The 67,992-nt window shown below is 54.0% G+C and overlaps 4 protein-coding genes across 5 annotated transcripts in view; all 4 read left to right on the forward strand.

Annotated features, from left to right (window-relative positions):
- The first annotated feature begins 384 nt into the window (after positions 1–384).
- On the forward strand, positions 385–9,540 carry LOC101921730 (motor neuron and pancreas homeobox protein 1-like). Its single transcript, XM_005234317.3, has 3 exons — positions 385–820; positions 8,422–8,582; positions 9,122–9,540. Exons 1-3 carry the CDS (start codon positions 385–387, stop codon positions 9,437–9,439), a joined length of 915 nt encoding a protein of 304 aa, XP_005234374.3. The 3' UTR covers positions 9,440–9,540.
- Positions 9,541–12,910: 3,370 nt separating this feature from the next.
- CFAP65 (cilia and flagella associated protein 65) lies at positions 12,911–46,550 on the forward strand. 2 transcript variants are annotated; one of them, XM_027782342.2, is made up of 32 exons: positions 12,912–13,473; positions 13,786–13,940; positions 14,637–14,739; positions 16,133–16,299; positions 17,755–17,954; positions 18,615–18,760; positions 19,862–20,084; positions 20,431–20,696; positions 21,881–22,081; positions 22,508–22,870; positions 23,889–24,026; positions 24,949–25,194; positions 25,617–25,841; positions 26,501–26,653; positions 27,584–27,749; positions 28,323–28,451; positions 29,342–29,561; positions 30,379–30,507; positions 30,828–31,004; positions 31,684–31,750; positions 35,967–36,077; positions 36,856–37,044; positions 37,779–37,937; positions 39,260–39,403; positions 39,877–39,993; positions 40,606–40,743; positions 41,250–41,306; positions 42,938–43,152; positions 43,530–43,676; positions 44,216–44,494; positions 45,171–45,308; positions 45,971–46,550. In XM_027782342.2, the coding sequence occupies exons 1-31, from the start codon at positions 13,399–13,401 to the stop codon at positions 45,304–45,306; spliced, it is 5,241 nt and encodes a 1,746-aa protein (XP_027638143.2). In that variant the 5' UTR covers positions 12,912–13,398; the 3' UTR covers positions 45,307–45,308; positions 45,971–46,550. The 2 variants fall into 2 exon arrangements, 1 of the variants encoding a protein (XP_027638143.2); XR_008748426.1 differs by lacking the exon at positions 45,971–46,550 and having other exon boundaries at positions 12,911–13,473; positions 44,292–44,494.
- Positions 46,551–62,707: 16,157 nt separating this feature from the next.
- On the forward strand, positions 62,708–65,217 carry CRYBA2 (crystallin beta A2). The gene is made up of 4 exons (XM_027782323.2): positions 62,708–62,868; positions 63,290–63,431; positions 64,473–64,615; positions 64,994–65,217. Exons 1-4 carry the CDS (start codon positions 62,708–62,710, stop codon positions 65,139–65,141), a joined length of 594 nt encoding a protein of 197 aa, XP_027638124.1. The 3' UTR covers positions 65,142–65,217.
- A 2,623-nt stretch (positions 65,218–67,840) lies between these two features.
- FEV (FEV transcription factor, ETS family member) overlaps positions 67,841–67,992 on the forward strand; it is a 6,531-nt gene continuing 6,379 nt past the window's right edge. Inside the window, exon 1 of the mRNA XM_055812248.1 lies at positions 67,841–67,992. This exon is cut by the window's right edge and continues 1,272 nt beyond it. The gene's annotated coding sequence lies outside the window, so the exon portion shown is untranslated.

The following is a 67,992-nucleotide window of genomic DNA, read 5'->3' on the forward strand; positions in this document are numbered from 1 at the left end:
GGGTCAGGCCCCGGCACGTCCCCGCGGCTGCGGCGTGGGGATGAGGAAGCCGGAGGAGGGAGGCTGACCGACGGGGAGCCCGGCTGGGGCCCGCGGGGAGGCAGGCCGGACCGACGGGGCGGGGGGCCGGCGCGGAGCCAATGGGGAGCTGGGGCAGATGGAGGGGGGGTTAAAACCCCCCCTGTGCCGGCGGGCGAGCGAGTGCCCGGGAGGAGGAGCGGAGAGGAGGGCTGCCCCCGAGGGCAGCCCCGCGGAGCGCGGTGCGGCGGGGCCCCGCCGGTGGATGCCCGCCAGTGCTGGCCCGGGGCTGCCCGGCCGGGCTGTGCCCTGGCAGGGGAGCGGCGGGGTGCTGGGGGGCCCGGCGGCTCTGCAAGGGGCTGGGTCATGCACAAGCCCATGGAGAAGTCCCAAAACTTCCGCATCGAGGCGCTCCTGGCTGAAGAGCCGGCACGGAGCGGCTCCCCGCCGGGGCTGAGCCCCGGGAGCCCCGCGGCGAGCCCCGGCCCCGCCGGGCGCTCCGACACGCCCTCGCCGCGGGCGCCCGCGGCTGCTGCGCCCCTCGCCCCGGCCGGCTTCGTCCCCAAGCCCGGCTTGTTGCACCTCCCCGGCCCCGGGCTCGGCGCCCTGCCGGCCCTCTACCCGCCCGCCGTGTACCCGCTCCCAGCCCTGGGGGGCCAGCACCCCGCTTTCGCCTACACCGGCATCCCACACTTGCCGCCGCCCGGCGCAGAGCATCTGAAGGCGGCCGTGGCCGGCTCTTTCCCGCTGGAGCACTGGATCCGAGCCGGGATGCTGGTGCCGAGGCTCTCCGACTTCCACGGTGAGTGACCCCGGGGACCCACCCTCCTGTCGGGCGGGACGCGGCTCTTGCCCCTTCCAAACCCCGGAGGCCCCCGCCGGCACAGCGGGGTGCAGGTGCCCTCGGGGACGGAGGGCTGAGGGTCTCCGAGGCCGCCTCTTCGCAGCTCCCCGGCGGTCCTGGTCAGGAGCCCCGCGGGGGCGGTGAGCCCTCGGAGCTGACCCCAACGCGGGGCTTTTGCTGCGCCCAGACCCGCTCCCCAGCCAGGGCATGTGCAGGGGTCCCATTGACGGGGGGAAGCAAGACCCGCGCTTCGGAGACCTTCGAGGGTTGCGGGGCCCCGGCAACCCGATCCGAAGGGCAAAGTCTCGCCCTACGCCGGCCCGGTGCTTCGGGACGGCCCCGAGGGGCACTGCCCGCCCCGGTGCCGCCGGAGCAGAGCTGCTCCAGGGCCGGGCCAGGCGCGCCGGCCCCAGCTGCCGGTCCCGCACGGCCGTCGCGGGCTCGTTGAGCTCGGCCGCGGCGGGAAGGAAACGAAAATAAAGAAGCGGCGGCGGGAACCGACACTGGGAAACGAATAACTCCCGCCCGGTGTACTTGGGAACGAACCGTCCGGATCCCTGCGGCTCGACACCGAAAGGTGCGCGGCGGGACCCGGCCCCTGGGCCGGGGAAGGGCCGGGGCTCCCGGCACCGCCCGCCGCCGCGCTCGGCTCGTGGGGGCGAGGGGCCGCTGAGCCCGGTGCCGACGGGAGATGCAGAGATCGGTCAGCCCGGCAGCGCGCTCGGCTCCCGCTCAGCGCCGGTCCCTTCGGGCACGCAAAGCGGGCGCCGGCTCCGTGCACAGCCCCTGGCACGGCGGGCACGGGCAGGGCTGCGGGCAGGCACCGGCTCCTGCACTGCAGCGATGGGCCACGGGTGGGGAGGGTCCTGCAGGGCGTGGACGGCGCATGGACCGACCTCGGGCTCTTGCCCCGCCGGGCACTGGCACCCCTGGCAGTGTGACCCGGCCCCTGCCCTGTGCGTGGGGTGAGCGGAGGTCTGGTCACTGCAAAGATGAGGCCAGTGGGCAATAAACTCGGAGTGGTTTGAATAAACCACCAGCAGAGTATCCAGACTGATTAGCTGAGTTTAGGGTCTTAATAATCTGGGAGCCCGCTAAAAAGAAAAAAGCTGCCTAAGTCAGTTAATTAATAAACTGGCTGCATGAATAATAGTACAAAAATGGAGAATTAACATGAAACATCCCATTCATTGTTCCTTCCTCAAATTATACCTGGGCAGGTTGAAGGGAAAGAGTCTGTTCCCTTCACTGGGCTGTCTCCCTTTCCCTGGCTCTCCCTGGACTGTAGGGTAGGTCCAGCCGTGAAGTGGTGGTGGCACCTAAAGGTGTAGAATAAGCCTCCAGTGCTATGGGCTGTGTGCACTCTTCCAGCATGTTGTTAAGAGCGGGTGTGTGTGTGTAAATATTTCTATTTGTTGGGTGGTGAAGCACCTTCCTACTCCTCTGCAGAGGCCACATTGTCCTCACAGGGTCTGAGTCTGTCAGTGTATCTCGGCATCCCAACAGTTTCACGCAGGATTGTGTTTCACCAGGGTGGGATCACACCACTGCATCTGTCCCTGTGGCCTTGAGCACAGCTTCTGGCTGGAATAATGTAGAGATATTTGTGCATCAAATTTGCATTTGTGCATCAGCTCCATACCTCTCAAGTGCAAGATGCACTCCAGAGCTGGTTGTGTCCAAAACCCTGCTGAAAGGACACAAAGGCCAAATCATGGGTGCGAGAACAGCTTGTGGAAAGAGCTTTTGGGCTGTGCTAGGATGCACGGGAACCCTGGAGAGCCCAAAGCAGGGTAGAGCCAAAGAAAGGTACATGTAGGTTTAACAGGGATGCAGCAAAAGCTGCCAGATCTGCTGATTTTTAAACCAGTGACCACCTTCAATCCATATCCTTGCCTAAATGTGTCTGCTCCCAATTCTGGGGAGCCTTTTGCAGGGGGGGATTCTTTTTTCCACAGACTGTCCCATTTAATATTTCAGCAATTCTCCTGCTGTGAAGCTTTTTGTGCTCCGGTTTGCTCCCAAGATTTATCACACCAAACACAGCAAATCACTATCCATTCTCTTTGCTTGCCTGGTCTGCACATGGCAAGGTAAGGTTCTGTAGGTCCCTTTCAGCTTTCTCCTCCCCCCACTACACAGCCCAACTGCTTCCATCTCCTCCAAGCCAGTTTCCATCCTGACTGCTTTCAGGGTTTTCTTCCAAATGTCCCCCTGTCTCAAAGCACAGGGGCCAAGCTGGGTGCAGAGTGTGAGCTGATGCCTCCCTGAGGCAGAAGGATGAAGCTTTGTGCATTTGCAGCTGTTCTACCTGCCCGTACTTCCCCACAGACATTACTTCTGACCTGAGGGGCTTATGCTTAGCTTGGGGTCTATTCTTCTCTCCACACTTGTTCTCCCGAGGATCCTGCTCCCCTGGTCCTTGCTTGGTGTTATTCCCAATGCCATGTAGACTGCATCGTCAGACCCTGCTCTTCACGCATCTTCAGATCCTTGTTTCAGTCCACTGGGAACGTTTGGGTTCTCAAGTGTGTCCTCAGCCTTTCCTCTTGTGGGCTCGTTGCAGGCTCTGAAAGCAGGTCCCTTTGCAGTGTGCCTTGTCCTTGTAGTCACTAGCACTGGCTCCAGCTGCATGTTAGGGCTGTGTCTGGGCTCATATTGCCCCAGTGTGCTGGCCATGGTGTGGGGACAGGGACAGTGGCATGGGTATGCAGGGACAGGAAGGGGCACTTGCTTAGGACATGCTGCCTGCATAGCCCATCCTCATTCCTCTGAGGGTGGTGGTGGGCTGGGTGCCCTGTCCCAACACCTAGCCTAGACAGACAGATGGACCTGCCTGGCTGAGGTTTCCACAGTGACTGAGCACAAGTGTCCATGCTACTGGTGCTGGTCATGTTTAGCTATCTGGGTAGCAGCCGACATAGATAACTGGAAGAGATGAATCTGAAAGCCTCCTAGGACATGTTCTGGGGCATCCCAGAGGGAGATCACCTTTGTGATTTATTTATAGGGGATTCCAGGACTAAATCCTGGAATAAATTCCTTCTTCAGCTGCATGCATAGAGGTGTTTTGCAGGTATGGTCTAGTTTGGTCTCCTGGGAACGGTCAGGGTAGGAGAAGGAGTGGGACAGCCCCTGAAATGAAGCCACAAGCTCTGCGGGGATGCATTGCACACACTCGCCCTGCTCTCACCTGTATATGAGGGAGGTAGGGTGCTGGGGAGATGGTCTGAGACTGTGGGTACCCTTAGGAACCTGGCCTGGTCTTGGGTGCTGGGATTGCTCAGAAAAGTGCTCCTGCTGCAGTGCAAGTGGGTACCATGCCTTCCTCACTATCTGCCTCTGCAGAGTCGCAGGCAGTGCCTGGCTGCCTCTGCTGCAATGCGGAGTGAGAGGGCTGGGTGGGGAGGCCTGAGCATAGGAGCAGGCATGCCCTTGCTGCAGCTGCCTGTCTCCAGCCTGGGTCCTTGTCCTAGGGCTTTGAGCACTCCTGAACTGCACAGGAGGAGCGTTTTGCACCAGGGTGCCGTGCCTATTAGTATTTCTGGGAGCTGTGATTTGTTTGCCCCAGGTATCAGCATGGAAATGCAGTGGTGGTGGACCTGCCTTGGCAGAGAGCTGTAGGAGCAGGGGGTGGAGTGGTGACATACAGCTGCAGACTCTCAGGAAGAGCAAAGGATTCCCTGCAGGGGACCTGGTGTTCAGATGGCTTTCCTGGGATGCTGCTTCTCTGCATCATCTACTTACCACCTTGATGGCTTGGAGCTCTGGCCAGATCTTGCCCACAGCAGCAGAGACCTGGCTGATGGGCTGTGCTGGGCTAGGAGAGCAGGCAAGACAGGTCATATCAAACTGTTTAAAAAATCACCACTTTCCAAGGCTCACCAGGTGCACACTGGTCCGTTGTCAGCAGGAAGCATGGGCTGGAAAACAGCTGGCAAGCAGCAGTCAGGGGTCAAAGGTGGAGCAAGTAAGGAGCTAACAGAAGTAGCAAGTGCCCTTACACAGGCTGCCCACGGACAATGGTTAGGGCTGCCAGCAGACCAGGAGAAGCCTCTGGTGATGGCCCTGATGCTGGTGAGACCACATCTCTCCCTCCCATCCCTGACATCTGCAGAAACACCTCCAAAGCAGTCAGGGTGCTAATTTCCTCTCCTTTATTTGCCAGCCCACAAAGTTAAGTGAACTATAGCTAAACAAACCAAATTAAAACCAAGTGGGTTAATATCAACCTAGGATTACCTTTGTTATCAAGTAGACGGAAATGTATCAAATAAACCAACAATTTTTTATAAGCTTTATCTAATTATCCAGGAGGCAGCTGCCTTGTAGAGCTCCTGACCTCAGACTCAGAGGACATTCCCGGCTCCAGGCCAAGCAATTAATTTACTGATGTTGCAGCCAAATGCTGGGTACCCATCAGGGGGTCCAAGCCCTGCCAGGCTGAAGGGACATTGAGACAAATTCTGATCCTAGATGTAGCACTAGAGGAGATGGCTGGGAAGATAGGAAATCCTTTGGCAAGCAAAGGTGTGATGCTGAGGCAGTCGCTGGTCTTCTGGTAGGAGCTGGATAATGGGGAGAGCCTTCCCAAAGGGAAGGCACCCCATCTATGGGATGCCAGTTGTGATGAGGATGGGTTCATAGCTCAGCTGGTACAGGCTGGGGGAGGTGATCCCTGGGGGGATGCTTGCTATGCATCCACTGGGACAATGCTCTCCATGCCCATGTGACAGATTGCCACAGGACAAGTGGGGGCAGGACTCCACTAAGCACACTGTCAGGACAGGCTGGAGCTGCCAGTACCCATAAGACATCATTTCTTTGCATGGGAAAATTAAACCCTCTTCATATCCTCAGGCTCCACTTCCTCCTCCTCCCTTTGCTCCTTCCTCAGTGAGAAACAGCAGATCCTTTTCCTCCATATTCTCCCCATGCAAAGAAGCCAGGGCCCTTCCAGGAAGCTAACAGCAGCTCTGAGACCAGAGATTTTGGTTGCTCAGGTCCATGCTGACCTGCTGCTTTGGGTGGCTGAAGGTCAGGTGGACCTTAAAGCTATGTCAGTTTGGGCTCACCCCGTTTTGTCTGCAGCCAAATCTTGAACAAGTCACAGTGGGGAACGGTGGTGATGGGTAATAGTAGCTGCTGAAGGGCATATTGTCAGAGGACGTCACAGGTTAGGTGGCCAGCTGTACCTGTGTAGGCTGGGCTTTGGACTGGTGGTGGCTTGAACTGTATAACACCACCACAGAGGGGTTTGAGAGTTGGGTTTTTTTTGTCAGTACTGGGGCAGGAGGCAGGGTGGGCTCCCAGGGAAGTAAGGGTCTGTACAAGGTTTGTAATGGACACCACCGCACTGAGCCTGAATTGGAGACACCGAGATGAAGAAGCTGGGGCTGACAGAGGGATCATGCTCCAGCAGTTGGTCCCTTGCATTGGTAGTCATCTGGCATATATCCCATTTGGATTTATTTGGCTTTTGGGCAAACATTCTATTCTTCTTTTCCCTGCTAGACCAAGCAGTCCTCAGCATCTTACCCAGGGAACAGTGAACCCCTTGCCGGGGGGCATGGTGGTGTGTGTTAAAGCAAGCTGCCTTCCAGTATCCTCTGAAGCTGGACAGACCAAACTCCCGCTGCTTTTGGGGCTGAGACTCACTTCTGTGCCACCACTCTTCCCACATCTGTTTTTAGGCTGGCCACATCTGACCTTATAGGAGTAGGCACAGAGGAGCCTTTCAGAGTGGTCTGTGCTCCACAGAGCCAGGATGCAGTGCCCTAGAAGCCAAGTCCTCGGCTCTCTGCTTTGGGGTGGGGAATTCAGCCTGGGAATATGGTATTACTTCACCTCTGGCAAAACAGCCTCCAGCTTCAGACAGCACAGAAGTCCTGGATCACGGAATGCTGGGATGTGGGCATACCCTCTTCCCTTTTCTTTACCTGAAGCATCCTTTACAGACCATGCCCAGAAAGAGGACCTGCGCAGAGGGACCCTTCCTCGACCTGGTATAGCCAGCCTGGGCAATGCAGCCCCTGCTTCAGGGCAGGACTGAGGCACTGGGTGCCCCAGTGCACCCCCGGTCTCTGGCAGCAAAGGGGGCTTGCCAGGTGCCAGAGCCCTCAGGCTGCCAGATGCTGTCTGGGGCTGCTTTGTGTTGTGCTCCCCACCAACACTGGCTGAATGAATTTCCCCACCGGTTCTTTCTGATGCATCTCTGGCCTTCCCCGCCAAGAAGCTTCAAGGAGTGTTAGCATGGGCTGCCCTGTCCCTGCAGATGCTGGTCCCTGTGGTACCTCCTTTCCTTAGCGGAGTAGAGCCTCTCAGGTCTGTTTGGTCCCATGTCTCTACTGAGGATTTGTACAGCCAGAGCACCCACGGCCAGCCAGAGCCCAGACAGCAGCCAAACTCTGCGGAGCTGAGACATCTTTAATCTGACATTTGTATTTGTCCCAGAAATCCTTTGAGCCTCTCATTTGGTTTTAGCCTTGAATATGTTTTGTGTGCAAAGTAACACACCATGTATGTGTGTCAGAGCTGTCGGCACAGCGTGCCTCTATTCAGTCCCTAGTTTAACCGGCCAGTGGCTGCAAGGTGGGTCCCATGGGCTGTCTCTCCTGGCAATGTGAGGCTGCAGGCCCAGGCAGGGTCATGTCCATCTCCACTCCCATGAGGAGTTTGCAGAGCCCCAGCCAGCCTGGGCTCTGCCTGTTTGACTCATCCCACCCAGCATCCAGGTACTTGGGATCAAACCTGGATTGCGATCAGTTAATTCCTGCTCCATAAATTCTTGCCTCATGTGTCACAGCTGTGTTTGTGAAGGGCTTGGTGGACACCTTGGGAGATGGGCAGGTCGGGATCAAAGCTGGAATCTCAGGGAGATAACATGGATGGTGCCCCATGTCCTGGAAAGCGGGCCAGCCAGAGCAACCCTTGCCAAGCAGGGCACCTCTCTGGGGCCACGATGCTCCATCTAGACCCCCCTGAGATGCAGTGGTGGGGATGTGCCAAGGACCTTTCCTGTTAATGCCCCCTCCGGTGCCGCTCTGGCACTTTACTCCCAGCTGCAAACCTCTGGGTTTGATTGCTGCTGCAGTGCTAGGAGAAGCAGTAAAAGCTGAACTCATCAGGACAATAAAGCCAGCAGAGAGGAGATAAGCAGGGATCAAACACAGCGCAGCAGCCAACCCACACTGCACTCTCAAAGGTCCCTTTGTTCCTGCTGCCTCCTGATTCAGCGCCGTGCTGCCTTCAAGGGCTACAGGCAAGATAGCGGGGCTCTTGGGCAGCCCTGCCGCCACAACCCCTGGCAGTTGGGCAGCCACCTGCATGGCCCAGCAATAAAAAAGGAGGATTAATTTCAGTCACAGGACTGATCCCAGTTGCACACCGAGGCCTGATAACATATCTCACTGGTTCCTATCAGCCAGGCAATAAAGCCATTATTGGGGCGGGAGATGATGGAAGAGACACTTGCCTTCCTCCTCATCCCGGACTTGCTGAGGGGGTGTCCCCCTACACCCCTGCTATCCCCTGACCCCTGCCCACTGTCTGCTCCACAGCTGCCCCACAGTCGGGCTTGATGGGGAAGTGTCGTCGGCCCCGCACAGCCTTCACCAGCCAGCAGCTCCTGGAGCTGGAGAACCAGTTCAAGCTCAACAAGTACCTGTCCAGACCCAAGCGTTTTGAGGTGGCCACGTCACTGATGCTCACCGAGACACAGGTACCTTGGTCCTGGAGGGAAGGAGCATAGCACCAGACAGCTTCCAGGGAGGGAAGTCAAGGTCATGGGCAATGCTGATGCCCCTCACTTGGCTGCCATCAGCGCCACACACCTCTGTCCCCACCAGCAGCCCTTCTGGAGCGTCTTCTGCAGAGACCTGCCTGGTGGGCTCCAGGCCCTTCTCTTGTGAAGGGCACCCAGAAATACTGCTCCTCTTCACCTGGCACCCCCAGCTTGGGTTTCAGAGCTTTCCCATCCCTTGGTACACTGTGGGAGGGGGCTTTCTGTGGGGCTAAAATTAAAACCTCCCTGTGCATGTCCTTGGGCATCCTGCAGAAGCTGGGCAGGGGGAAGCAGCCCGCTACAGACTCCTCTCCCCACGACAACCTCAGCCTCCTTCCAGAGACCCGCAGCACCACGGGATGCCCTGCAACAAAGAGGTTTTGGGGGATGCCCTCCATGCAGGGAAGGTGAGGGGGTGAGTGGGGACAGGATGGGGCAGGGGGACATGCTCTCCCCTGGGGTCTCTCCTTTGGCAGGTGAAGATCTGGTTCCAGAACCGCCGCATGAAGTGGAAGCGGAGCCGCAAAGCCAAGGAACAGGGGGCACAGGCAGAGGCTGAGAAGCAACGAGGGCTCAGCAAAGCCTGTGAGAAGCTGCTGCCAGGCGAGCCCCAGGGACAAGCTGCCGAAAGCCACGAGTTGTTGGGGCACAGCCCTGGCTCCGGCTTTCTGCACTGCAGCACCGCCAAGCTGGGCTACGGCCCAGACTCCTCTTGCTCAGGAGGCGAGGAGGAAGAGGAAGAGGAGGAGGAGGAGATGGGTGCCATGGAGAGGAAGATCAGCTCTGTGTTGTGAAAGGCAGACGGAGCCAGCTGGGGAGAGGGGCTGGGCTGCAGTGGCAGGGATCTCCCTGCTGGCAGACACAGACTGTGCCTGGGCAGAGCTGGGGGGCTGCAGGGCACCTGCCTCCCTTTAACTTATGTGTGTTTGGATCCTATTTAACTCATAATTATTCCTCTGTGTGTATCTGAGGGAGTCCCCACATCCCTCCCCTATAAAGCTGTTATCTGGATGCCTGTGCTCTTCCTTAGGGGACATAAGGTTCTGCCCCACTCCTGCCACTGCACTGTCTTACCAGGGTACCTGGGGAACTGGGTGGGGACAGCAGACTTGCACAGCTGGCAGCCCACCAGCATGGCTGGAAGGGAGAGACCCCCAAACCCTCCTTCGACTGTGCACTGCCCCTTCCTTGTTGGGTATGACAGTGCCTGGAGCAGTGTATCCCTGCGTGGTGCCAGCTGCCCTTCCCCTTGGTTGCATGAAGGGCTGGGAATGAGGATGCCCAGGATGTTGCCAGCCTGCCCTGCCTCCTCCTGCACCTGCAGCATCCCTGGTGGGATCTGTGCTTTGCAGGACAAAATTAACCTCTCCTGTGAAGCCGAGCTGGTTCATCAGCTAATGCAGCAGTGCTGGTTTCCATGCTGCAATTAGCCTGGTTGCATCAGTGTGGCATTGCCCCAAAGTAAGGTGGGGACAGAGGCCTCCTAGGTTGAGAGAGATGCTCAGGCTGTTTGTGAGGGTTCAGTGCTGTGGTGAATCCCCCTTTTCCTGTGCCAATGTCTGAATCCCGCTCAGCCACTTTATGGGCTCATTTCATGATCTTCTTCGGACCCTGGTCACTCTGGCTGCGCTCAAATCAACCCCTGGTAGCGGGATGACAACAGAAACTCTGCCACCTCCCTAGAAGCACTAGGCAGACACTATAGACCTCCCATGCCTCCTGCACACTTTTTGGGCCTCCCCTTGGGGATGCTGAGATGGCCATGAAGGCAGAGGGACCAACCTGGCAATGTCCAACCTCCCCCCGCCCCCCCCCCCCCCGCCTGAGGGGGCAGCTTCACCACCACAGTGCACATAGGGCTGCAGGGGCACGGCAGGGTGGGCTGGAATATCTCATTCCCAGGCAGCCTGTGGTGTTTCCCTCCTGCCTCACATCTTGCTGTCCCCTCCTCTCTTCTCACTGTTCCTGCCTGGATGTGGCAGGGAGGGCTGTCTGCTCCCAGGACCTGCGGTGGGGCTGGGAGCTGCTGAGGGGCAGCAGCCCCTGGGGAGCCCCGGGTCACCTCCAGCAGCTGGTCAGTGATGGACAGGACAGGTAAGGGTCTGTCACACCTCGCAGGGCTGGGTAACATCTGGCTGCAGCTGGGGCTGCAGTGGGACTAGGTCTGGGTAACACCTGGCTGCAGCTGGGGCTGCAGTGGGGCTGGTGGGCAGCACCCCGGGCAGGGGAGCAGATGCGACCCTTTTGGGACAGAGGGATAGGCAGGGGAAGCAGATGATGGGAGGGAGGATGGATGGATGGACGGACTGACGGATGGGTGAACGGACAGACAAACGATGGTCCCGTGTGGAGTGACAGTGACCCACAGTGGCTGCTGGCAGCTCAGCAGCTTTCTCCTGGATGCATGGCATTCTCGGTGCCCAGGTCCACTGTCTCCAGGCAACACATCCCAGGGCACAGCAGGACCCACTACTCACGTAGGAGGTGTCCAGACCCTGGCACTGCCCAGACGGGAGCTCTGGTCGTGGGGAGGGTGCAGCTTTTGCTCCAAGGGAGATGTGAGCCAGGGTAGGGGTCAGGTGCCAGGAGCCTGTGATGGTTGGCGTAACATGGAGCAGGAGAGGAATGAATGGGGAGAAGGGGGAAAAAAAGACAGGGAAGGAAAGGAGAAAGGGAAAGAGAAATAGGAAAGGATGATACCCAGCTACCTGCCATTACCCTGCAGGGACAGCAGGGCAGGAGAGACCCACTGCCCCAGGGAAGCTGTGCACCCCCCCAGCAGGTATGCAGGACTGGGCACGGAGATGCTGGCAGATGCCAGCCCATGGCTGCAGGAGTCTCAGTGCCAAAGACATCTACCACCTGATGTACAACCTGGTCTTCTGGCAGTGGGGGAGCACAGAGAGCACCACAGGCTGGAGCTGGGCACACTGGGGTGGGGGTGAGGTTGGGGGGACAGGAATGGGGAGGGGCAGAGAGGAAAAAGAGAGAATGGAAGCAACAACAACAACAAAGTACCAGGAAGGAGGAAGGGAGCTGAAGGGATGTCACAGACTTAAAACATTCACCTTGATGGACTGTGACAGGTTTAATTTCCAGAGTACAACCATTAAAGTGATGGATGGGAGGCGTTCATCTTGCGGCTGGTGCACATGGGTCCACCGTGGCTGCAGGAGGGTTTGTTTTGTTGCTGTTATTTATGAGGTTGTTCCTGCAGGAGCCAGCCACTCATCCAGTGCTGGGGGGACAGAGGAGGGGACAGAATTGATGCTGGAGGAGTTGGGGTGCTGATTTATGGCTGCTTAGCCAGATGACTCATGTTGTAAACACCAACAAATGCCATTAAAGCTGCATCCGCTTCCTGCCTCTGCCCTGGCACCCTCCCCAGGCTGTGGGACTTGGCCATGCTGCTGCCTGTGTACCCTAGAGGGGCTCTCTGGCCCTCCCCACTGGGGACACGGGGTCCTCCCCTCCTGTAGAGCCATCCAAGGCACTGGGAAGATGCAGGAGAGTCCTATGGCGGTGGTGGTGCCCCATGGGAATGATGCCCAGGATACCTGATGGGCTCCTGCAGCCAGGGCTCCCCTCTGCCAGTCTCGGCTCCATAATTGCTTTTGGCAATGGTCACGTTGTTATTTGTGTCACCGGTGCTGCAAGGACCCCAGAGTGACCTGGCCGCGTTAAGGTGCCACCGCATCCCTACGCCAGCCCTCTCCAGCCTGCTGCGCCCCTCGCCCCGGCATCTCCACCTCAGCCCCCCAGCCCCCTCACCCACCCATCCCCCCGGGCACGCCCTTCGCTGACCCAGCCTTGCGCCTGCCTCCCTCCTCGCACCCCCCCATCACCCCTCCACCCTGAGCTCTCTCCTGCACCCCCCCGTCTGCCCCCCGCCCCTCTCTATCTCCCTGCTCCTCAGCTCCCCCTTCTCCCCCCGGCCCCCATCTGCCCCTGCACTCCTTGCTGCCCCCCCCTGCACCCCTCCAGCTGCCCCTGCGCTCCCGCCCCGTGGCTGCCCCCTCCCTCCCCGGTTCTGCGCGTCCCTCTGCTGCCCCCTGGCGGCCGCCCCGGCAGCGCCCCGCGCGGATTGACCCGAGGCGGCCGCCGTCGTTGCTCGGGGGGACGCGGCGGTGTCCGGTCCCCATGGCAACACGGGCCGGCGCCTGGTGGCGCTGAGAGGCCGGGGCCGGCGGCACCCGAGGTGGCCCGGGCTCCCGGGGCCGGGCTGTGCTATAGGGAGACGGGCTGGCGGCGGGGGCCCGGGGCCCAGGCCGGGTTGCGAAGGACTGGGCCGAGCCCTAGGGAGCTGGGCAGGCTCTTGCTGTAGGGAACAGGGCCGTGCCACAGTCGTCTGTATAGGGTTTGAGGGGCCGGGCGAGGCTATAGAGCAGGGCCTTGCTATACTGGGCTCTGTGGGTCTATAGGGGGCTGGGGCAGGGCAGGGCTTTGCAGTAGAGGCCCAAGGAGAGCTCTGCCACACGGGGCTGAGCTGTGAGGGAGGTGGGGGTCACGGCCTGTGCCAAGGAGCTGCGGTGTGGGGCTGCAGCAGTCTGGGGACAGCAGGGGCTGTGGGGAGGGCTGGACTCCGCTGGCAAGATGGGGTCACGAACGGGGACACCGCAGCCCCTGCGGGGAGGTGTGCCGCCCTGAGCCTGAGGAGGGGCCGTTGGGCTTCTGGGGAGCCCAGGTCCTGGCAGCAAAGGCTGCCTAGGTGCAGGAGCAGCATGCGTGAGGACTTTTCCCTCTTGTTTTGCAGATGCTCGCTCAGGTGCATGGCGAGCCCCAAAACTCTGACTCTTTTCGGAAGCTGCGCTGTGGCTGCATCAGGAAGGTGAGTGGACGAGCGAAGCATGCAGTTATCGTGGGTGGATTACTGGCAAGGCAGGGAGAGAAGGAAAACAGAAAAACCCTTTAGCCTTTGCTCCCCTCGTTCATGACATCCTTTAGTATCTGTTGTTTGGGCTGTGGCCAGGAGGCGTCCCCTCTGGACTCCTGCAACAGGGCTTTTGGTGACTCTTAGAGCTTTGCCGCAGGGTGGCTCCTCCTGTCCTTTGCTGGAGTCAAACCTCTAGCTAGAGAAACAGCTGTTGCGTGATTTCTCCTCCCTCCCAAACTGCTAATGTCTCTGTTGCAACTCCTTAAGCTTTCTGCAAGAAAGGCAAAGAAGAAGAAAGGCGTATTCTGGGGCATCGAGGTGGCCGAAACACTCAGGTGGCATGGCTGGGAGCTTGGAAAAGAGACGATCAAACACCTGATCTTGAAAAACATTCATGAGAAAACCCAGAAGCTGAGCTACAGGTGCGTGGGGAGTTTGTTTCTCCTTCGTACTCCTCATGCTCTCGCTGCATTATGATCCTATCTCTGCTGTATCAGTCACATTAGCACCTTTTCTTGGGTTCCTCTGTCCCCTCTCTCCTTGGTCATTGTGCTATAGACAGCATATGAACACTTACGTAGCAGGACAGAAACCTGCTAATTCAGAAGCACAGCCCTTGATCCTGGCAGGAATATTTTAAATGAAATGCCTTTTTTTTTTTTTTTTTTTTTTTAATTCTGTTTTGCTGATACTTCTGTCTGTGAGGCATTTCCAGTCTAGTGAGATTTTAATTGTGGATGTATGCCAGCCAGTCACTAGTGTGTCCTAAAACCATTGGTCCCGGGAGTCCCACTGGATGTTGAGCCACTCCAGCACTCCCCATGACCCTCCCTGCTCTGAAACTCAAATATGTGTTTTGCCCATGCTGCATGGCCTGGGAATGTAAAATATTGTTCAAGGAAGGGGTAGGTATTTAGAACTGGGAATGGGTTTTCAGGACACCTGGGTTCTGCCCCTGTTTCTGCTGATTTGCTACAAAGATACCCTTGGGGTCAGGTGTGTAAAGGCCTTCTAGTTGTGGGGTCTGGAGGTTTTGATTCTTTATTCTCTGTTCTGCTGTCTGACTTAACAGCTGTATGCGCTCAGACAAAATCTCTTGTTTTGATTTCATTATCTAGATGTCCTTCCACGCGATTCTTCTTCACTGTTTTTCCACAGCCGATTACCCTGAGCCCTGGTATGTCTTTAACTCTGCCCATCGTTTTCCGGCCGACTGAAAAGGTAAAGTGGCAACATCTCTCTCAGTGCTCAGGCTGGCTTCCAGAGGGGCAGTGGGCCTCTGACTCTCTTGTCCTTTCTGATTTGTCTTCATTCACCTGAATGTATCGGTCTTTAGGAAAGGTTCTAGCATAGAAATACTGGGCAGCATGACCTTCCTGCTCTCCCCGCATATTCGTCACCTGAGGGAGGCCTAACCCCTGGCCTCTCTTCAGAATTTGCCAGCAGTTAGGAGAGCGATCCTCACAAAGAGTATTCCCAGTTTTTCATGTGCTGCTTCTGGCCATGAAATCAGTAAGATAAAGTGCTTGAACTATCCATACCTCGTTTGATCCCAGGGAACCTCAGCTGGGTGGTTTTAATGCAGAACCTTGAGTCGAGGGACTTGCGCTCTCTGCTTTCTTACAGGAGACCCAAAAGCCTGTATATTAAAGGGCTACTGATTTTTCTGTAATTATGTCAAGAGCCTCCCTTTTTTTGGATGGGGTGGGTTGCTTCAAGCTTTAACAGCCCCTTTTTACCCAGACCCTTTTCTTGATTTTTCAGCTTGTGTGTGTCTTGGTTCTGAGTGTTGATCTCTAGCTCTTGTCCACAGCTGTATGTCTTCCATGTGAATCTCAGTGCTAGCCATAGAGTGTGATCACTGGGTGGATTCCCAGTACCCTGCACTCTTAGTATCATGATTTTCTGATGACTGTTCACTGTTCCCTTTATGAAATAAGCTGCTGGCCTTGTTCCATTTTCAGAGAACCGTTTGTCTGCACCACATCAATCGCTAGAGCAGGAGGCTTGCTTTCTTAGAGAGAGCAAGGACTGCGTGTTGCAGTGCCCAAGGTCTCTCCTTACCTGTATAAATGGTACTCAGGAGAGGTGATGATTGGGGAGCACGGAAGTATCTTGCAATTCCTTCTATCTTAGCTGGTTAGCAGAAGTCCTGGGGCTATTTATACACAGTGCTGTCAACACTGCTTTGTTAAGTTGTGCGTTATCTGCTTAGGTCTCTAGCTGACAAAGCACTTAAAGACTGATATTTCTGTGCTCATGGAGCCCCAGGAAAGGCTGTACATGCTTCAGTTTAGCTGAATTGGGATCTTGGAAACACTGAAAGAAATCCATCTGCATTGAAACAAATGAGGTGAAACAAATGTGGTCTTCAATTGCTCGCTCTGAGGGTGTTTGTGTGTTCCCTGTCAGAGTGAGGAGTATGCCTGAGTACTTCCCTCATTGACTGCCTTTTCAAAGTGCTTCATATGCTTTCTGTCCTGCACAGAGGCCTCCCCTGGTTTTTTTTTTCCCAATATTCTTACTGTGGTGAAGGTGATGGATGTCCATGGGTAGAACTGCAGTACCTGCAAGATGCAGCCTAACTGCTGTCTCCCCTTGCTTTTCTGTGCAGAGGGAATATGAAGACAGCATCTGCTTTAAAAAGGCTGAGGGTGAGTTCTCTGTCACCTTGCGTGCTACGCTTCCACGCCCCTGTCTGTTCTTCCCAGCTGCTGTCCAGTTGCCTGTCTGTGCTGTCCACAACGTTACAGAGACAACATTCACTGTGCGCAATGTTGGGTGAGTGGGACATGGCTGGGCAAACTGTCTTTCTGTTTTGTCAGGTATTTTGCTACCTTCTTGGACTCTCCAATGAATGCAGCTCATTCCAGTTATTGGATCTACTGGCTGCCTTAACAGGCAGCAGACCTCTGCCTCCTCTGAGGTCATGGCTGAAAAGGCAGCAGAAATGGTAGTGTGGGTCAGATCTCACTGTGGGCACATCCTGGCACCTCACATCTGTCTGTTTCCAGCATACACTGAGAACCGTTCTTGTGCGGAAACTAGATGGGGACCAGCGTGCTGTCCCACTGAGAACATCCCACATTCACAGGAGAGGTCTAGGCTTCTAGTAAATCAAAGGCAGCCTGCCCAGCATGAGCAAGGAGTGATGAGCTACTTGCTGGAAAAATTTTAGTCTTTCTATGTTGCGACATGTCTTCCCTCAGCACAGGAATACCATGGGGGTGGCAGTGGAGTTGCTGGTGCTCGAGCTGAACTTTTTGATCTGAAGGCAGGCAATACAGAAGTCAGAGAGTCTCTCCAGTGCCTGCTTTTAGGTTCATGGAGCTGCCCAAAGCAGTGGCAGTATTTTGTGTCTTGGACTTGTCATTTAGGAGCGAAGATGCTCCCAGTTACCACAGACTGTTATTGTAATGAGGGAAGGGCAGTACTTCAGGTAGTATTGTAGAAAGGAGTGCAGTGATGAAATTCGCAGGCAAGGAGGAGGTTTACTTCTAACTATTCATGGTGAGAGCAAAATAACCTTTACTAGCTGGAAAATGGCCTGTGCTTCCCAAAGCAGTCAGCTCATGTAGGAGGAGGGTGGAAAGGACAGAGGGCACGTATACTTTCAGCAGAGCAAGGTATCAGTCAGAAACCAATTCAGGTGATTTATTCTCCCCTTAAAGAAATCATTTGTGCTGACTAAGAGGTCCAGGGTAGTGGAGGATATGGATGGTAAGTAACACACAGCTTGGAATCAATAAAATATAAAAAGCTATAAAAGGTATGTCATGTTCTTTGCACAAATCAAACAAGCAAAGGGAGTTCTGGAGAGCTGAATGAAGCATTAGGAAAACAGGTCAGTTCTCTCTTCTCACCTGGGCATATAAAAGGAACAAACGTTCATTTGGAATTAAGTAGCAGCAAATTTAGATACAGGAAAAGCAAATACTTCATTCTGGAGCTGATTTGTTTGCTATCACATGATGAAGCTGAGACATTTTATGGCCATTAATAAAGTTCTTAGATGTAACAACTAAATTTCATTAGTGTGGAGTGTTTGCAGAGCCTAGAGACAAATTTCTTCCCAGCATCACATATTTGGCCAGATGCATTTGGGATTCTGCCATTCAACATTGTTTGCTTCACATCCTAACTGAAAAATCCATTGGGAAAGGTCCATCCTATGTGTGATTGCACAGGCAGCCAAGGATCCATTCATCTACTTAAAAACATATCTCCATTTCCTAGTGATCTTGTTACTGCGTTTGCCTGGGAGACACCAAGCCCTTTCCACATGGTTCCTGACCGTGGCATGCTGAACCCAGGTGCTGAGTGCATGGTCAAAGTGGTCTTCCAGCCCAAGGCGGCTGTGGTGTATGATGTGGCAGCAACATGCTGGTTTGGAGGTGAAGAGAAACGAAAGAGGACTATCCAGCTAAAAGCCCTGGGTGAGCCTTTCTTGCATTTAACACTCAAAGAAGTGTGTATCATCCCTAACTGTGGAATAGCATTCCACAGGGATACATGAAAGCGCTGTGCTCTGAGGCTGTGCCACAGTGGGCTCAACCCACTGATGAGCAAGTGAAGCCCATAGTTTGAAAGTGGCCTGTGAAAATCTCTAATGTACTTTTGCCATTTTGGAAGTGTGATCTGAAGAGACACAGGGTCCAATATATCCAATCCAGTGGCGTCCTTTGGCCAAACCAGCATTTCTGGAGCCTGCTTAAGCTGACCAAGGGGAAGAAATGAGAGAAGTTCATTGGCACAATGCAAAAACCTCCAGAAACTCCTGATATTGTCTGCACTCAGTCTCTCCTGTCTGTCCGTGCTAGACAGAGAGCCAGAAGGAAATTTCTAAAGCTTTCTGGATGCAAGCTAGAATAAGCAAGGGTTTCATTAGCAAGTCCTTGCCTGAAGTGCCTTGTTGTATGGCCACTGACAGAAGATGTGACTCTGAATTTAGTAAATTAGGGCTGGAGGGGAGCTTATATGGTTCAAAGCAGGGCCAGCTGAGGTTCTTTAGAGGCTTGTCCCATTGTGTGTTGAATATACCAAGGATGGACATTCCACCTCTCTTTCTTGACCCAGTATATTATTCCCTTTAACAGCCAAATACCCCTACCTGCGGGTGAGTGTGACAGGGGAAGAATATGAAGGTGTGCAGCCTGGAAAGTTTCAAGATGTGCTGTGCTTTGGATCAGTGCCAGTGGGGACAACTGTGGAGAAGTGTGTAGAAATCTTCAACATGTCTGTGGTATGTGGAGAGGGAGAGTACTTGTGAGAAGCTGGCATGCTGGCATGTTTCCCTGGCATATGTGGTCATGAGTATCTCCCTTGATGCTGTGAAAATAAGCCAAGAGGGAATGTGAATAAAACAGGGAATGTGATGAGCCTTCTCCTACCAACCAGGCCATTGACCCTTGCCTTCCAGCTACAGTGCTAGCAACTCATCCATTTGCAGCACAGGGTGGAAGTTCCCTCCTGCTTCCTACTGTGCTTGGTCCAGATCAGGAAGCCAGTGTTGTCCTTCATATCCTGCAGCTCTTCTGCTCACCCTGTACAAGCCCATCAGTTCTGTGGGGCAGCTGTGGCAATCTCAACTTGGCATGAGTGTGTCCCAGGCAGCTGATGGATCTTCTGCTTTCCTCAGTGGACTTCAGCCTGGTGACTTCTCTCAGTGTCAGGCAGGCTGCATTTGAGCACCTTGTTCTCTGTGCCAGCTCAGCCCCTCCCAGCCTGTTAAAAGATGAATGTATTCAGAGGCTGCTGACATGGGTGACAGCAGTGCTGACTCCTCCACAGGCTCTGCAACTTGGGAGTGGCAAAGACCTACTAATTTATTGTACTGTTACTCACACTGCAATGGTGCTCGGCATCCCCCGGCAAGGATCAGGACCTTTTTTTAGGGACTTGAGGGAGGCTTTGGGGCGCCAGTCTTGTTTTTTGAAAAAGATCCCCAGACAAGGTGGAACTGTGGATGGAGGGAAATAAGTTATCTGCCTGCCTGTCCCCCTGGTCACAGCAGTCACTTAGGCTATGTTGGCCCTTTGGGACACCTTGAGCCATCCTCCCTGCTACCAGGAGGGGCATTCCAACCCCAGAGGTCACCAGGACATTTTGCTGCAGCCAATATGCTTCTGAGCATATTGTGGGAACTTGCTGCCAGCAGCGCTCCAGCAGGACAGGGCTGCAGAAGGTTGCACAGCATTTCTGTGCTGGGCTGCAGTAGTCTTGGTGTTTGTGGTGGTGGTCAACTCAGCTGAAAACTGCAGTTCTTCACCAATTAGTGTCCTGCATTCAGAGCCATCCTGGCTCCTGTTGGCTCCTTGTTAACCTATTCCTTTTCTGCTTGCAGGTTGATGCACCATTTAGGATAGAAAGAGCAAAAGATCCTCTGCTTCAAGATCATGTTTTCTCCTGTGATGTGTCCCATGGTGTTGTCCCTGCCAGAGGGAAGCTGGTCTTGTGCATACGATTTCAGCCTCAGACAGCAGGAGAGCACAATACTGACTATTTCACTATCCTATCTGCTGGATGCCTCCTGCAGACTGTGCTGAAGGTGGTTGGCTCATGTAAAGGTACCAGAGTGAAAGCCTTCCCAGTTTCTCCCCATCTTCTTCTTATCACTGCAGGGGAAGGGCTAGTGCTTGAGGAAGGACTAGGGGTTGCCACAGTCATCAGTCATAGACTTACCTTCTGTGGGGACCCAGGCTGTCCCTGGTGCACCGTTCAAGGCTTATACTTGCTTGAGGCAGATGTGAGACTGTTGGAAGTGACTGTCCAGCAGTTTGCTAGGACTGGTGGGCTTGCTGATGAGGTGATTCCAGTTTGGGAAGATCAGTTAAGTGCAGCAGTGGCTTATGATGTGTCGACAGAAACAGCTATGACAGGTCCAGGATCTTGTTTTGCATGTTGTTGTGCTAGGTCCTTTGGTGTCCCTGCATCAACATTCTGTGGACTTCGACTGGATCAATCTTGGGCAAAGTTTGGTGCAGATGTTGAAAATCAGCAACACCTCAAATGTCCCAGCCTATTACCAGTTTGATATTGATGGCAGAGGGAGTGTCTTCTCCTTGGATCGCCCCTGTGGAGTCTTGGAGGGCACAACAACACTAGCACTGAAGGTGACCTTTCGACCTACTCACCCCATCAGCTATCACCGCAGAGTGGTGTGCCTTGTCCACCATCAGGTATGAAAGGCAAAGGGTGGGTTTATCACTGTAATAGGTCAGAGGGATCTTCCAGTGTAACCCACCAGGGCTGGCCTCTCTCTTAGTAGCCCTTGGAAATCTCTTCCCACTGCATTGCCGTTGTTACCTATCATAGAATCATTTACATTGGAAAGAACCTTTGAGATCATTGAGTCCAACCATTAACTTAGCACTGCCAAGTCCACCACTAAACCATTTCCCGAAGTGCCACAACTACACATCTTTTCAATACTTCCAGGGATGGTGACTCAACCCCTTCCCTGGGCAGCCTGTTCTAACGCTTGACCACCCTTTCAATGAAGGAATTTTTCCTAATATCCAATAACTAATATCTCTCATCCTGTTGATTATTACTTGAGAGAAGAAACTGACACCCACCTTGCTACAACCTCCTTTCAGGTAGCTGTAGAGAGCAATAAGGTCCCTCCTGAGCCTTCTCCCACTTCAGGCTAAACAACTCCAGTTCTCTCAGCCGCTCCTTGTAAGACTTGCTCTCTAGATCCTTCACCAGCTTCACTTCACTGTTTTTCCTGTAGCAAGGGGCTCAAACCCCAACACAATATTTGAGCTGTGGCCTCACTGGTGCCAGGTACAGGAGACAATCACTTCCCTTGTCCTGCTGGCCACATGTTTCTGAAACAAGTCAGGATGCTGTTGGCCTCCTGGGCCACCTGCGCCCACTGCTGGCTCATATTCAGACAGCTGTCGACCAACACCCCCAGGTCCTTTTTTGCCAGGCAGCTGTCCAAACACTCTTCCCCAAGCTTGTAGCATTGCATGGGGTTGCAATCCAAGTGCAGGACCCAGGCTCCTGTGGAGCAGAATCCCCATGGTGCAGGTTCCTATGAGCAGTAGAGGGCTGATGTCAACAGTCAGTAATGCCTGTGGGTAGGGTGGGGTGCATCCTCAGTGGCTTCTTTCCATTTAGGTCTCTAAGTTAAATTTAGCTGCACAGCTGTGCACTGAGTGCCTTCAATTTTTATTCCAGTTTCAAGAACATTCTTGGGCCACAGCAAGACATAAACTAAATGGCAGTCTAGAACTGCAGATGCTAAACCTTTCCCAGACATGGTTTTGGAAGTGAGATACTAGGATGTTGTAACTCTCAAAGCAATCACAGAAGGAAAGATTATTTCTTATTACTCCTTCTGGTGTTTTCCCAGGAACCCGTGTATGTGGACTTTTTTGGTACCTGCCATTCAGACACAGCTAAGCCAGCCATCCTTCAGGCAAGACACCTCTCCTGGTACCGAACCAACATGGTGAGGGGACTGACCTTCTACCCCCCTGATATCCTGAGTGTGATGCTGAGGGATGGGAAGCTGCAGATGGATGAAAAGGGGGCCCTCATGCTGCCCCCTGAGGTATGAGATGCCCTCCCTTTCATCTAAGATACTCCCGTGTTGTTCTCTGTAGATGTTGGGCCTCTCTTACACAGGCCAGATAGATCTGGGACTTGCAGGTGCCAGACTGATCTCTTTAGTATCTCTTCTGTTAATGTTCCCACCACACGCCAATATTATCTTTGTCAGTTGAGTCTTACCCAAGCTCAGCCACTAAGCTACTTTCTGTCAAGCATGGGGTCGTCTTTTGCTTTGTGTAGTTTCAGATTCAGGACTGGCTTACAAACAGGAGCTTCCTTGAAGCCTAGACTTTGAACTGTCCTGGGAACTGTTACTGAAGTGCACCTTGTGCACCCTCTTGCTCATGAAGGCAATCAGGACTGTAGTGCCTGGTGTCTCCCACAGGCACACTTCCCCTGCTCATACTGAGATGTTTCCATCCCATAGATCCCTCAGGACAAGCCTCCCAAGGAATATTTTGAAGCCAACTCCATGACTGAATATTTCTACGATGGTGTAAGCAGTGACCAGGCCTTGTTTCCCCCTCACGTTAGTGTCAGCCCCAGGGAGTATGATTTTGGTTGCTGTGTGCCACTTCACAAGGCAGAACCACTTCCTCTCCGTGTGACCAACCACACCAAAGGAAATATCACAGTTGCCTGGACTCCAAGCCATGGCAGTGCCTTCCAAGTGAGCCCTGAAATCTGTGACATCCCGCCTTTGAAGTCATCAGTCTTCTGGGTCCTTTTCCAGCCCACTCAGCTCAACAGTCTCTATGCAGCAGAGCTGGAAGGTTTTGCTTTCTACAAGGTTAGTAGGAATTATGAAGCCCAGTTTCCAGAGAGGGCCTAGCAAGCAACTTTTTGCAAGCTAAAGGCGTCTGAGGAAGTTAAAATTAAAATGGAACCTTTTTGTTTGAATTTGGCTAACTGGCACCTTTATTAACTCCTTGGGCCACTGCTTTGATACACTGGTGGTTCAAAATTTCTCCTTCATCTGCGTCCTGGCAAAGATAAATCAGCAAAGCAAGCCACAGCTCATGCATAAAGGCAGTTACACTTGTTCTTACCCCCAGTGAATGTGAAGTAATGTACACCTTAGTGAAGGAGGAGTTATTATTAAGTACTGCGATATTAGTGAAGATGGGAGCCTGCACAAGCGGGGTTGTTGTGGCCTGGGTGATGGGCAATAACTTGTTTTTCGTGTCTGGTCGTCTACAAGTAAAGCTGCTGAGGGCACTGTATATGACTGCAACTTCTCCTCCCATGTGACGTGGGATTTATGTCACACAAGGCTGCAATTGCAGGAGTTTTAGCACCCAGAAACATTCTGGTAGGTGAGAGAGATCTTCATTACATTGTTGATTATTCTTCTTGCATTTTTTTCCCCTTTAAGCCAGTGTGGAGGATATCTGGGAGTAACCATAGAGTCAGGAGTTTCTTAGGCTCAGGTAAAGAATAGGTGATTATTTTCAGTGACTTACTGTTAAGTGCCACTTCAGCATCTGCAAGTATCTCAAACTGCACTAGAGTGTCTATAGACCCTCCTTCGCTAAGGCAACTCTTGTACTTTTGCAGAACAGTTTGGCTAGGTCCTTCTGCTTGAAAGTCACTCAGTATCTTTTGGGTCTGAAATGTAGCTATTTGGAAAAGCAGCACTCGTGTTCCTTATCCATCACTGGTCAGCCCTTCTTCCCGAGAAAGTAAATGCCTCAGCCCCAGGGATGTCATTGAAACAAAGTGCTGCTTGTTATGGTACAGGCACTTGAAGTCACCATGCCCCACTTTCTTACTGCATGCTCTCTGTCCTGTCCCTTGTGTGCCTGCAGGTGCTGAGACACTACAGCAACATTGAGGAGGATGCCACTATCTGTCCCTCCTGGTGCCTGACTGTCAGGCTGAGAGCACATACATATGAAGCAGAACGGGAGCACTTTATCCCACATTACATCCTGGATGTCCCCAAGGTGTGTAACTGATAAACATTTGAATCTTTGTGGAAGCACTCAGTGTTTACATCTGAAGTCTTTACTTTGTCTCCCATTGCACCATGCTGAGATGTGGCTTAGGTGGTTTTTGGTGGTGGTACAGAAGTCTCTGCTTTGGTACAGAAGTAGGATGCTCTTTCTTCTCCTGTATTAGCTTCCCAGCCTCCAGTGTGTCAGGTTGCACCAAGCATCTTGTTAGCTCTGAAAGGGAAACTGTTGGGATCTCCTTCCTTTCTGTTTAAGTGGACATAAGTACTGACAAGGGTGCTTAGTCCCCTCCTGGGAGCCTCAAACACTCTGCATACACTTAGGCAAATGGAGAATAGCACACAGAATCCACACTTTTGGAAGAAAAGTGGATGTGAGGCAGAGTGGAAGTTTTCCTAACTCTTCCTGCTGTTTCCGTAGCATGAGAAAGTATTGTTCCTGTGAGGTAAAGTGAGCTCTGACCCTGGGAAGTAAGGATAGTCTTGAGAACCTCTTAGAAAATCTCCCCAACTAGTCCAAGACACACAGGCTGTATTTGGTATGCATGAGCTGGAGCAAATTCCAGCCTGCTGGAATTCTTAATCCTGGAGGTCGCTATCCATGCAGAGAGAGACTGCAGGCCCCAGCAAGCAGCTTTCTTATTGGCTGAACGTAAAGCATTGTGTAATAGAAAGGATCTTCACTGGTCCCATGAGCCTATGAATGATGAAGGACACTGTGGGAAGGGAAAAGATCGTGACTTGTATACCCTTGAGTGATTTTCTTTCTTTCCTTGAAAAGAAGCAGTTACAAAGTTCTCCATAGACTCAGGGTAATGGTTGTAGGAACCTGGAATTCAACATAGGGCAAGCTTTTTCTTTAAGCTGGTTTTCCAAATCCAATGCAAACAACCCTTCTTCCTTGTCTCCACCAGAGATTTCCTCCTGTGGCTCCTAACACTGATACCTACTGCAGTATGCTGCTCTTGAACACGGGCACCTCTTTGGTAACCTTCAGTGTGAACCAAGCTGCCTGTCCCTCTGTTTTGGTCAAGCCCTGCTCAGGATGCGTAGTTCCAGGAGGCCACCAAATTTTCTTTCTCTCCACTCACCCAGTTAACACAGTCTTGCAGCAGCATGTCCTGCCCTTGCAGCTGAACTCTTATCCTGGATACACCAAGGTAGGGAGAGGGAAGTAGCAGGTGGTGAGCAAAAATTTGTTCCCTTGTAGTCTTTTCTTTTCACAGTGACTTGTGCTGTGATCCTTGTTGTATCTCCTAATGGTTAGTCTGGATTTTTCCATTTGGAAGTAGGAATGAAAGAATATTTTTAACATTTAAGGCAGGGTCAACACTTCAGGTAGAAGGTGTTTGTGGTACCAGACTTCCTGTACCCCTTTTTATCCTTGGGTTTCCATCTCATGGAACGCGCTATACTGTGCTCAGAGCCCTCCTTGACAGCACAACCTTAAGTCCTTCCCCTCCTCCTTCAGACACAGTTTGTTCTTGCTTCTCCCTTGGAAGGAGAAACGTCTTGGCAAGATCCCTCTAGAGGCAGCTGAGACTTGCAGCTAATGTCTGTTACTTTTCCCTTAATTCCACAGGAGATTGCTCTCCAGAGTTGTGGGGAGTCCCTTCTTTTGCTCTTAGAAGGTGATGGAAATCTATACTTCAAGCCTGTCTATATAGGAACCTCCTCTACACGAATGTATACCATAAAAAACGGCACAAGGCTACCTATGGTTTTCACATGGAAGATCCGTCAGTCTGACAGCAAGATCCTGTCTGTCAGCCCCACTGCAGGGATCCTCCAGCCCTGTGAAGCCATGGTAAGTTCAGGTTCTCCCAAAGTTGTATTTTCCTCTCTACAATACAGCTGTGGAGTGTTTAGAGCAGAAATGTGAGGGCTGCCAATCATTTTGTTGTTAGTGTCAAAGTTGGAGAATACCAGTCAGTGTCTTAGCTTGGCTTGTTAGCCAGCATCTGCGATCCTACAGTGTGGATTTGCCCAAACATGATGACATCCTGCTTGACCACAGGGCCAAATGGGTCTTAAACAGGCACTAGATAATGATACCCTGGATGGGATTGGCTACTAACATAGCAGCAACTTTGTTGTGCACCAGGAGATGTTAAAAGACAGAGGACAAATGAAAGCATGAAAGGGTTTATGATGTTGTTCTCCCACTTGTAAATTCAGGTTCTAAACTTCTACTGTATTCCCTGAGTGTTTTTTGAGAGTGGTGAGGACTAGCACATCTCCGCAGCCTGGCTTTGAATATCTGAATGTGTGTTCCCAATTTGAACCTTTGACACAAGCGGGGATGGTGGAGGATTGAAGCGAGAGCATCTTCAGAGTTGTCTGTAGAGGACTAGGTTAGCTGTAATGGAAAAAGAGGCTGTGCATTGAACGCAGCTGTTGCGGTGTATAGGTTTGCCTCTGGTCTGGAGCGCCTGTGAGCACTTTTCTTCCCTCTTGTGATTTCAGGCTCAGGCATGGACTTTTACTCCTGACAAGGAGACCAAGTATCTGCTGCGAGCTATGGTGTTTGTGAGGAGGCAGAGCCCAGACCCAGTGTCTCCCAAAAATGTCCATTATGCCTTACGGATTGTTGGAGAGGGGGTGCTGGGCACCATCAGGGTAAGGAACTGGGGCTCACTGGGTAGTAGTAGGAGTACTAGGGTGCGATGAGGGTCTTGGGCTTCCACTTTCTGCACAATCTGTACTGGAGGCAACCAATAAGGATTTACAGCAAAATTCCCAGATGTTGCTTTCAGTGGAGATAACAGAACCGATTCTGGCAGCCTAATAGCACCAGCGTGATGTAGATGTCCTTCCAGTTCAAATGTGACCTGCCCAAATCCTCTGGGATCACTCTGAAATCCCCTGTTCCAGACAAACTGAGCAAGGCATTTGGCTCCTTGGGACTCCCAGCTCTCTCCTCTCATTCTGTCTGCTTTCTTCCTCCATTTGTTCAGCTTTCAGTCTGATTTTTAAGTGTAGTGCACCTAACTGTTAAAGTGGTGTAGCCAGCACAAACTCACCTGGCTTTCCTCCTACTATCTGCAGGTCTGTGCGGCCACCTTCATTTTCAGGCAGGTTTCTTAAGGAACCAGAGCTAAATAAAATAGTACTTTTTAAGTCATTGCCTCGTGTCAATCACATTGGACAGATGGGTGGTAATGTCTTGGAGGTATTTAGTCACTATAACAACTAGTCAGAGGAGAGGAGGACTCTTAATGCAGTCATGGAGGGATCAGCAGACATATCTCAGTCTTGTCCCAAGTGCAGCTGGCCATCTAATGTCCTCACAGACCTGAATATGCTACATCCTACCCATCAAGCAGCCTAAATAACAGTAGGAGGAAGCATTTGGAGGAGGGATTGAGCCCCTTGCAGCCCTGTTCCAATATCTCCCAGGGCATGCCAGGTCCTATACAAAGTAGGGAGTCCCTTGCACAGCACTGTGCATGCCAAGGGATCAGCATGTGGTCAGAGAAGTGGTGGCTATGCTCAGCTGCTACGCTCGATGTGTAGCAGTGACCTTTGCCTGGTGGGTTTGTATTCTAGGCACAAAAAGAGCACCTGGATCTTGGGAATGTTCAGGTTGGTGACCTGCAAAGCTGCAGCATTGTACTGCTAAATGATGGGATCTGTTCTCTGAAGTACGTCCTCAGTGTGGAACAACTGATCACTGGGCCTTGTGACACCAAAGAGCTCCACAGTGATCCACTAGGTACTGTAAGGGAATTAACATGGGATGGGGCCTTGGCTTTCTCCTCTTTTCTGCAAAATCAGTCTAGCATGAACTTGGAGGCTGGGCTGCTTGCCGGCTAGCTTGCATTGATTCTCTTAAGTGCCTTTAGATGTCTGCTTCTTTGCTTAGGGATTTGCCACAAGTGACTCTTCTATCTTGGTGTAAAAAGCATAACCCAAAGCCTGACAATTGAAGTTACGCTAGTGTGGACCTTGAAATTAGATGTGATTTCCTAGCAAAGAAGTGAGTTAAATAAAGGAGCTTCCTGGAAGGAATAGTGGAGTACAATCTTTAGCTGCCTTTTTAGAGGACACCTTCTGAGGAATTTCCCTGTTCTCGTCTGGCCAAAGGCAAGCTGGGTACTCCCAGTGAGCTGCCTACAGTTGTAGTCTGGGAATCCCAACTTCAACATCTGAAGCTGGTCCTAATGATTAGGCATGGGGGGAGGTGGCGGTGGCTTGAGTGCAGGTAGGCTTAGGGAGCTGTGTGCTGAACACCTGTAGTGTGACATCAGTGATGCCAAGAACTCATACTATCTCTTTTCTCCTACAGCTCTGGCACTGGAACACTCCAGAGGGACAATCCCTGCAAGGTCAAAAGCTTCTGTCCGAATAACAGTCAGGCTGACCCGTCGGCTGCATTACACCTGGTCAATCAAATACGTTATTTGTACCTCCACAGGTGAGAGATGGGTATTTTGGGAAAATTATCCCCTCCCAACCAAGTTGACTGTGCCATAACATGCTGAGCTGCACAGTTCCCAGTGTATGAGTCCTGCCTGAAGAAATCCCAGAGGTGAGCAATTCACCAGAGCCAGATCCTATGTGCTGTCTCCTTTTGCTACACCTTTTGGAGTTAGGTACGATTAAGCCATAGGACACAGACAGGGAGAGCTCCAAGTTTCCTGCTGCTGTGGTCACAAGATTCCCTGCTCCTCTGCATGATCATGGCCTTTTACAACATGTCCTGAAACAGATTCTGAGAGCTTTCTGCGACTAGTCCTATGCAGCTAGGGTCCTTTTTGCAGATCTGGATTGGTCCCTGTATGAGAAAGAAGGCAGTTGAACTAGAAAAGGCATGGAGGGGGGCAACAGGGATGTTCAGAGTTGAGGAACAGCATTTGTACAAGAAAGACTAATTATACAAGGAGTTTCCAGCTTGGAAAGTGGAGAATGACAATGTCACATGAATGGCATGGAGAAGACAAGATATAAACAACTATTTATGATTTTTCAATGTGAAAACGAGGGACGCTTCATAAAATGACTAGGCTGTAGGGTTAAATTTTAAAAAGGGTTTTTCACATAGCACAGAACTAAACTGTGTAAATACGCTGTTGGAAAGGGTTACATTCATAGTCTTTTGGTGATCTCTAAATGTGGAAGTCAAAGTACAACTAGAAGTCAGTAGTTCAGAGGTTTTCAGAAGCTGCCAATGAAAAGACAATGTTTAAGTCCTGTTCGTTCTTTCTTTTGTCTGAGTAGGGCCTCTCTCTGTTTTGCTGTCCCAGGCAGCTGCCCCTTAATGGTGCCTGACTACTTTCTGTTGTTTCTTTCTCTCGCAACCTACAGATCTGGCAAGCACCAAAGAGGAGCAGCAGCCCCTCTGCTGCATTGTAGCAAAAGGCGTCTACCCAACTTTCCGCATCGCAGATGCCTGTTCAGCAGGGAGTGCCAGTGGCATCAGCAAGTTGCACCTCTGGAAGCTTTTTTCCTTGGACACGCTGAATGAATACTTGCAGCGAGACCCAGCTCCCAGTGAGCTCACCTACAGAGTTCCCACAAGGCACAGGTGAGATAAGGACATGGCTCAGTTCCTTTGAACAAGCCAGACAGAGATGCTGTGGCTGTTGGCTTGTGTCGTAGTGCACCGCTGTGTGGCACTCTGTTATTCCATTCTAGCTGCTGCAGGCAGTTGCTCACCTCTGCTTCTCTGCTTACCTTCCCTAGAAAGGAGCCACAGAAACATGGAATAATTTAATGGTAATAGACCTCTAAAAGTCACTGGTCTAACCCCTTGCTCAAAGCAGGGACAACTAGATCAGGTTGCTCAGAGCCTTGTTCAGTTCAGTGCTGAATATCTCTGAGGACAAAGAAACCATAGTTTGTCTGGGCACCTGATTCTGGTGTTTGATCACTTCCATGGGAAAAAAACTTTTTCCCTAGTGTCTAATTGGAATATCTTGTGTTGCAGCTTGTGCAGTTACCATCCTTGAGCCCTTGCTTCATAAGACTGAGCAAACCCAGGTCTCTTAGTCGGTCTTTGTAAGGAGTGTGCTCCAGCGCTCAACCATCTTGGTAGACCTTCACTGGACCTGCTCCAGTATGTCAGTGACTTCCTTGTACTAGGGAGCTGAAAAGAGACCTTAGCGAAGCAGGACTATCTTATGCTACTCACCATCATTAAGCATATATAAAGAGTTTTTTTGAGAGAAAATCAAAAGGCCTGCCTAATTTCCAGTATCTTTTCTCCCAAAAGGGCCAAGAACATAAGGTCAGAGAAGAATTATAATGAAGAGAGCTGGTGTGGAATGACCCTTTCCCCTGTCATGCCCTGCCAACTCTTCCTCATGTCTCAATTTAATCTCCTCTTTCTCTCCTGTGACCAGCACATGCTTGATCCCTCCAGTGTACACTCCTCTCCTGCTGGATTTCAACTTTGGGGCTGCCCCAATAGGCTCAGAGCCTACCCTTGTGATGCTCCTGCTGGAAAACAATGGTGCGGTGCCTGTGGAGTGGTAAGCAGTGCTCGCTGGAGCTCAGCCTTCTTTCTGGGGTCTGTCTGGGCGTGTGGAAGTGCTCACAGGAGCTGTGAGACATTTGCAAATCAATAGGGTGGATTTTTTAGGTGCAGCTTATGTTGTGGAGTTGTAACTGAGATCTGTTGGTGGGTCTGGGAGGGGAAGCAATCAAGGAATGGCAGAGAGTTCTGCAGATCAGACCTGATGAAACATGATGTGTCTGCCAGCTGGGCTAGGCTTGGCTGGACTGAATGTGCTAACCATGGCTTTGAGGAAGTCGTGTGTCCCTGTTGCTGACCAGTTGACTGGTTCCCTAGGGCCTTCTTGTTTCCTTCTGATCAGAAGATGGACATGGAGTGCTGGGCAGAGGATGCTGAGTTTAGCTCCCATGAGCTGCACCAGATGAGAATTCAGGATAACCAGCTCTTCAGTGTTTCCCCAAAGTCAGGGAAACTTCTTCCAGGACAGGAGGAATCTGTCCAGCTTTCACACAGGTGATGGCAACTACTTGTGCTTCAGAGCCTCATGCTGCGTGCCAGGACAGCACATGCTTATCAGTCCCCTGTGTTTCCATGCTGGATCCTTTCCTTTAACATGCCCCTTGCCCAGCAGAGATTGGGCAAGTAAAAAGTCACTGAGCATGTCCAGTTTCTGGACCCAGCAAAGCTTGTCTTCCTCAGGGGAATATTATTAATGTTCTTTAACACTATAGTGCAAAAGGCATTTAATGTTTCATGCTGAGGACACTGGGCTGCCTTGACTTCGCAGTTGACGAGATGAACAAGATGCCGCACTTCCTGCCGTTTTGATTGTACAGTGATATTCTTTTTTTTTGTCATCAGCTAGAGCTGCTTCTGTGCCTGTGGGAGGGTATGAAGAGCACTGAACACCTCCCCTTTCACAGCAGACCTGATCTGAGACGTACTGGCATTTCAAATGGCATTGGCCTAGAAACTTGGGTCCCTAAATTGGTATATGACTAAAATCAACATTGCATCACTTGTTCCCACCCAAACACAACTGTCCCCCTCCTTCTTTCAGTGGCCCTTACGCAACAGTGACTCTTTAGCTGGGAAGTGAATTGTCTCTAATGTACTGTGTGACCCTGATTCTATCACCCTGGGCACAAGGTTGGTTTCTAATGTTTTCCTCTCTCTCCTCTTTCACTGCTAGACATGATTTCATCGGCACTGATCACCTCCCTGTCCTGCTGAAGGTTTCCTATGGCCATGAGATTCTGGTAAGATAGCAGGTGTCTTTTGCTTCTCTTTGCAGCAGCAGGTAGGAACTGAATTAAAAGGTGTTTTCCCCAGAAGCCGGATGGTGTGCAGGGGCTGTGGCCTTCCCCTGGAGTGTGCACTGGCCAGGCAGTAACACAGGGCCAAGGAGAGACATAAAACCATCATCCTGACAAAGTCATGGTTCCAAGACAGTGTGATGTGGCAGTGCACTGGTAAAATGGCCCTCGGATGTAGCATCTGCTTGTTTCCCCCGGAAAAGAATTCTTTATTTGATTATTTATTTATTTATTATTAACCTTTGTATTTTACTGGTGGTGGTAGTGCTGAATTCCTTCCTCCTCCTCCAAGCCAAGTTCAAAACAGCCCTCCTGGGTTTTGTAGTCCCTGCATGCTTTCCACAGTCAAGCGTAACTCATGGCCAGGATTTCTGTGCTTGCTTCCCCTCATTCTGTCTGTGTCACCATGAGTTCTTCCGTGCAGTAATCCATGACTTCAGACCTGCAGCCCATCCTACTTCTCTCATATGCAGCTTTCTTGAATCTCTCCATCTCATCGGTGCTCTGTGCTCTTCAAAACCCTCCAGAACGCTTTTCTCTGAAAGTGCCACCTGGCTGCAGTCTGGAGAGACACATGCTAGCACAGGGTGGCAGAGTGTCCTCCAGCTCTGGAGGTATGGAGGCAGCTGCTTCCTCGGGCCCAGAAGATACTCCCTGCATTCCTGGTTGGCTGTTCCCACTGCAGCCCTGATGCCTTTGTCCACCCGCTTATTTCTCCTGCCAATGATGGAGGAGCTTCCTACTCATTCTTCCTGCTTCACAGCTTGCTAAAGCATCCCAGAGCTGATCTGTGGTGTGTTTTCCCTGAGCATTTCCTCAGGCTTGGAAATAAATTCTCTCTCTCCCCCTCTCTCAAACTGTCAGTTAGAGTCAAAGTCACCTTGTGCTCTGCCGGGCACAGCTCATGCCCGGCTGAGCCTTCCTGTCTGTCTCTGAAGTTTCCTATGAGACCATTGTGTTCACACATCTCTTTTATTTTTCTTTTCTTTCAGGACTGTTGTCAGCTGAAAATCCAACCCTTTGACCAAGCTGTTCAAACAGTGGCTTAACTGTGCCTTCCCTCAAAGCCCTTGGACAGGCTCCCTGTGCTCTGCCTGCCTGGCACAATCCTGAGAGCAGCTGTGAGCATTTCACCAGCTGGCCAGTGAGGCAATAGATTTCGGAGCACCAGAAGCCTATAGGGCACATGTCCTCCCTTGCCACATAGCCAGTGGCTTTGGCGGCTATCAGAGGCCACTACCCTACCTCATACTGTTATTGCAGAAGGGGCTGAAAAACCATGGGAGGCCCTGGAGATGATAAAAGATTCCTGGGTGCATTGGAGCTCTGGCAATAGGAGCTGCAGAGGCCAATCCAGCAGTCGCAACTTGCAGGAATGTACTGTGCCAGTGCTGAACTTCTAATATCAGAAAGTAGGAGTGGAAGAGGCTTCTCCTTCTGCAGAGAGGGCAGCTGAGGAGCTGAACACGGTGTGCCTTCTTTCCTTTCAGTCATGGCATGAAGAGCACAGAGCTGCCAGACCCTGTGGCAGACTGTCCTAAGCATGATCGTATGCCAGGGTTGAGCAGATCCTCACCTGAGAATCTGTTGGAATGTGCAGAATACATAGCTAACCTTAAGGGAAGCAAATGCTGTCATGTCACCCCCAAAGTTAAGCTTTGGAAATCTGAGAAAACAACAATAAGGAGAGGTAGAGACCATCAGGCTGCGGTATTGCTTGGTCATTCTGCCAAATTCCAAATTTCCCGGCTTTTAGGTGGTGATGTCAGTCAGCTGCAAGCTAATGCCTGATTTTTTTTTGGGGGGGTGTCAAATTGACCTCTGTGATGGTTCTACCCATATGGATGGATTTTGAACTCCCACTCCCCTGCTTTCCCAACAGAGCCTGTCTGATTCATCTTCAGGAGCCGCTCCTTCTCCATTACTCCTTCCCCACTCAGTGGCCAGTGTTCACTTCTGCGGTAACTGGATTTATAGGTGCTCTGAAGGATCCAAACTGATTTCCCATTGGCAGTTTCTTCTGGCTGCAGGATGAAACTTCTGTGGGACTCGTGTTACCCAATTCCTTGTGCAGTAAGGAAATGGCCTCCCACTGATCACCACAGCCTGCCTGTAAGAGTGCAGCTGTGACCACCTTCTCAGAGCTCTGGGATCGTTTGGCCAAGCAGAATCTGCAGCCCTCAGCAGTTCTAGTAGGAAAAGCCCAGCCAGCTGCAGGTGTTGCAGGGTGAGATAGGCTGGTTCCCAGAACTCACTGGAGAGAAGGGCTGGATCCCATGGAGAATCCCCAAGCACACAGGATCATAAACTGGAAGTGGTTGCACTTCATAGCTGTTAATTAGGTATTGTGAGATGATGTCACTTGCAGCATGTGTTCTCCAGGCAGCTCTCTTCCCTGGGGAATTTGGCATCCCTGTCCTCTCATGCTCTAAGTCATTGCTGTGAGACTAAGTCCATGTACTCTGGAAGGAGAACTGATTGCCACAGGTCTTCAGTTTTCTCCATTTCTCTACCTTTAACTGATAGTCCTCTAAATGTCACATCCTGTGTCTATGGAAACTGATTACAGTTTTTCCTTAGCAGTTGTCTCGTGGAATCCAAGTCAGCATTTTGACTCAAGTAATATAAATGGGTGTTTCACTCCCAAAGCTCAGGAAGGCTCCTGTCCCTTTTTCTCTTGCAGTTTGAAAGTGTCAGTTTTTGTCCTCCAATTTGCACTTCATCTGACTTATTGAGGCCCTCAAGAGGCTGAATGCTCATGTAATGCTTTAAAAAGATAGATCCCGTGTGGGACCTTGTTAGCATTGTATTTCTAGTCCTCTCTCCCTCCTCACTTTATGGACCTGTGTTGCGACGGAGGGAAGACACAGTCACTCAATATGAGTGATCAGCAGACTTCGTTTATTGTCTCTTACAGTCACCTTTTATGCCTTCTTATAATTAGCTCATACATATTACAAAAGCTAAGCTCATTATTGGTTAGTTGCCTAAATACCAAGCCCGCCCCTAGTTTCTCTTCTGTAGTTTTCTGTTCCCACCTGCAACATTCTTTTCCCACCAAAATCTTCCTGTTACTGTGTAACAAGGACAGCCAAAGACAGTGTATTTTGCTTTACTTCAGATAAGCTGAGAGCGATGTGCATTTTTGTCCAGCCAGCTGGACCATGTCTATGTGACCCTTTTCAGCTAGCCAGTTATCCACAGACCTGAACCGGTACGGGTTGTTTTGGAGGAACTGGCATTCTCTGCTCTTTGTTAAGCAGTGGATACAGTATCTCCTGCAGATGTTTGTCCAAGGCAACCACCTGCCTTCACAAACATCCTCTCCATCTTCTGCGTATGCACTTGAAGAACAGCCATGCTTTAGGCTTAGTTAATTGTGAATTGCAGCAACTTAGCTCCCTTTGGCCCATGCAGAGGCATTACTAGCTCTGTGACCACTTTGCAGCCTCTGCCTCAAAGGAGACAGCTCAGGGGTGCTTTGGGGTGATCTTGCAGGAAACTGTGTATCATGACTCATCTCCAGCCTAATTGCAGATTTCTCAAAATGCAGAATCCTCTGTCTCTTCCTTTCCATGAAATGGCTCTATAAATCTCTCCGCTTTGCTTGAAGTGCCTGGCAGCTGCTTTGCTAACAGGATACTGTTGATTATTACTTGATCACTTAAAATTCAGCTGGGATCTTTTTGCAGCTTTTGGACTGTTAGACATATTCTCGGAGCAGGATGTCCTCACTCTGGAGGACAGAGTGGTCCTTCCCAATAGAAGGCTATTACTTACCTAAAATCCTGACTTTCCAAAGGATTTGGCTGTCACAGCTACACTGTCCTATGTACAGTCCAGACACATTCATTCATGTAGAATTTCTACCATATACTTGCAAAGAGAAGCACTGGGGCTGTTGTTGTGACATAGCAGAGAGAAAAGTACCTTCTCTCTGGAACAAGATGCAAACCTTTCAGAGAAGAGCCAACAGTTAAGTAGGCTCCCCATCTCCTGGTTTTTTTCTTAGGACTCATTGTCCTGGTATTATCAACTTAAATCTGTAACTGTGTTGCCCTCAGCTTGCAAAGTCCTTCAGTTTGCAAAGTCTTTGTGCAGTTTTTAGGGATGGAACCAAGGCCCTGCGAGAAAGTGACTGTATTTCATTCTACCGTAGCTGAACTTCAGTGGTGTGACGGTGGAACAGGACCAGCGGTACATTCATTTTGCATCCACTAAGCACCGCTTCGCACCCATTGCCATTGGGACCTCCCACCCACCCATACAGGTGAGTATCCCGGAACCAAACCCAGCAGGAAGTGGAGGGAAGGAGCTAGTGTTACTGTGTCTCAAGGACAGGCATTGTCTGAGGCATTTCCCAAGAAATGGCTCCACTGGAAAGCATCACAGCAGAACTTTGAGACTAGTACTAGGCAAAGCCTGGAAATGGCTTCTGGGATGGCAGCAGGGAAAGTACCTTTTGCTGCCTCCAGTTTGACAAGATTTGGCTTTCACTCTAGCCAGAATGCTTATGAAGTGTTCTTTGGGCTGTTCCCTTACTCTCTTGCATTGACTTTGAGTGAAAACTTGTCTAGCTGCTCCAGGAATTCTGGAAATAAATCCTAATTAGTTTTTTAGTAAATTAATTAAACTTCCTTAAACACTTATTCAGCAAAAAGGCAGCTTTGATTCTGCTCTGCCTAATTTATTTGGGAAATGAATGTCTGAATTGAATTAAGAACACTTTAATATGAGTGCTTTTGCATTTCAAGTAATCCGCTTTACAGTGATCCCTTCAACTAATTTGTATTAATTTTCTCTTAGACTGAATTTGCAGGGCACCACTTTGAGAGGCGCTGTTGTTATCAATGTACAAGTGTGGTGATAAACCTTCAGCAGTCTCCTATCAGAGCCTCAGTGATAAATCTTGAAACTATGAGGTTTCCTCATTCTTAGGAGACAAGCGGACTAATTAATTATTAATGCTTATCAGAGTCCTCTGGGGAAGTGTTAACTAGTTTAACTTGTGTATGGTATAATAAGCACTGCTCTCTGACTCACTTCAGATTTATGAACTCTACAATGGTGGCTCCACGCCTGTGATGTTTGAGGTTCAGCTGGACAACGTGAGAATCCAGGAGAAGAATTTTCAGCATCCTGTGTTTGTCTGCCTAACTCCTAGAGGAGAAATCCCCCCGGGCACAACAGGCCACACTGAGTGGATCTTCTCACCACTGGAAGCTAGAACATACTTGGTAAGACCCTCCTCATGACTGCCAGGAACAGTTTCTTTCTGTTGTTACGTGCCTAAAATTCTTTAAACCTCTTAATGATGGTTGGTCCTTGTCATGCTACAGCTGAATTCCATTCCTCCAAGAAGCCAAGAGTAGCGAGAGCAAAGGAATGGCTGGTCTGGTCAGGAAATGGAGCAGATAAATTATTTCATAAGTTTCTTATTCCCAAAGAACAGAATTCTTCCACAACCAGAGTCATCCCAGTATACATTTTTCAAAGATCAAGCAGTGACTGGGGATATCAACAGTATCTGATCAGATTTGTCATTCATTGTTTGCCTCCAATAACTCCCACCAATGAGACTGAAGTCAGTGTCTTTCATCACTGCAGTGTATGCTGCTGCAGATCTCTGGAAACAGCCTTCCCAAAGACCTCTGTAGAGCTGGAGCTCTACTCATTACCCCACTCTGTGGTGGATGCATGTTAAAAAAATAAATAAATTTTAAACTCCGGCTTTTCCTCCATGAGGGAGTCCGTGCCCATCTCATACAGTAACTGGCTGATTAACTACTTAACCAGCTTTCCTGGTTAGCAGGGAAGGTCAAGGCCTGAAAGAGCAAAAGAGACTGGATTTCTCTTCATCCATGCATGTGGCATACATATTTAGACCAGTTCATTAGCAAGCATACTGGCTTATTGCACATCTCTTCCAAGTATGACTCTGGACTTATAACTCTTATCTTGTCCAAGGCAGGTTGATGTTCCCATCCACATCCTGGGGGGTGAATCAGCTCTGATCACCTTTCAGGGAGTAGGCTATGATCCGAATACCACACAAGAGACTGCCACATCCAGAGAAGTCTTGTGTCCTTCAATCTTTCCAGGTTCTACCAAGCTAACTGTGCCTGGGCAGGTAAGTCCAAGTAGGCTGATATGAGGAATGTGATCAGTCTAGAAATGTGTGAGAGACTGAAATATGCAAGTGGCCTTATCTAGCAGTAGCCTGTGTTGCAGGAGAGTTCTTTTGCCATGAGATAGAGCAAGATATTTCCCTTCCAGGAGGTCATCTAGAGCTTAACTTATAAAAGCAGTTGTTCTGAGAGATGCCTTCCAGCTTGCTGGTTCCACTGCTATTAGAACCAAAAAGGCTTTAGGGTTTGTTCACATTCTGAATTTTCTATTACAAGTTGCCCCCATCATAGCTACCTTTCTCATTTGCAGCTACACCACCTTTTTCTTTGGTAACTCATTCACAAAAAGAGCAGTATCCTTCTGACCCTGTCACGGCTCGGCTGCCACCATTTCACAGCCAAATGCAGATGATTCATAACCTGAACACAGACTGCAGGATGGTCACTAAATCAGGGACATCCCAAGACACGTACTTGTTTGACCTGTCGCTGGCTCAGCAGGAACTTGTTTGGCCTGGCTAGAGCTGGCCTGCCAGCCTGGACAATCTGTTGTTAAACCCACCCACAGATCCCAGTGTACTGAATCAGCATTAAACAACATCAGCAAAGGCATACTCCAGGCAGGTAAAAGATTCATCCTGTGTGACATTAGCATGCATAGCTTGGAGCCCAGCCACAGCTACATATGCTCTTTAGCTTCCAGCAGGGCAATTGCATTCCTGGACACAGCAAAGATGATTAAAAACCTGTCTCAGGCTGCCAACAAAGATACCATTCCACAAGGCTCTGTTGTCTGTAACCAAAAGTCATTAGCATCTCTGATGATCAGTGTAATTAATTAGAATTTGCACTGTGCCTGGAGAATGGACAGACTAGTAGCATACTAGTAGCAAGGTGCAGTAGGGAGCAGTTTCCCTAACTTGCATTCAGATTGATGAGGATTTTGCACAAGCAACTGCTCACATGTTTGCCAGCTGAAGTAGGAAAAGGCCTGAATTGCAAGTACTGCAGGGAGAATCTGAGTGCTATTGGTCCTCCGTGCTCCTGAGATCCTCTCCTGCTCAGCACCAGCATTATGTTCTATTCACTGCTCACTCAATCCCACTGGAACAGGGTTGTCCTCTTGCTGTAAAGAGTCATTGTAAACAGAGCAAAAATGAGAGAAATGTAACACTCCTTCAAGTTCTTATGATAAAGGTAACTGCAAATATTATCTATGAATTGCTGAATCAATTAAAGATAGCTGTGTGACTGTCCTTCCCCAGCGACGACATCCTGTCTTCCTTCCCTGCTGTTCCTCCTGGTTTCACCTTTCTTCCTGCAGGCAGCCACCTTGTCACACCACATGATTTGCTTTGGAAATATCCCCAACTCCACCAAAGCCAGTAGACTTGTCTTTCTCAACAATATCTCTGAAAGCAAGGCTGTTGTGTTTGCCTGGCGAATAAACACTTGTAAAGACAAAAGGGTGAGTCCTTCTCTTTCCTCTACAGCCTTCTTGCCCATCTCTGTTGTGCCACGAAAAGACCTTACAACTCCTTTTTAACCAGACACTCAGAAACGATCCTAGGGAATTGGCTTTTGTACTAGCTAGAGACTGGAAAGGGCAGAGAAAAGTGAAGGCAAGGATTAGGATGGGGTGGGGAGACAGAAATACAGAAGGGGAATGTGAAGACTTCAGTGAGGATACATTATCACATCCTGGAACTACAGGATGCAATAATGAACATCAGGACCCTGTCTACCAGCAAAGTCCACAGTTGTTCTTTGAATGTATCAGCTTCTTCTCTCTCATGCCACATACCTTTGAGAAGAGGAGGGGGGAGAATCCTACAGTCCTGTGTTTACTGCAAAAAGAAGGTACATAGGAAGGTCCTAGGACAGCGAAACAGCTCCTCTATGGCTTGGCTTTTTGTTTTTTTGGGGGGTTTTCCCCCCCAGGTGTTGCAGATTGCTCCAGAGTCAGGGGTTGTGCAGCCTGGAGAGAGCATCCCCTGCTTCATCACGCTGCAACCTTCATGGAGTGCTTCCTTCTGCAGCACAGATCTGGTGTGTGAGGTGAGACCCAAGAAGTACCTGTGTATCACCACCACTTGGGCATGTCACTGCAGTTCCCAAATGACTAGCCCCAGAAGTCAGCTGCCTGCTGCTTCCTGTTGAAGAAATCCTTCTTTGTTCCATGATGCTGGCCAGCACTTCTCATTCTTAAAGATACTAAGCTTCATCTCTCCTGATGTTTTAAGTGTCTCTCTCTCTGTGGCTCACTGGATGAGGTGCAATTGTGCAACACATGGCTTTGAGTTGATCTCAGCTATTAGAAATCACCGTTTGAATGGGAGTGGCTTTCAGTGGATGTCAGAGACTTAAATATATGTAAAAAGCAAGTCTTGCTTCTGCAGTATTAGTGGGGGCATAGACTTGCAGTAGTGCCCCTCTGGCCATTTTCCAGGTGTCCTTTGGCAAGAGACTGTGTCTTCTCTTGCCAAGTAGTCTCATAATAGCACTGTCCTCTCCCCTGCCTGCCACTGGGATACACAGAAAGGGAGTGGGCTTCTGGCTGGGACCTTCTGGGAGGGAGGAATTAGTGACAGGTGTGGACTCTAGCCAGAAACTGTGTTATGTGCAGCTCCTTTGTAGCTCTGCTCTCTCCAGTCATGGTTTGCTTCATAGGTATACATCCAGGAGTCCCTGGTTCAGTATGAGAGGGACCTGCAGGAGTGGGAAAAGGAGAAAGAACGGCAGGCTGTGGAATTCACCATCACAGAGAAGGACCTTGGAACTAAGAAGAAGCCAAAGTCACATGCAGGGGTAAGTGCTTCCAGAACTTCACACCAACTTAGCTCAGTTCAGAAACAGCAACCAGTGTCAACAAGAAACATTCTTTAAGAAAATCTAGGCAAGTTGGCAAAAGGATATGAGGCTCTGATCTACTCAAGATCTCATGGTTGGTCTGTGGATAGTGGAAAATGAGATCTTGGTTTCTAGCCAAGAATCACCTTACAAACTCTGAAATTGCTAATGATCATTTGAAATTTAGAAGTGTGTGAGAAGTCTTAGGAAAAACAAAGCCAGTGGCTCTGGAAGCTGACGGTTGGATTTTTAACCATGAGTAAACACTGGAGAAATCTGTAACTACCAGTGAGAATGTAGCCCAAGTGAAGAATGGGAGGATATCATTGACTCTTAGCTGGGACAAAATAAAACAAAGTCCTAGAATCTTGGAGTCTTGTTCTGCTCCATACCTCTCCTATATAGCAGTTTCTCTTCCTTCTCTTTTTTTTTTTCTTTCTTTCTTTCTCTCTTTTTCTTTTCAGAGGTCATCAGATTCTGAAAATCTTCCTGAATCCTCAGCTGTGATCAGGAAATACAAGGTAAGTCAGGCCTCTCACCCGTAGTAGAATCAAACCGACTGCTTTAGAGAAGAGGCAGATGCTGGATATCACAGCGTGGGAGCCTGCACAGAGAGCACAGCCAGATTTGTAGCTTCAAGGCTTTGGGAGGCAGACTGTTTGGAGGAGCCAGAAGAATCAGACTGTCTGGCTGTGTCCTGTGGGCAGTAACTTTCCAGCTGAGGTGAAAGGGAAGTGAAATTGGAACCAAATGTGCAGCCATGACTGGAGAAAGAGGGAAAGGTTTTGAATAAGCAGAAAAGATGGGCACAGGCAGGGCAGTCGGTACCTGGACTGATTTCATGCTGGGGCCATGAAGGAATGTGTGCCACAACAGAAAGCAGTAGGACCTTGGTGTGACATGATACAGACTTTGTCCTCACTGCTAAAAGAGCTGTGTTCTGTGCCTCTGGAGAAGCTGCAGGTAGGAACTGCCTTGATTTAAATATGCAGAAAATTTTAAAGCTCAGTTTGCCTGGTTCATCTCTGTTTCCCCTCAAGCTTGCGCAACTCTGTGCACTGCTGGAAAAGACAGCTTTTCCAGCAGTAGTGGCAAGATATGAGACAAGGTCCCAGCAAATGCTCTGCAGAACAGCCTGGGCCCAAAGGCGGAGCCACTCTGCATCTACAGCCATCAGCAGGATGTGCTGTGGGAATGACAGGGCTTGTGGAGGACCAGCTAACGTAAGATGTGGAAGGGTTAAGGGAAGCTGCGACTCAGCTAGGAGACACAGCTTTTTACCTTAGGACTGCCACCATAGTAAGGCTGTAGCAGTGCTCGTGAGACCCCACAGAGTGCCCTGTGCTGTCCTGGGCGAAGGTATCAGCTTGGACTGTCTGCCCTGTGCTGTTAGGTGTTATCAGTAATGAAGGTCAAGGGATGAACATAAGGAGGCTGGGGAAAAGTAAAAACAGTTTTGTTTAGTCCTCTAGGGTTTTAGCTCCTAGTGATAATTCGGAGACTGCAGTCACCTGCTGTGTCTGTCTCAGGAACGGTGAAGGCCTCTGGCCTCATTCCCAGGGGCTGGACAACTCTGTTTCAGAGGTCATTGAGGTCCTGTGATGTCTGAGGGCTTCTCCAGAGCTGGGTGGTCTCCTTCTGGGCCAGGCTTCTGAACTACTCCTGCCCTAAGAAGTGTCCCCCAAACTGGCTGCTGGTACTGCAGCCCCAAACGTGCCCATGTAGTGTGGTTGGACTCAGTTTCTGGTTTCCTTCCAGGCTTGGAAGACAATTTCCACATGCATTCCTGCACATAACTTCCTCCACAGCACTCCTGGTGTGCTCGAAAGAGCAGAGATGATCTCCTGGAGTTCTACAGGGATGGACTGGAGTACATCAGCCCTGAATGTCTTGGGGAGACCCTGAAGCCCTGCTGACACTTGGGGCTGGCACACTAGGCAGTGAGGAGGGAGCAGACCTCATTTCCAGCATGGTTGCTTGTGCCTGACAGCAGTACTGCAGTGCCAAGATCATTCTGATGTGGTCCTCACTCCAGGACCTGGAGGCTCTGGCTGCTGGGCTTTCCAGTTCTCATGCCTGTGCTCACACCTACACCAGCCTACCTGCAGCCAAAGGAGCAACTAAGTACCTGCCATTTCTTTCTCTCCAACAGATATTACCCCCTATTAAAAACCACCCTACGCCAAATCTGCCAGCTGGACATTGTCAGAGGAGGCTGCTGTTGGAAAAAGAAGCCAGCCGGGTGTGGGTCAAACCAGAACCTCCCAAGCCCACCCTCTTACACCTTGGTGTGACAGCTAGGTCCTACTCTACTGAGGACTTCTTCAGTAACTTTACCTCAGAGTCCCCTAAATACTTCTTGTCCCGGTAAGAGATCCGTCTTTTTGGATTGGCATCTTCATCTGAGCCAGGGCTGCCCATGCTGCGATACACACTGAACTTGGAGCTCTGCTCTGCTCCTCTCCAGTGCCTCAGTAGTAGGCCAGAAGTGCCTTGCTTTCCCCAGCATTAGCTGACGTGACCTGTTTCTCTCAAAAGGGAGATACTGCCAGAACTCAGTGCTCCTCTCTTATGACAGTGTCCCTGCTGCTGTCAGAAATGCAGCACTTCCCACTCTCCTTCCTCTGGTCCCCTGCCTTGCTCCCTGCTTGCTTGCAGTGCTGCTGCTCGGCCAGGATGATGCAGGTCTTTGGTAGTTTGGTTGAGTAGTGCTGCCACTGATGGAACAACTCCTTCTTTCCCAGCCCCTTCAGCGACCAGCCCTTGGAGAGCAAGGTGGATGGGAGTAGGGACAGAGACAAGATGGACATGGAGGCCACATGGCTGTCCCTGGCTGCTGCTTCCAAACAGGAGTGGCAGACAGTGAGTGACATGCTTACAGGTGTGATCAGGTGCGTGCCCCTTTACCCTTACCCAGTTTGGAGCCCCTGTCCTCTAGGGGAGTGTGTGCAGCATGGCCAGCCTTCTGCTAATTCCAAGAAGTTTGTGCACTCCTGCTGCACCAGAATGGGGGATCCAGCCTTCCGGAGGCTGCCCTGGGGACTAGAAGCTCAGGAGTCCTGGTGTGACAGCCAAAGGCAGGGTCTTGCTCCTCAGCTAGGGGCTGGTCCCATCTCTGCATACTAAAGAGTGTCACTGCCCAGGAACCAGGACACTGCCTGCCATGATCTTGGGAACAGGCTGCATTGGGATTCACCTATTTTGTCTGCCAGCTGCAGAAATGTAAAGAACTAGTGCTGGGGAGGCAAAGGTATTTTCCTTAGTTTAAGCCATCTTGCTGCCTCTCTTAGGCCCAGAAATCAAGAAGGGACAGACTAAACATTGATATCAGTTGGGGTTTTCCTCTGATTTGTACTGTCTGGTAATGATCCTCTGCAATCATACAGATATCTGATTTGCTGGGACTCATCCCTTATTTTCCGCTTCCCAGAGGCCTCTTGGAAGACACCCAGTTCCATGATGCAGTGAGAAGAATCCTCAATGAACCCATTCCATATTTCTCCCAGTTCCGGTGTGCAGAATCAGCAGAGCTCCAGGACAGGAGACAATGCTCCACGGTCCCTTCCAGCATCTCTGCTTCACAAGATCTTTGCCCTGAGAAGGATGGAGAGAGGAAAGAAATGAGGCAGGAAACCTCTCCCAACAAAGATTTGCTGGAGTCCTGGGAGATTTTTCACCAGCTGAGAGAGCAGAAGGAGATGCTGAGCCGGTGAGGAAATGCTCACACAAAAGGCAAGAGCTGTACAGGCAGGAGAGCCATGGTAGCACACTGCCTGGCCAGAAACCCATCTGTCCTTCAGCCCTGTGGCATTTCTGCTGGGGTGTTCTGTGTGCTCTGAGTGGAAATCAATGCTAGCCCACCTAGCCACCCTCTCCCGAGCGTGATTTGTGAAGAGTGCAGGTTTGCTGTGTCTTGAAGTTGAGCCATGGGCAGTGCCAGGATGCGGCTAGTGAGTGAAGTCTGCTTTGTGCTTGGACAGTCCTGGCTGTATTAGACATTGGAGTGTGATGTGTGTTTACCTTACCTTTTATTTTCACTGAAGTTATTTCATCACCTTGCATGTGCTATGGCTGCTCCCTTGCACACTTCTGCAGGCCACAAGCATGTACACAAATACTAGCTACAGCACAGCTTGGAAAGAGAAACCAGTAAAACCAGAGTCACTCAGCTCTGTCAGAGGTCAGGGCCTGATACAAGCTGGTGGCAGTTCTGGGAGAAGGGTCAGCACCCCATTGCTCAAGTCTTTTGGTTCATTGGCCTCAGTGTGTAGGAAAAAGTGTGTGCTCCATTGCTGTGCCTGATGTGTCCTGGGGGAGTCACAGCAAGCAGCCTGCCTTATCTGCTTGCTGATAGCTGTTCTCTGCCTGTACTTTTGCCCCTCCAGGCAGGCGGCCTTTGAGACCCTTGTGGAGTTGGTGCTGGAAAACACACTGCAGAATATCCTGATCGAAGCCAGCCGTGGGGAGGTGGTGCTGACAGCCCGGCCCAGGGTCATTGCTCTACCCCCCAGCCCTTCCTGAAGGTAGCAGAGCCTATCTGTGTTGTGGCCAGGGACAGGACCTGTCCTTAGTATGTCCGGCTGAAGTACAGCCCATTTTCTAGACCACGTGGATTAGCTGGATCCCTGCCTATCAATGCCAAGGCTGCTTGTGCAAAAGGGGGAATCCAGTCGCAAAGCCTCGGCCCCTTCTTGGTTTGTCCCGAGTCACAGAGCAGAGGTGGTAACAACACCCAAGACCCTCACACAGCTCTGGGGCAGGGCCCTATGAGTGAACAGCTGGAAGAAGAGGCTGATCCGAGGCACTGGAGAGCCCAGCACAAAGAGGGTCTCCTGGGGGAAAAGGGTCAAGGAGCAGGCAGCACAGGCTCTGACAGCAGCAGGGGGCAAAGCTTTCACAGTCCAAAATGATGTGGGATCTAGTTAGGTTGAGGCAGTAGCCATTGGTGGGGGCATAGGTTTGGGGCTGAGGGCAAAGCATGAGGATTTGCCTCAGCCTGGGGAGATGTGCAGGGAGGTGGGACTGAGGGAGGATGGGGAAGAGTTGTTTGAACCAGAGCTGCAGGAGTCTTGTCTAGATAGGTGATGGCTGTTTCCTGCGATTCCTCAGGGAGGGATGGTTGCCTGTGGGGAGCTGGAAGCAGGCAGCACTCTCCCCACCCCAAAAGCAATCTCTTCTTCTTCAGAATCATCAATCCAGCACCCCCACCCTCAAGAGCGTAACTGCTGTGCACTGTGCTGCTTGACCTCTTCAAACACATCAACTGTCTCCACTCTTCATCCCATCCCTGTGATGTCCAGAGCAACTCTGATCCTCCACACCATAACCAGCATGCTGGCTGCCTCTGAGGAGGTATGTCCTGATCATATCCTCAGCTCCAGTTTGAATCCTCTGCCAACTCCACAGCAGATTTCATGAGATCTCTTTGTGGCTGGCCACATCATCCAAGAAGAGCCTCCCTATGCTACAGAGAGCACATGGCCAACCTCTGTGGCTGTTCCCCCTGCCCCCAGTCTGTACTGGCTGGGAGAGGAGTGGAATCCGCTTTGAAATGTAGCTGAGGAAGGACTGACAGCTGGGCACTGAGGTGGTGTGAGCCCCTGCCGACAGCGGTAGGACACAGGTACTGAATCCACCTCCTCTCCTTGCTCCAGTGGCTGCCGCAGGTCCCACATACAGTGACCCAGACCTAGCGAGCAGCTGGAGCGCCGTCTAGCACACTTGGCAGCCCAATAAAAGCAGCTTGGCCTCTGGGCACACAGGCACTGGTGTGTGACGTACGTGATCTATGCATCTGGATTTGGGAGCATCCTGAACAAGCTCTTCCTATTTCAAACTGCAAGGCTGTCACCTGGGCAAGGGGATGCTTTGAGCCTTGGCCTGGCATAGGGGTCCGGCAGGCTGCAGGAGGGTGTCACTGTGAAGGAGCGGGGTTTGTCACAGCCGGGAGGTGGCAGTGTTAGTTGTAAGAAATCCTGGGTGCCAGCGCAGAGCCGGGGCTGGGGCTGGGGCTGGGCACCGGCTGCCTGCTCCCTGGCAGGGGCTGCAGGCTGGCCGTGCCAGGCAGCGGGGCTGGGGGGCTGGGTTTGCAGCATCTCCCTTCTGCTGCCATCCTACAGGGTCTGAGACGTGGTGCTCACCCAGCCACCCTGCTCTGGTGGGGATGCAGCTGCTGTCCCCCTCCAAACCCTCCTGCCCTCTGTTCCCAGTGCCAGTGCACAGCCAAGACCACAGCTGCACCTTTGCCCCTTGCAGCACAAGAGAAGACCATGCACAAGGAGCTGTGGAGGGTGTTGGACCTGCTTGGCAGGAGGCAGGTGCCTGCTGTGCCTGGGGCTGCTGCAGCTCACCCAGCACCACTCCAGCTCTTCACTCTGTGCAGGAGCCCTGCGTGCATAACCCTTGCTAAGCCCCAGGGCTGAGCTGTTCCTGTTGTCAGAGATACAGCAAAGGCACTGCCAGCTCCTGAGCTCAGCCTGGGTGCCTGGGGCCTTCACGTGGGTCCTGGATCCTTCTCATGATAAGCGCAGACCCGCTCCTCTATCCCCAGCACTCCGAGTGCCAGGTCTCCTATGTCATGGCAGCTTTTCTGTCTTCCTCTGGGCTTTGGCTGGTGCTGAACAGGCAATGGGTACCACCTCCATCTTCCCCAGCTCAAGGCAGCTGCGGGGCCAGGCTGTCCGGTCCAGTTGGGATGACTCTGCCTGGCCCAGGCTCCTCACTAGGATTTGCTCACTACAGATGTTCTGTAGTCCTGTGACAGGCTTCCCAAATGGGTAACAGGCAGGGGCAGGAGCCTTGCCACTGTCCCAAAGCAGGCTGAATCCAGCTGCCTGCTGGAGCCCAACGGCAGCCAGGAGCAGTGGAGACAGGTCAGCGAGTTTGTACATCCTCAGATCTGCTGTATGATCTGACGCTTTCCAGACTGCATCAGCGTTAACTCCTCTGCCTTGTGGGACAGATGGATCGACATGGGAAATGCTGTGTGTTAGGCTGGTGTAACACCCAAGAATGAATGGATGGAGCATGAGTGCAGATACGTGTAGGGGATGATTTTTTTGTCATTAAAGCTCCTATGCTCCCCACTCTCCTGTGCTGAACACAGCCTGGACCTGAAGAAAATGGAACTCACACTGTACTTGCCTGTTGAAATGCTCTCAAGAGGTAAATCCACTTCTCTGATTAGCATCTCTCTAGTAGGACTATGAGAGACCTGAGATAGTGTCTTCAGCAACAGGTGAGTTAGGGAACAAGAGGTTTGAGAGCTACCTAAACCTTTGGGAAATAAGTCTTTCTTCCCTCAGCTCCTTGCAGGGGATGTGAGATGGTGGTGTGTCACCTCTGTTCTAGGTCTTCTCTGTTGCCTGTCAACCAGAACCACCCCAGAGTGCACTAAGCAAAGCCATTAGCAGCTGTCACACTCTTGTCTTCTTTTATCCTCATCCTAAGTTAAAAATACACCAGGGACAGCCCCTTTCCCAGGCTGGGGAAATTCCAGCTTCCTCTTTTCAAGCTGGGAACTAGACCTTGGCCCTGGTTTTGGAAAACGCTAGTGTGGCTGAGCCACAACCCTGTCCCTTTGGCAAAGGGAGTGGGAGACAGCAGCACCCCCAGGCACCGCTCAGGGCAAGCTCTGCAGAGCGGGGAGCCTACAGCAATGCCCTCACCCGGGGGCTTCAGTGCTTCCCTGCTGCTCCTGCCCACGCTCGGGTCTTGGGTGCAGCGGTGAGGTGGAGGGTGGGCACAGATGTGCGGCGCTGGTGGAGAGGCTCAGCAAGAGGCTTTGTTGCTACCCTCTGCCAAGGGTGAAGGCAACGAACCATGGGGCTGTAGCAGAGCCTGACCCACAGCCCCACTCGCAGAAGGGGGAGGAGGAGCCCTGCCTGCTAACCGCGGCTGGGTCGCAGGCAGGAGGAGGTCTCATCCTGCTGTACAGACTTCCAGGGCTGGATTTATCCCCAGCCACGTTTCTAAAGCACATCTCCCAAATGGAGATATTGTTGATCCAGGTCCTGCTCCTTCCCACTGGTGTTGGCGGGGTGATGTTTCGATGGGGCTGGGGTTGCTGGCCAGGTCAGGCTGCCAGCAGGTAGACGGCCAGCGTGAGGATGGCTGGTGTGAGCCTGGCAAGCTCAGGGGGCTTCCCCTCCTCCTAGTGCTGGTTATCCGGAGTGCTCCGTCATCAGGCAGTTGGTGCAACACGGAACAGGCCTTTTCTTCTTGGGCTGATAGTCCTGGCACCTAGGGAGGGGTGTAATGGCCTTGGGGCAGGAGGGCAACAGAAGCCATCCTGAATCCCATTAAAACATTTAACACCTGCTGAATCGCGCCATTGTCTGGGAGATAAAGGAAAGGGAACAAAGCTGCTCTTGGTCTTCCCTAACAGGCAGCCTGCACGGCTCTGCAGTCCCATTGCAGCTGGGGAGCCTGGATCCCCAGCAAAGACCCACTTGGTGTGGCTCTGTGTTCATGATGGGAAGATGGCAGCGTTAGGGGACAGTCCCTTGGGACCCCTGCTGCAGGTGTGCACAGCCCCTGGTTGGAATCAGTCCCTTCTCCCTCTCCTCCCCCCTGTACTGAGTATTCGATGGGAACCTGGAAAGGTCCTGCCCTGACCAGCCTGCAGTGTCTGCACAGGCAGGGCAAAGTCTGGAGAGCAAAAACATGACGGTGATCCTCCCAAAACCCTTGGCAGAGCTGGGCAAAGACCCTTCACCCTTGGCCTCCCATGTCTGAAATAGCAGGCTGTGCTGGCTCAGCTGTGCTACCGTGGTATTTGGGAATGGGGACTTTTTAGTCCGTGCTCGGGGTCAGGCCAGGGCACGATGGTGGCTGTGAGAGGTGCTCTGATGTGAGCTAGTCAGTCCTCATGGGACAGCAAGGCAGCACAACCCCTTGGCTGCTGCGAAGGGCTGCGCCTGCCTGTGCGGGGGCCAGCCTTGCCCAGTGCATGAACTGGGGCTTAGTCCCAGCCCTGCCTGCATGCCAGGGAAGAGCACATGCCGGTAGCTGCTCTGGAGATGCCGGGGCAGGTGGAAGATGTTCCCTGGGATAGTTGCCTGGTTCAGGGTACTCTGCAAGCTTGAGACCTGCTTTTCTCCCGTTTTCTGTAGGACAGCCCTACAAGGGCAGTCTTTGCTGTCATTGTGTGCATGGTGCAGCCCTGCCCTTGCAGAAGAGAAGGGATTTTGACACAGCACATAGGCCTGGAGACGTCTGCTGGAACTACAGTGGCCCCATTGTGGTGTTTGGGGTTTTTCTGGCTTCTCCAGAAGGAGAGGCAGCCAGGCAGCTTACACCAGGAGTTGCTGCCCCTCTCATCCCAGCTGGGAGAGGTGAGAGTCCTGCCCGGTGCATTTCCCACATCAGGAAAGGAGAAGTGTGCAAGCCCAAGTGAAATGGCTTGTATAGCGTCAAATAGAGGAGGAATATCACATTGCTTCTTAGCACCACAACCCAGGGCAACAGTGGTTCTGCCTTTCCTTTGCTGGCAGAACTACTGGAAAAGAGGATCAGAATGGCCAAAGACAGCAGGTTGGCATCACTCCAGCTCCTCCCTGTGCCAGGCTTGGGGGACCCCAGCCTGCAGAGGCAGCAGCAGGCAGGAGAGATGGAACCTGCCTTTCGAAGTCCTGACCCTGAGAGGGCCAAATCTCCAAGGAAGAAGACTTGGGTGGCAATGACTGATAAGAATCTGCCGCTGTCTACTTACATTTGGGAATCCATTTACTGCAACCTGTAAGTACACTCCAGCTCTGGAGAGAGTGATGGCGGTGGTTTCTAGAGCATTCCCAGGACCATGACACCTGCAGGTATCTGCTGTGGGAGTTAAGGCAGTGTTACCCGCTTTCCCACCCACAAACACACCCATCTACACAAACGAACAGGCCAGTGCACTTGCACAAAGGAGCTTCTCCTGGCACCGCAGCTGCACTTCATGCTCTGTTATCCAGGGAGCTGTGGGTGCCAGAGTAACCCGGAGAGATAGCCCAGCTCCTGCTGGCTCCAGCTGAGATCAGCTGAGGACTGTCAGGGCTGAGTACTGCGGCTCCGTGCTGTGGGAGCCTGTCTTAATTTCTCCTGGCCCCCATGGGCTCTGCAGGCTGCTCCCAGAGCGACCATGGAGGTATCTGCACCAGTTACCCTGCTGGGTAGCGACACAGACAGGATGCAGGAGAGTGCTGGGACTCTGGGATGCAGTGACCCCACGGGAGGTGCGTGCACATGAAGTGAAACACATCCTGTTCTTGCGGCTGTGTTAGGACAGCTGGCTTCTGGCCCATGTGGCCATGCTGGGAATGGTCCCAAAAAGAGCAAGCAGTGGTGGTTTTGTCGAGCTCTGTTTTGCTGCCTGGCTCAGAGGTTGGTGGGCTCCTCTAAACAAAGTGTGCATTGCCTTGGTGTACCCAGGGTGGGTTCAGCATGAGCAAGGGCATTGGGGTGAGGGTAAGGGAGTCCTTGCCATCACTGGCACTCAGCATCAGGCTGCTTGGGGTAGGCATAAGCTTTGCTTTCCTGCCCTGGGACCTTACCGCTCCCTCACCTTTCAGCAGCCCAAAGCATTGCAAGCAAGCAGCCCCCACCCCTGAGCTGCCCAGGCAGGATACCCCCACACCTGCCTCCCTTGGCCCCCCGCTCTCCCCTCACCCCCAGCTGCAAAGTGAGCCAGGCAGGTGGGTGGAAAAGTGACAGCTGGTGTTGTTCCAGTGCAGGTTAATGAATGTCTCCTCCTCCACCACCACCACCACCACCACCACTACCCCCCCTCTCCACACCCCAGCACCCAGGCTCCTGGCTCCTATCAGCCCATCAGGCTCCCATTATCAAAGGCAGCCCTGGAGAGTTTGCATAGAGACCTGCTCTGCCTCTAATCTAGGTGGGCTAATCGCCTCCCTTGCCCAGCCTGCCTTCCCTGGGTCAATATTTGCTCTGAGCAAACACAGAGCTGTGACAGGTGTGCTGGGGAGAAGGCTCGCCGCCGCCAGCCCAGCCCTCTCGCCTGTCTCTGCTCAGTCACATCTCTCCGGCCCCCCGATCACCGGCCAGCCAGCGCTATTTTTATCAGGGCTATAAAAGCCCCATCCAGCCAGCGTCACCCTCATTTTCTGCTCGTGAGCCAGCGGGGGAAGGTGAAGCTGCTCACCTGCCAGCTGCCAGCGTGTCACCGGAGCCAGGTGAGCTGCTGTAGCCCAGCACACCTGGGCCAGGGTCCTGCCAGCCTGGCAGGGAGCAGGGTGCTGGGCTTGGAGAATGCTCTGGGGACTCCTGTGGGACAAGCACTGGGAGTCCAGTAGCACCCCTGAACTCCTGGGAGGGAAGGGCATGGGCTTGGAGGACACTGTCCTGGCTGTTCGCTCCCTTCACTCTTCCCTTCTCTCACATGTATTTTCCAATTCTTTGTGTTCCCCTCCTCCATTTACTTCCTCCCTTCCTTCCCGGTTTTTCTACCTTGCCATGCCAGTTTAACCCGCCTCTGCTCTGTTTGGCTTTCCCAGGCAGCAGGTGTCAAGCATCCACCTTCCGGACTTTACCCCCGGAGGAGCTGGTTCACAGCAGTGGGTGCAGCAAGGACAGTGGCTCCCAGCCTGGAGGGACCTGGCTCAGGAGGAAGGACGGGGAAGGGGCTGCCAACAGTCCACAACAGAGGACCCCTCCAGCCCACACCATCCAAGCCGGAGCAACTCTGCACTTGCCTGGCGTCGAGCCCCACGTGCAAGACCTGACCTGAACGTTTTGTTCGTTCGGCTCGCGTTAGGCAGGTCCAGCCCATCTGCAAGCATGCGGCTGGCACGCAGATGCGCCACATCACCCGCACACCATTGCCGCATGTCCTGTGTACCTGTCACCTGCAGCTCACACAGGAAGCGCACGCTTGCTTGCAACTCAGGCAGGACACGCAAGCTGGTTTGCAGCACGTGTGCCAGGATCAACATGCAGCCCGTGTGCGGAGTGCACAAGGGACATGCACAACATGCAATCTTCACCTACACATGCATGCAGCATATGACCTGTGCGTGGCGGCACATGCATGAAAGTGATGGACAGGCAGTGCACACAGGCAATGCAATCCACATGCAGCATGCATGAACGCCGCAGGACCTGCACATGTGTGGGACATGGGACCCACGTGGCATTGGTACACATGGCGTTTCTGACATGGTTTTGCAGGCTGTGATGTGCAGGACCCCTATCCATATGCCCACGGCATGACGGGCACGTGTAACACACAAGGCACATGCATCCCATCTGCATGTCTGACCACTGCCTGTGGCAGCCTGCCGGGGAAGGGCAGCCTGGCCCTTGCACCCCGGCAGTGCTGCAGAGCTGGGGCAGGTGTGGGGATCCCTGGCAGCGCTGCCCTGCCCTGGCACAGAGCTGGCCCAGGGTGGAGCTCACCGGGCTCTGCCAAATGCACAGGTAGGTCTCAATGGTCTGCTGGCACCAAGGGAGCTTTAGCTGCTGACACAGGGCAGGCAGTGGGGAGGGAGGGCAGAAGCAGGCAGGGGGGAGCAGGGCAGAGGATGGGGGGATGTCACATCCTTTCCTACACACCTCTGACCCGGTTCAGTCCCAGTAGCTGCACTTCCCAGCCCTTACAGAGTCCATCTGCTTGTGCACTGGGGTGCCTGGGTGTCACCTGCTGCAAACCCTCACCCTGCGGGCCAGGTACCAGCTCCTGGTGGCAGTCCCTCTGCCTATGCTTGCTGTGGAAAGGTATGAGGGGTGGCTCTGGCAAGCCAGCAGGTCCCTTTCAGGACTGTCCTGCCCACTGCCTGCCCTGCTTTCAAAGCACAGTGCAGTGCTTGACCTGGATTCCTGTCCCAACTTGTGTCCTGTCCTGTCCTGTCCCTCCACAGCCAGCACAGCGACATTCAGAGCCTGGGGCTGCTCCTAGTGCCTTGGAGACAGAAGGGAGTCCTGGAGATGTGGGAGATGGGACAGCAATGGATCTGCTTTCCTCTCCCCCCGAGATGTTGTTTGGGAGTGGAAAGAACCCTGTTCTTCCCTGCCTGGCTATGCCTGGCTGTCTGCGATTTCTCTGAGTTCTGAGCACACTCCTGCCAAGCCCCAGGGCATAGGCACTTCTCTTGTAGCACAGGATCCAGCTCTGGCTGTGCCATGCTCAGGGATGCTCTGAGTTTACAGGTGGGTCCTGAACCCTTCTTGCAGCCTTTCTGCAAATGCTGTGAAGGCTGAGCCCAGCCCTGCAGTGTGGATGGAGGAAAGGCTGCAGGCAAAGGAGCCCAGGAGTGTGCCAAGGGACAGGATGATTCCTGCTGCTTTTCCTCGCCCCGATCTGATCCATGCATAGCAGCCCCTGCCCTGGAGCAGGAGAGCCCTGTTCCTTCCCTGGAGTGATCCTGCAACAGATGGAGATAAGGTACCTCCTGGGCTCCCTGCCTAGGCAGATGCTCAAAGAGTTTCCAACAGGTGGTGTGGGAAAGCATCAACATCAAATTGCATTTCCAGGGTGCTGAGCTCACCGCATCTCTTCAGAGCCAAGTGCACATCCTAGCCTGGGAACAGCCACCAGCTGGTGCAGTGACACCCCATCACAGTGGCCACAGGCCCCTTTGGGCCATGTCACCAGGCTGTCTCCTGCCACCAAGCCTGGCAAAGTTGAAAGGCCAAGAAAGCACAACACATCCCCCCGATACGCACCCCACCCTCCTGCAGGTGCCCTGCTTAGGCTGGGATCAAACACAGCATGATTAATAACTCTGAGTAAAGCCAGACCCTGCTGCTCGTGCTGCTCCAGCCGCCACACGTGCGTCCCTGCGGGGGCAGAGCCCAGCAGAGATGGTATCTGGCACAGCAGGGCTGTGGAGATGCTGCCTTACTGCCTTGCTCTCCCTCAGTGACTCCACACACTGCTGAGCTGCTTTGTGCCCTGGCACAACCTGGCTCCCCGTGGGACCCGTGTTGCACCCTGTAGATGGCCCAGATGCTCCAGAAGAGCATTATTTTGGCTTTTCATGGTATCTGGGCAGCAGCCAGGAAGCCAGACCCTGTGCTGGCACCAGCAGGAGGTCTGTGCACAGGACAGCATGTGTCCCAGCAGGAAAAGGGGACAGCCACAAGCAGCAGCACTAGAAATTGCTTTCCCTGCCATCTTGCCAGCCTGCTGTCCCTGCCCCGGTTCTGCTAGCCCGGTGGCACTGGGAGGCTGTGAACACTGTTCAAAGCTGGGGGTGGCCCCAGGAAGCCAGGTTGCCCTACAAGCTGTGTTGGCTGGGGACTGCCCCTCTGGCAGGGTTGGCACCCAAGAGTGAGCTGATCCCCAAGCCAGGCAGAGCCCAGGGCTTTAAACACCCATGTCTCCCACATAGGAGCCAGAACTGGTGCCAAGGGCTGTGCCAAGCTGGCAGGGGATGACGGCGCGAGGGGGTGCTGCTGCCCGTGCTGCGTGGTGCTAGCTCCCCACCCCTGGGCCCTGCACAGACATTTGCATGGCTTTGGGACTTGGGGACCTGGGCTGGGGATTTGCATGATGCAGCTCTGCCCAGAGAGGCTTTGTATGGGGAGGGCACGGTGCAGGAGGAGCGCTGGGGAGGCATGAGCAACCCAGGTCTGCATTTGCATATAGGTGTAGTTTCATACAGGTGTGTATATGCATACATGCATGTGTGTGTATTTGCATATGTGTTTTCATGTGTGTGCATTTGTGTGCATGGCTGTGTACGTGTGTGTGTGTGCCCTCCCTGGGTCGAGCAGGCAGTGCAGAGCTGGTACATCCCGTTGTTGCATTCACTTCCCTGTGCGTGTGTGTGTGCTCCTGCGGAGGTGAATGTGTGTCACTGGCCATACCCTTGCCACACTCGCTGCTCTGTGTCCTGGTGTGCGCGTTGAATAAAGGTGTGTGTGTGAGCAGAGGCATGCACTGTCACCACTGCCGGGTGCCACCACTGCCTGCGTGTCGGGCCCAGCCCCGGTGGGGTGTTGGGGTGTGCCATCCCAGGGCAGGCACTGCTCTGCCACATCCTGTGGCAGAGCCAGCTGGTGCCCTCTGCACCGTAGCTTCCCAGGGGGACCAGCTCAGGCAGCTGCCGGTACACACAGGGCTGTGCGGGCACACCTAGACCCATCTGTCTTCTGCCCAGCCTATTTGCTGTGGCTCTGGTGTGCCAGGAGGAGATGTCCAGGCTGAGCAGGGGCTCCCTGCCCCTGAAGGTCACTCGGTCCCAGCACCACTGTGGGTACCCAGCCAGCTTGCACAAGGAGACAGGCTGCTTGTGTCCCTTGGGCTGGGATAATGTTGGAGGTCAGGGTGTTGCTGAGCACCCTGTGGCTGTCTGCAGCCCCCCAGCCTGCTCCTGGCTACGGCAAGGATTGGGGCAGGGAGCATAAGGGACTGTCCTAGCTGTGTGCTGGGGTCCTGAACTCCCCATGGAGACACTATCCCCAGGCAATGAGTCCATCTCACACTTTTGCCCCAACCTGGGCACCATAGAGAGAAGCAGCCTTCAGCCCAGCTGCCTCTGGGACAAGATTACTGCTATTTGGCAGGCAGAGTGGAAGTGAGAGGTGGGTCCCAGGCATGAAGCTGCATCCTGCCATGGTGAAACAACAGGCAGCTCTGCCCACCCCCAGCCCATTCCCTGGCCATGGGGAGCATCAGGCATAGAGTGGGTAGAGCCTGGCATCCTCCCCCCTGCACCCACAGGCTACTGAGGTGGAGGGATGGGGTTTTGCACTACCCCAGGAACGGCCTCTGAACCCCCATAAGTGAAGGAGGTAAGGGGGGGCCCTGCTGACAGACTCAAGGTGCTGGGGGAAAAACCCAGAGCGCTTGTACTAGTCCTGCATCTCGGAGTACATCAGACCCATCCTCCTACAGGGCCTCCAGGGAAGGAGTGAGCAATGGGAGTCCCCTCTCCCAGGCCAGCTGGTGGCCCCTTGAAACACATGGGCAGCATGCACAGGGGATGGATGTTGAGCAGGGTGCCAGGGCCGCTGCTCCTGACCCAGCTGTTGCTGGCTTTGGGAGCCTAGAGGCAGGATGTTCTGTTCTTGCTGCAGCACCTGGCTCAGCCCCCGCCCGTGCTGCCTCCTCAGAGCTGCTGGAGGAGGGGAGCCACTGCTACCAGGCTTTTCATCTGCCTCCTGGGTGAGCATCACCCTGGCTCAGGGCACCTGGCACTGTGAGGGTTGCCAACAGAGGAGTGAAGAAGCACTGGGGTGGAGTAGGGCCTTGGCCAGATGCTGGCTGAGCCGGCATCCTCTGGCTGTGGGGCTGAGGGAGCTGGGGAGGGGAGGACCAAGGACCATCCCACCCCAGCCCTGTCCTTACACCCTGCACCCCCATGGCAACACTTTAGGTGCTATATGTAAAGCTGGGACCCAGGAAGCTGTGCTCAGCCCATGGTGCCCCTCCAAATATGATAGGATGTATTGAAGGAGACGTACCTGCAACTGCATCAAGCTGGGTGCGCGGCTGGACATTCCCCCTGCCTTCATCGCCACTCCCCTGGGATTCAACTGCACTGGGCACTCTGCGGGGACCAGTATATTCCTCCAGGACACTGTAGCTGTGGGGTGCCCTGGGGGTGTCAGGCTGGGGTTATTTGGGGCAACAGGCAGGAGGTCACAGGGACTGGCACCAGCAGGCTCCATTTCAGGTCAGGATCTGGACCCAAGGACCAGATACCACCTCCTCTGCCTTGGTGGCTGGCATCCCCATCTGGGTAGTGTACGACAGATGTGGGGAGGGACACCTGAGGCTGCAAGGGACCTGCTACCCTGGTGCCCTTTTTTGAAGAGCCCAGATGGGTTTTGTCCCACTGTCTGCCCCATGCCAGGGCTGGGCCAGCCTGGGGATGCAGCCGTTGCCACCTGCTCACACACAGGCTGTAATCCACAGGCAGGAGGTGAGCAGCTGGCGGAGCCTTCCTGACCTTCAGGTGGGATTAGTCCCCATGGGAACAGTGGGGAGCAGGCAGGTGAGGCCACAGCTCCCCAGCAGCTCCTGAGGACTGAGCAAGGCTGGCAGAGCTGTGGGACTGAGCACACCCCCACACCGGCAGCAGCCTGCAGCCAGGGCCAGGCAGGGACCATGCAGGCAGGTCCTGGGTGGGTGGCAGGGGGTGAGCATGTGTCCCTGGGAGTATCCTTGTCTTGGTGGGTCTTTGCGGGTGCCTCTCTGGAGCTGTGGGTGCCACAGGGCAGAGTGGGCACCCATGGTCCCACAGGAAGGGGGTGAGCAGCATGCCTGGGGGTGGCCAGGGTGCCAGTGGGGACAGTGCAGGGGCAGGTCTGGAGAGTCAATCGCAGTGGGGGTACTGGTGCCTGGCTGAGGGCCACAGGTGCATGGGGAGAGCGGAGGCTGGGGTGAGGAGTGCTGTGTGGAAGCCATCTCAGCAGGCTGTTGGCACGACCCAGTTGTGAGTAGGAATGTGCGGGTACCCCTTGTACTGCAAGTGGCTGCACCCTCCTCTGCGTCCTTTGCCCTTCTCCATCCATTAGTGATGGTACCCAGAGATGAATCAGCATCTTGGTCCCCAGTTCGCATCGGGGTTCCTCTCCCACTGCCTGCTCACCCTGAGGATTCATCCTGCTCTGGGTGCAACAGGAGCTGAGGCAGGTACCCACTGAGCTCTGCCCTGGGGGGAGCCCAAAGGCCTGAGACCTCTCCGGGCATGAAACAGCTGGCAGCCCACGGTGTGCGTGTGTGCCTGTGTGGGAGCTAATCCCAGCAACATCTGCCAGGCTGTTTGCAATCCCGGGAGTTTCCGGCTGTGGCCGGGTGCACAGGGGACACGTGCGTGCGAGGTGGCTTTTGTGTGCCAGGGCTCCCTGTGCAAGGAGGCTTCTGTGGCGAGTATGTGCCTGCACACGTGTAGCCTCGGTGGCCAGCAAGGCCCCAGGAGGGGACAGGTGGTATTGCAGACCCCAGCGAGCCCCTCACCTCTAGGATATGGGGACACAGCAGGTGCAAGTGGGTGTTTTGGCTGGGATATATGAATCCTGGTGTGTCCATATTCAGAGCAGCCCCGAAGTGAGATGCGTGGGGAGGGAAGGAGAGGGTTTGCATCCTTGCCGAAGTGGATGATTTCCCAGGGAAATGAGGCTGGGGGAGAAACGGGGAAAAAAAAGAGCAATGGGGCTGGGTGGGGGGAACAATACACTGCCCCGATCTAATCAGCCAGACCCTGCAAATAAAAGCCACCTGTTTTGGCCCTAGCAGCAGGAAGCCATCCTCAGAACAAACAGAGCACCAGGCAACTAGGAGAAAGACAAACAGGGGCCGGCACCAGCTCCATCTGCTCCTGCTCAGCTCAGCCCCTGGACCTCCAGCCCCTTGGGGTGTGATGGTGCAGCCCCCAGTGGGGTTGGGGGCAAGAAGAGAGGGGCTAGAAAGGCTTGGGGAGGGTGGCCAGGGCTCATCCCACCGCATCAGCCAGATGCAGGACTGCACACAGCTGTGCTAGCCTGGTCAGCTAGCCTCAGTACTCATAACAGCAGTGGGAAAGACAGCATGCTGCCATGAGCCCCAGATGTGTCCCAGATGTGGCATCAGCATCACGAAGCCTAGGCAGTGCCTGCCTCACCTCCCTTGGTGCTGCCTTTCAGCCTGCTCAGCTCCCCAGGCTGTGCACCGTCCCAGGACCAGCACCTGCACAAGGCACAGGGTGTAACCCCACGGCTGGAGGCCACGGCAGCATGGTGTGGGCATGGCATGGAGCACCTGGGCACCCCTGTTCTCCCCCCACACCCCAGGGCTGCTGGCCACCCGCCTGCACTGTGCCTGGTGGCACGGAGAAACACGATCTGTTTTGCTAGCGCAGGAACAGGCTGAGCCGGGAGCGACGTGGGGCTCTTATTAAATTAGCCTATGCAGGAGGCCCTGGGCAAGCGCTAACCAGCTCCCAGAGCCAGTATTAGCAGCTGCCCTTGAGCAGTCACTGCCTGCCCCCACACCAGCCCCTCCTTGCCCCTGTCCTCAGCTGGACAGGTGTGGCTGGGGACTGGCAGGTGACAGCCACGGGGTTGCTGGCTGGTGACAGGGACAGCCTGGGCTCTGGGAGATGTCCTGGGAGGCCAGGCTGTGCATCCTGGGGTGCAGTGGGGAAGGCCCTTGTCATGGCCCTTTGTGGGTAACCCCCCCTCATCTACTGTTCCCAGACGTGGCTGTGCCTCCCACGTAGCTCCCCCAATGTGCCAAGCAGGGGGTGAGGTGTGGGACACACTGAGAAGTAAGGAGGGGGCACACCTTTCATCTGGGGGTGGGTGTCTCCCCTGTGCCCTCCCAATGCTTTTATCCCAAGGGTTGTATGGGGGTAGCTGAGCTGCCTGCGTGCCCCTCATGGCACACCACCAATGCCCCATAGATCTGGCAGCACACTATGCAGTGCCACGCACACCCCACACGCACACCCCATAACAGACTGCAGCCCTCCAGACTGCCCTCACGCCTCATAGCACCCCAGCTGAACCTGTGCCCCATGGCTCTGCTCACACAGCGCAGGCGAGGGGCAGCAGCGCGGGGGGGGGACGGACGGACACAGGATGGGGGACGACGGGACGGGACAGGACCCTGCAGTGTGCTAGCTCCACACCTTGCCCTACCTTCTGCAAGGTGTTGGCTTCCCTAAGGGTGCCCAGACCTGTCCCCCAGCACTTTCAGGGATGTCCCCAGGCCACCGGGCTGCAACTCGGGGATCTGCTTACCCCCCCATGCATCCCCTTCCCTCGCCGGAGAGCAACCCCATCCTCTGCTCCCCCAGGCAGCTCCCGGAGTGTGCCCCCCCCCCCCCCAGCCCCCCGCCACGGGCACCCAGGCCGTCGCAAGCTGCAGGTGGCTGCTTTTTAGGGCCACTCTGTCCCTCGGCTGGAGCCGGCCCCAACCGCTGCCAGGCTGCGCCCCCTGCTGGGCCCGGCCGGCACCGCGCAGCCCCGGGGCGGGGAGGGGGCGCTGCCCGGAGCGCTGCCGAGGGGCGTGTGGGTGGGACACACGAAGAGGACCCGAGAGCCCCCAGCCCGTCCCTGCTGTCAGTCCTTAGTCCCCAGTTCTTGATGAGAACGGGACAGAGATGCCAGGCATCCTGACAACCCCCCCAGCTGCCCACACTGCACGCTCCATCACTGGCACTGCTGGGCTCTCCCGGGATGCTGACTCTGTGCTCAGGACCCCCAGGAGGGCTGGGGTTTTCTTGGGAATGTTTCGGGTGCTCTGTTCCAGCCCTGGCCCAGAGGCCAGGGTGGTTCCTGCCCAGCTGAAGGTGAGGAATGCCTGGCCTCACCGCATGCTACCCAGGGATGTTGCAAGAAATGCTGCTGCCAAGAAACCAAAGATCTCACAGCCCAGCAGGGCACTCTTCTTCCTCTCCAGCCTGCGTTGGCCTCATCCAGCCCAGGTCCTGGTGGGAGTCACTGGGGATATATGCATGGCACGGTGCAGTCCCAGGCAGGGCTGGTCCTGCTGCCCAGGTGGAGGACACAGCTCTGCCCCCAAAGCTGATCCCTTGCCTCTGTGCTTGGCGTCCCCTGCCTGAGCAGGTGTGCAGGGAGCACAGAGAGCCCTTTGCCAGGCCAGGGGACATGCCCAGGGCATTGCAAGCGAAGAGCATGTAACTGGGGTCCATCGGTGCCCAGTCTGGAGTCAACACAGAAACCCAGTGCAAGACAGAAACAGTCTTGCACATCTCCCAGAGCATGGACGGACCAAGCTGTGGCTGTGTCAATACCTCCTCCACCCCTCTCACTCACCGCAACCTTCTCCCACCCCACATGGAGCCCTGCCCATGCAGACTGAGTCCCTGCCCTGCCCTGCCAGCTTGGGACGTGCAAGCAGAGCCTAGACAGAGGAGGGACCTGTGGTGGCAGAGCCCCAGGCGAGCCCAGCATCCCAGGGCGAGGACATCAGTGCCCCTCAGCTCCCAGCTGGCAAATCCCCACTTCACCCTGGCACCTCCTTCCCACCAGCCTCAACCCTGGCAAAGGCTGTGGGTGCCCTGGGAAAGGCTGGGTCCCTAATCCCCGGGCCAAGCAGTGACATTGTCCAGGGGCAGAAAGGAAAGCAGCGCGTCAGGCCCTTTGCCCATTGTGCCCTGAGCCCCTGCGCAAACACAGCCCAGCACTTTCATTGTCAGCCCCGAGGGGCACGGGGGGGCTGCTCTCGCCACACTGCCTAAGTGGAATGGACAGCCAGAGTCTGGGGTGGGTGCACACCCCGCTCCCCCCCCACCACCCCCTGCCTGCTGACACAGCGCCCTGCCCGCCTGCACCATCGGCACTTCGGCGCCCGCCTATAAAGGGCGAGGGGAAAAGCCGGCGCCGGCACCACCACCTTCGCCTCTGTGCCCTGCCGACCAAGTAAGTACCAGGCTGTGAGCCCCCAAGCCCCCCCCACTGCACAGGCGCTGCCACGCTCCCTTCGACCCCCCACACCAAGCCCTCCCACCCAATGCACACTCTGGGGAAGGGGAAGCTGCGGGGTGCTGCATGGCACAGCAGGGGTACCCTGTGCAGGAAGGGGGGATGCTAGCACCCATCTTTGCAGGAGCTGGGATGCTCTGCCCCGGGCTGCACCCCACACCCGTGTCTGAGTCGGGGTCACTGCCACCCCCCTGCACTGGGTACAATGCCACCACACCTGGCCGACCCCAGGAGCCATTGCCAAGGAGCTTGGGGGCAGAGAAACCGAGGCAGCCCCGGGTACACCACATAGAGAGATGGGGCATTGCAAGGGCCCCCTGCAACTTTAGGGGGTTACTGGATGGAGATCCCCCAGCACCAAGGGAAGGGGAATGGGAAGCATCCCCCATGCCAGCCTGGGAGGGCAAGGGTCTGGTGACAAGGGATGTGTGAGGACAGCACCGACAGCACCCTAGGCTTGGTGGCAGGCAGTGGGGTGGATGGGGGCTGATGGTGGGCACCTGCCCGGGGTGATGCGTGGGGCTCTGCCAGCAGCCAAGCGACCCGCATGACCAGCAGTGAAGCCATGGACACGCTGGGGCAGTACAAGATCACGGTGTGGGAGGAGGAGAGCTTCCAGGGCAAGCGCTGCGAGTTCCTCATGGAGTGCCCCAGCATCATGGAGCGCGGCTTCCGCAAGATCCGCTCCATCAAGGTGGAGTCTGGCCCGTAAGTGCCCCGCCAGCCCCGCGGCCCCGTGGCACACCCCACTCTGGCAAACCCACTGCTTCCAGGGAGCTGTCAGGAGCTGGTGGGGAGCCAGGACACCTGGGTCCTTCCTCAGCTCAGAGACAGCCTCATCATGCGACTTCCCTCTCTGCATTCCTTGCATGGTGCCTCAGTTTCCCCACCTGCATAGCAGGGAGATCCTGCCAAGCCCAGGCACGGGTCGGAGGCAAGTGGGGCCTTGGGGAGAGGGGTCCCACTCTCAGAAGGGATGTTTGCTGCTAGCAAGGACCCTGACCTCTGTGACAGTCCCACGCCTTGCCAGGACGTCTCCATGCCCTGTGCGAGAGGGAGAAGCTGGCCCTGGGCTGAGCCTGGGGGCTGCACCATGCATCCCTGAGGGCTTTCCTCCTCTCCCCTCCAGCTGGGTGGGCTTCGAGTACCCCGAGTACCAAGGGCAGCAGTTTATCCTGGAGAAAGGTGACTACCCCCGGTGGGAGGCCTGGAGCGGGAACAGTGGATACCGGACCGAGCACCTCCTCTCCTTCCGGCCCGTCAAGTGCGCAGTGAGTGAAGGACACAGCACCGCGGTACGCTGGGGGCAGGCAGAGCCTCCCCCCGGCAGCCTGGCACGAAGGGTGATGAGGGACAGACAGGAGGACAATTACATGGGATGTAGAGTGGAGGGGTGAGGCATGAATGGAGGTGTCGTGGGTTGGAGGGGGTAGCTGCACACACCGGCTCCCACTTCCCTGCAAGGATCCTGGGATGCTTTTTAGGGCTAAAATTTAGCCTGAAACATCATCCCAGTTCCTTCTGCTTTGTACATTGGAAAGCCACCTGCCCGGCTGGGGTCCCCAGGTGTTGTGCCCCTACCCGGGGATGGGATGAGCAGAGAGGAGCTGGCAGGACTGCAGGGATGCTTGGGGTGCAGTGTCTGTCCCCCTCCCACCTGGGGTACCCAAGCCGTGCCCAGGCAGATGCAGCCTCTATCGCTCCATCTGCAGAGACACTGGTGCTCGCAATAGCGGCACGTCTGTGCCTCTGAGCGGGGGGTCCCCCCCCCAACTTTTAATAATCACCAGGCAGATATGCTTGGGCTTTAATAAAGGGGATGTGATAAGATCACTCCTTACTGGCAGGACTGCTCCTCGGTGCAGATAGATGCGTGTGGGGGCTGGGCACGGGGGACAGTGCCGCATCGCTCAGTGTCCCAACAATTAACCCCTTGGTGCCTAGCACCCTGCAAAGCCCCACAGAGCTGGGGTGACTGCTCTCAGCAGCTTGCTTTGCCCTGCAACCCTCCCGCAACCTCGAGGAGTGTGAGGATGCCGAGGGCAGGAGCCCGTGTGGGTGCAGAGGATGTAGCCATTGTCACCTTCAGCAGCAGCTGACCACAAGGACATGAAAGTTGCATTCTCCAGGCAGCCCTGGGATGTCCTGGTGAGGGGGTGCCAGGCTGAAGGACATCCTCATGCCTTATACCAAAGCTGGGCATGGTCCCAGGCCTCCCATGGTGCCCTGGTGCATGTCCCCCTGATGCTATATCCCCTATTCCTGCACAAGCCGCCCCATCCCCGCTGAGCTGCAATGCTCTCCTTCTGCAGAACCACAATGACAGCAAAGTCATCCTCTATGAGGCTGAGAACTTCCAGGGGCACAAGTTTGAGCTGAGCGACGACTACCCCTCACTGCAGGCCATGGGCTGGGGCAACAAGGAGGTGGCATCCATCAAAGTGAACGCTGGAGCGTGAGTCCCGCTGGCAAAGATGGGGGTGGTGGGGGCTGAGAGTAGGGGTTCAGCAAGTACCTCCCTTCTGCATAGCCCCAGAGATGGGGAAGGGGGACCTCAAAAAGGAGGAGTGCTTGCCTGCTCCACTTCCCTTGAAACTCCAAGTCATGGGGTGTTTTCTGTCCCTCCCCTCCCAGGGCAAGCAGAGGGATGGGATGGGATGGGATGGGATGGGATGGGATGGGATGGGATGGGATGGGATGGGATGGGATGGGATGGGATGGGATGGGATGGGATGGGATTGGAGGGGAGGGGAGGGGAGGGGAGGGAAGCAGAGGGAGGGGAAGGGGAGGGGGATGTTTGGCCCATGGCTCTGAAGCAGAGGTCTGCCTGCAGATGGGTGGCATACCAGTACCCAGGATACAGGGGCTACCAGTACGTGCTGGAGCGGGACAGACAGAACGGCGAGTTCAAGAAGTACAATGAATACAGCAGCCAGGCCCACACCAACCAGATCCAATCCATCCGCCGTGTCCAGCACTGAGCAGGGGCAGGGCCACATGCCCCGCAGCCTCTGGGCTGCTGTGCAATAGACCTCTATCTGGTAGCAAATAAAGGCATTTGTCAAAAAAAGGGTGCTCCTGCCTCTGCTCTACTCCTCGGGGGACTGCCAGGTCTGGGGGACCCTCTGTGGGGTGGGAGGCAGTGTGCTTGCCCCAGCCCTGCTGCCCCCCAGCTCTCAGCAGATGGAAAGGGTTTCCCCTTCCCCAGGTGTTTTTGGACCCATGGCCACCTCCACCCTGAGCTGAGCTCTCTGCACCCCACCTCTGGTCCATTCACAGCAAGTAGAGGGGATGCAGAACAGTTCCCACCACCGTGATGCTCCAGTTGGGGAAACGGGAACTTTTACTAGAAACTTACTGGCCTTACTGGGCAAAGAAGGGGCTGGAGCTGAGAGGTGGCATCCGGAGGGTTGTGCCCTGGGTCCTCCTCCCAGGCTTGGTGCTAGGGAAGGTGATTGCTACAAAGTCTGTGAACACGATGGCCCCTCTCTTACTGGTTTGGAGGAGGGCGGGGGGGCCTGCCTGCTGTGGGCCTGGGGAGGAGGAGGAGCATTGTGGTCATTTGCAGGTGGGTGGGGGCTGCCACAACTGGGATGCCCACAGCTGGGGCAGTGCTGGGGGCACTAGCTTATAGAGGGAGCATGCAGGGTTTGTGTGGGTGTGCGAGGGACAGGGGCAAGAGGTCCTTGGGGTAGTGTCCTGCAGCTGTCAGGGGGCTCTGCTACCTGCTCCCAGCACCCTTAGGGTCTGTGTTCCCCCACCCCCAGCCTGGCCACGCCAGCACATCCGTGCCAGCATCCGGCTCCAGCTCAGCCGGGCACATGGGCAGCCCCACCCAGCCTCCTCCTCCTTCTCCAGCACCCTTTCCCGGCCTCTTCCTCCTCCTTTTCCATCCTGCTCTGGCATGCTGAGCCCTCCCAGGGCACAGGCCTCCAGTCCCGAGGTGGTCCCCACACCCAGGACATCCTCTATAAAGCCCACAAGACAGTGGAACAGCGCTGGGTGGCTTGGACACCTGGGTCCACGGATGCCCACTCTGCTACAAGCACTCCTGGCCTTGGAGCTGTGGGCACCCCAGAACGGTGCTGGGAGACAGGGAGGGACTGGGCTGGGGGTTGGTGGGTGCACTCCATGCACCAAGGGCTGCACAGAGACCCCAGCCCTGGCATGTGTGTGTGTGCGTGTACATGTGTGCACTGCACACATGAGCTTGCAGACAAGCGTGTCCATGCACACCCTGCATGTTCCTGCTCCCTCTCCCCTTGCACCTCAACATGCACCTTGCAAAAGCCCCAGCACCTTGTGCATCCCTATCCCACAGGGTGTCCCAGCTGTGGAGTGCCCTCCAGCCCTCCCCTGTCCTCTCGTGTCCCTGCTGGCCCCACCCCGCCACAGCCCCACGGCAGCCAGCCTCTCCCCCTGCACAAACACATTCCTGCACACCCGGCCGGGCTGCAGCCAGCCCAGGGCCACGTCAGCTCGGCTCCGCTCCGTGCCACCACCAGCACACAGGTGAAGTTGTCCTGGGCACCTGCGCATAGGGCTGTGTTTGGGGGGGGGGGGGGGGGGGAGGGGGCCGGGGGGAGCTGTGGGGGTCACAGCAAAATGTGGGGTCCTTATTGCTCCATCCTGGGGAGGGGAGAGAGCACTGTGCTGGGGGGCGGGGGGCAAACTGGCAGCTTGCAGCCAGAGGGACCTTCGGCGGCTGCCAGCTGGGTGCTCCACGTGTCCGGGCTCTATCCCCTGGAGCCCCACAGACCTGAAACCTCATCTTCCAAATCCTCCACAGACCAAAGCCCCATGCCCTGGCTCCCCCCTGGACATGAGCCCCTGTTCCTTGGATTCTGTGTGTACCTTGCCCCCCCGCCCCCATTCTATGGGCCTGCCCCAGCTCCCCCATGTACCTGGGGTCACATCATTCAGGTCCCCAAAGCTCCACATGGGCACCAGGCTCCCCCGCCCCTGGGACCCCACACTCCCTGCCCCTCTGTGCCTTGCAGCCCCCAGCTCACCCAAAGTCCCCAGTCCCCTCACACCACACTGTAAGCATCCCCACGCACTGGCTTTCTCAGGGGCCCAGGAGTCCCTATTCCCAGTGCCCACCCCCACCCCCCACCATCTCCAGCTTCCACAGCCCTAACCCTGTTTCTCAGGCTGTTTCCAAACTGCTTCCCCCAGTCTGGACTGATGTGCTGTCCCTCAGCCCAGACCCCCTTCCTCCATGCTCTGCACCATGCAGGTTTGCTGAGGGAAGATCCTGGTCACTGGGGCTGCTTGGGAGAGAGGGGCTCAGTGGGTCTGGCCCCCTCCTTACCTCACCCTGCTGCTGCCGGGGCTTGTTTTCTGTTGCCTGCGGTTTGTTCCAGGGACTCAGGCAGCGAAAGCAAGTCTGGGAGGCTGCGGAGCAGCTGCTGGGAAAGCTACACTTGGGGGGCTGGGGAGGAGGCGGGCGGGGGAGCAGCCAGGGCTGTTGGGCTGTACAGAGCTGGGACACCCACTGTGGACACTCACGCCTGGCCGAGCATTGCTCCCCATGGGCTGCAGCTTCTTATGCAGGGCACCTTTTGGCTGCAGTATAAATAATAACCATGGGTCTTGCATGGCCGTATCCTGGTTTCCATTGGATTCATGTCTCATGATGACTATTTTCAAGAAATTCACTAAGTTCAGTGTGAGAGCTCATACTTTTACTGGACATCAATGAAACACTGCAGGAGATGTTGTGGGCTGATGGACGGCTTGGCTGTACGGTATTGGCCTCATGGAGCAGAGCTCATGCCCGCTGCTGGCACGCTGCCTGGCTGCCTCAAGTCATGGGGTGCTGGTGGAGGG

This window comes from Falco peregrinus, chromosome 8 (genome assembly GCF_023634155.1).
Source record: "Falco peregrinus isolate bFalPer1 chromosome 8, bFalPer1.pri, whole genome shotgun sequence".
NCBI classification, from domain to species: Eukaryota; Metazoa; Chordata; class Aves; order Falconiformes; family Falconidae; genus Falco; species Falco peregrinus.

What these genes read in the sequence shown, in the direction of transcription:
- CFAP65 (XM_027782342.2), top strand. Translation starts at nt 13,399, where the DNA reads ATGCTCGCTCAGGTGCATGGCGAGCCCCAAAACTCTGACTCTTTTCGG. An exon ending in TTCACTGTGCGCAATGTTGG is followed by an intron (nt 16,300 to 17,754) that starts GTGAGTGGGACA and finishes TCCATTTCCTAG; the next exon opens with TGATCTTGTTACTGCGTTTG. An exon ending in CCCTCATGCTGCCCCCTGAG is followed by an intron (nt 22,082 to 22,507) that starts GTATGAGATGCC and finishes TCCATCCCATAG; the next exon opens with ATCCCTCAGGACAAGCCTCC.
- LOC101921730 (XM_005234317.3), top strand. Translation starts at nt 385, where the DNA reads ATGCACAAGCCCATGGAGAAGTCCCAAAACTTCCGCATCGAGGCGCTC. An exon ending in GAGGCTCTCCGACTTCCACG is followed by an intron (nt 821 to 8,421) that starts GTGAGTGACCCC and finishes TCTGCTCCACAG; the next exon opens with CTGCCCCACAGTCGGGCTTG. An exon ending in TGATGCTCACCGAGACACAG is followed by an intron (nt 8,583 to 9,121) that starts GTACCTTGGTCC and finishes CTCCTTTGGCAG; the next exon opens with GTGAAGATCTGGTTCCAGAA.
- CRYBA2 (XM_027782323.2), top strand. Translation starts at nt 62,708, where the DNA reads ATGACCAGCAGTGAAGCCATGGACACGCTGGGGCAGTACAAGATCACG. An exon ending in ATCAAGGTGGAGTCTGGCCC is followed by an intron (nt 62,869 to 63,289) that starts GTAAGTGCCCCG and finishes TCTCCCCTCCAG; the next exon opens with CTGGGTGGGCTTCGAGTACC. An exon ending in TCCGGCCCGTCAAGTGCGCA is followed by an intron (nt 63,432 to 64,472) that starts GTGAGTGAAGGA and finishes CTCCTTCTGCAG; the next exon opens with AACCACAATGACAGCAAAGT.